Raw genomic sequence first — 60948 nt, 5'->3', positions numbered from 1 at the left:
ATTAATTTTTATTGTAAAATTTCAACAAAATAAAAAAGAAAAGAAAAAAAATCTAGTTACATAGATTTGAGTATATCAGTTTCAATGCATGGATATGAAATGTGTGTGTATATATGTATAAAATATATATGTGAAAATATGGCTTTCTAAGAATTATACAGTTATACATAGGGTAGTATCCAGTGTTAGTCCTATCTAGGGTAATCTCATTGAAATGAATGGGACTTAAATTAATTGTATGTCGATCATACATAGGACTCACATTGGATACTACATGTAAACTTCAATAAAAGCAGACCAAATATCCATATAAGTATCCATCCGCAAGTGGCATCTGTGTACTAACCCAGCATCCTATGCTACAATGGCACTGGGAACCCCACTCTTCCCCAAGCTAGGACCCTCCAGTTGTATTGGACTATAGCCCCCAGCATCCCCAACCATTGGCCCTGCTCACTGAAGTTGATGGGCGTTGGAGTCCAAAACATCAGGAGGTCACCATGTTAGGGGAAATCTGGCCTACCCCGACCCTCTGGCTGTTGACTCTCTACCCAGCAGCCACACCTGAAGGAAGGATCTTGGTGGCTTTTGATCTCCTTGTTTCAGGGCACCTGCCCAGTCGTTCTGACCTAGCTCGCTCTTGTCCTCCGGATGATTTCTCTGTCTAGCTCCTCCAGCCCTCTCAGCAGCAACCTCTCCTGCTCCTCCAGGAACCGACACAGTGCCTCCCACACCCAGAGGACCTTCTGGCGCTCCGAGTTTGCTTGTCTCTGCAAAGAAAAAGAGTTCCTGGATCAATCATCTGGTGCTCATTTAGCATATTTAGGTAGGGACGTTTCCTTTTGAAATTTTTTTAAAGAGTCATGATTTTTTTTTTACAAATATGATGAGTTCCTTGTTTGTTTATGTTCTTTTATATTATATAAAGGGCTGTTTAACAAGTTGTTCCTGTGTTGCTGGATCCTGGTCCATTTTGAGAAGATTACTGAGGAGCTAGAGTGAACGGAGTAGAGACTGTTTTTCTTTCTTCGTCCAGCAGAAAAATCAAGCTTCAGAGAGAAGTTTTATTTATATTTTTTTGTTATGGACTCAAGCTAAAAGACAGAACTTTGGGAGGGCTTTGCTCTGCCTTATTGTTTTGGTGATAAGTGAATTGCTATGCATGTAAAATTATTACATGTGCATTATTATTGTTTTTAATTAAGAAATTAAAATTATATATGTTAATTGTCCCTGTACAAGGCCTTTGCTGTGAGTCCCTTTAGAGACCCTGAAGAAAAGTGTTGCACATCTACCCTACTGACATGTCTGGCCCAGGGTTTTTGTGCAAGACACTGGGCTCCTTCACACTGAGCTTTTATCCTGCGATTGAGATTGCTCCTTCATGGAGGTTTGCAGCTCTTTACATGACGCCGTGATCATTCAAGGCGTCTCCTGCACTAAATGCCCTTTCTTCCATTTTTAAATAGATCGCAGATAATGAGCTCTCAAATTACCCTGTTGTGTTCCGCTTCAGTTTCCTCCATGAAAAGAGGAAAAGCGTCAAGAAGAGGAGCGAGATCAATGAAAGATAAAGGAAGACTCAGCTACGGGGGAGAAGGCAGGGGAAGGGGGTGGGGGGAAAGGAAGCACGTGAAAAAGGGCATGGTTGTGATCCTGCATTTAAAAAGGAAGCAGGAAGCCCCGTTTTAAATGCAGGACTTTAGACTGTTGTAGAAATGCCCACTGTCTAGCCCTCTGGGTCCAACCAATTTCAGTCAATACACATCTGAGTAAGTGCAGAAGTGGAGTTTACACCCTGAAATAAGCCTTGTGTCATGGGGGTGAGAGGGTGGCTTGGAGATCAAGATGTAACACCACACCAAGTTCCTTATTGCTGAGTATATGGCCAGCTTCAGAGGTTGGCATCACCGGGCACCTGCCAAGGCCCATGTCCCAGCGGGGCCCCACTGCCAATCCTCAGAGCCGCCTGCTGCTGCTACTCCTCGCTGTTGCTGCCTTTCCCCTGCGCTCTCTGAGCGAGCAAGAGGTGGAATAACAACCACCCGCCGCACGACTCGTCCTCTCTCCCTGGTAGGTGGTGTGGATTAGGTCCAGAGGGGGAGGTAAGGACATCAGAAGAGCCCTGCTGGATCAGACGAAAGGCCTGTCGAGTCCAACGGCCAACCAGCTGCCCACGGAAAACTCACAAGCAGGACCTGAGTACCACAGCACCCTCCCAGTCGTTTCCCCCAGCAACTGGCATGCAGAGGTAGCACAGAGGCATCAGGACTAGCAGCCATCGATAGCCGCCTCCTCCTTGAATTCGCCTAACCCCCTTTTAAAGCTGTCCACGTTGGTGACTACATCTTATTCCATAGTCTGTCCTGTGTGAAGTCCTCCCTTTTATCTGTCCTGAATCTCCCACCAATCAGCTTCATGGGCCCTTTGGGTCCTAGTCTTATATGAGAGGGAGAAAAATGTCTCCCTACCCACTTTCTCCACACCGTGCGTAATTTGGTACACCTCTATCATGTCTCCCCTCACTCGCCTTTTTTCTAAGCCCCAGGCATTGTAACCTTTCTTCACTGGCGCAAATCCTGTGGCGTCACAGGGGCAAGTAGTCTGAGAATGACTGGATAACAATATGTTTCCCCAGTTCCCCTGCGACTGGAATAACGTTACACTTTTAAAATAAATGTCATTTTAGACCCTGAACTCAATGGTCTTACTGGGGGTGGGAGTTGCTTTAGATGGCTATGTGTATTACTTCAGTTCTGAATCGCACAAGTAACATTTCTTTTCTACCTACCACCACTCCCACAGATGTTTCTGCATTACTGATATTTTAGAAGGGGAGAAACCAATGATAGTGTGTGTGTCTGTGTGTGGGTGTGTATATATACACCCCCACACACACCCCACACACACGGAGCATGTGACTCTGAGCATGTGCTGTTAAATCATAGCACCATAATGACTACAGGAATAAAATGAAGTTGCTTCTGCTGCCCTGATACTGAATACATTTATTTAGGGATAAGCCTCATTTTGTGGCAGAAAAAGGGAAATATGTTTTAAAAGTAAACAAAAACAAGTAAACAAAAACAAGTAAGCATCTGTAACAATGTACATACATGCCTGCCCAGCCACATCTTGACTCTAAAATTATTTTTTAAATAAGAAGAAAGGATGCTGTGGGGAGTTGCATCAGTCGCTCTGGGCGCCGGCATGGCCAAGTCAGTCCAGGTGCCGAGCTGTTTATCTATTTAATTGTGGTATTTATATTCCGCTAAATACAATAACATCCCTAAGCGGTTCGCATATAAATATTAAACGCACATTAAAAATACAATATTACAAACACAACGTTAAGAACAATTCTGGTTACAATAAAAGCAAGACAAGGAGCAGTAAGATGGAACAGTGTGGTTAATTTAATTGCGGCCCAGGAAAGCCGGGATTGGGGGCAGCATCTGTTATCATAGAATCATAGAATAGTGGGGTTGGAAGTGTTAGATAAAAAGTTCTTGCTTTCGGCTGGAAGAAACGATGCCAGGCAGGCAGCAGTGGTTCCAACACTATTTTATTGATCGTTTTGCAAAACGGGTGCAGAGCAGTCTGGACCCCGAAGCACGTGTGCAAAAACCTTTTATACCTTATCACTTCTATTGTTCTTGCCAGTAACCAATAAAACAGTCAGTACATCAGCTTACCAAGCCGTTAGTCATGAGCGCGTCAGTATGGTTCCCTTTTTGCTCCGCCTACATTTTTCCCGCCACTCGGGCTCTTACATGACTGAGGCGCCAACCGGTTATGGAGTCTCTTTTTCTAACAATTCCCTCCTTTAAGTCTTTACTCACGTCTTAAAGCGTCTTAAAACGGAGTCTCTTTATTGGTACAATAAAGCAAGAGCATCTGCTTTGACAGAGCGGTTTCAATTAATCGCTGGGATAAGCCTCTGACGCAGGTGATAATGCAACAACCAAATAATACTAAAACTCCAGCCATTACAGCAAGAGAGATAAGGATCGAGGCCACTAGGTGTTTCCATTTTCCAAACCATCTTTCCAACCAGGCGGTCACGGGGTTGTTAATTCCTGAATTCTCGGCTAACTCCTCAGATAAGGCGGTGAGGCCCCGCAAGGCTCTTGTTACTGTGCCATCTGGAGCAGTGTTGTTAGGGATGAAGGTGCAACGTCGCCCATCTAGCATAATACAAACCCCTCCTTTTTCTGCTAACATCATATCAAGAACACGCCAATTTTCCCAGGCCATTTGGCTAGTGGCATCTAGCTGCTCAGCCAATCCCTTTACAGCATCACGGGTGTAGTTTATAAACCTTTGTTGATTATAATAAATGTAATTGATCCAATCTACAATTTTGTTAATTGTCACCCACCAAAACAAGGTAGATTCAAATCCTGCAGCGATTTGATTCCTCCCTTTGAATTCATCTGGTACTCCCCGTGGCACCCCTATAGAGTCAATGTATATTTGATCATCAAAAGGGGTTACCAACCGCTTCCGTCGGGGTTGGTTAGTTCCTTCTACTGGATGATATGCAATTGAAAAGGGGACCGCCAATTGGACTAATCCACAAGCCCCGGACCAATTGGAGGGCAACACTTCATATAACTCTAGACCCCCACAGTACCACCAAAGATCAGCCCGTGGGATTGGAAGGGAATTATTCCTAAAGCGGGTGGAATTAACACATTTTATTTTGCTTGTCAGGTTTCCCAACCGCTCCCCCATCCCTGTAAGGTCCCGGTGTATGCATCCAGTATGGTTTCTTTGTTGCAAGAAAACTATGGAGGGTTTAATGTGATTCTTTAATTTGAGAGGAGAGTATAGCTTATTGAGAGTCTGGCACTCCTCTTCTCCCCACGCATCAGGGTGTTGGAACAAGCGGATCACACAGGTGAAGAGGGAGGGAGTGTCCCATCCTAGAGGAAAAGGCATCACACTCGCTACCGATCTTCCTGCGGCACAAACAAAACAGTCAGACTTATTTAAGGATTTGGCAGTATACTTTACCCATTCTAACCACACACTGTCAATTTCCTCTGTTATTGGGATTCCTAACCTGGCTTTCCAGGGACGCTTCTCTCCCTCGGGGATTTGCACCAAAGGTGGTTTGGGAGGCGCAGGTGTGGCATTTTGGGGTTTTGCTTTAAAGCTGTCAAGCCTAAACCCTTGAGGCATCACCACCCATGTGAATATTTCTTTGACTAGCATTATCAACACCACCCACAATACTTGCTTCATATTACAGGTTTTTTTGTAATTCGAACCCGAGCTTTTCCCAGATGTTGTGACTTGTATATTACAGGCGATTGTGGCTCCTGGATGGCTTCTTCGCCTGTGTCCCTGGCAGCTTCTGGGGGGTGCCAGGGAGCAGAGGACCACTGCCCATGTCCTCCTGTTCTTTCCGGGTGACAGGAGGAAGCAGGGGTCGTCTGAATGGCTTCAACCGACTGCAATGTGTTGATTTGCTAGAACCTACAAGTTTTACACATGAATGGCTGGTTGGTCCCACTAGGTAGGGTCCTTCCCACCCTTCCTTTAAAGCTTCTTTATTTTACTTCTTCAGCAATACTTAATCTCCCAGTTGGAAGAGATGGATGGGGGCATCCAGGGGCAATCTCTGGAACGGGACAGAGTAGGCTTGTAGCTGTGAAAGAACAGACTGTAGAGAAGTCAACTGGCCCCTTAACACTTGATCTCCCATCTCCCATTTGACCTCCTCCCTCCTTTCGCAGTGTACCCAAGGCGGGAATCCAAACATTAGCTCAAAGGGGGACAGCTTTATGTCTTTTTTTGGCATTTTTTTTTGAAGCTTTGTTAGGGCTATTGGCAGAGCCTCAACTCAAGTGAGTCTTACCCCTTGCTGGAGCTTGGTTAGAGTCTCTTTAAGACTCCGACTGGTTCTTTCAACTTGCCCACTCGCCTGAGGTCTCCAGGGGCAGTGTAGGTGCCACTCTACCCCCAGAGCTCGCGCCAACCCTTGCGTAACAGCTGAGGTGAAATGTGAGCCCTGATCGGATTCTATAACTTTAGGCAAGGAGAACCGGGGCACCACCTCCTGTAACAACTTAGCAACTACAGTTTTTGCTTGACAGTTTCTGCATGGGAACACTTTTACCCACTCCGTCATTTGACACACTATTACAAGCAAATACCTGTAACCCCTACACGGTGGCATTTTGGCAAAATCAATCTGTACCCTCTGAAAGGGATAGTACGCCCATGGTCGCCCTCCTTTTGGTGGAGGGGGTGCCCTGGGGGAGTTAGTTTTCTGGCAGACCTTGCAGGTTGTGGCTAGTCGATGGGCGCATACAGTTAGGCCAGGAGAGACATAAAGCCTTTTGCAATGGTCAATCATGGCTGATGCCCCAGGGTGTCCAAGAGAATGATGCACTTGTTCCAGGATAGCTCCCTGCAGGGTCTGCGGGAGAAGCAGTCTTCCATCCGTCATCTGGATCCATCCATCGTCGCGGGGACTCACTTTGTGTTCTTATGCCATTTGCAACTCAGAGGGGGAGTATGTGGGGCGCTCTCCCCTTCTGGGTAAGACAAGGAATGTTCCTTGAATTCCTTCCCTGGCTGCTCTCTTTGCGGCCTCATCAGCTCTTTGATTTCCTTGCTTCCACTTCTCCTCTTTTTCCCTTCCATGGGCTCGGACGTGGATAACAGCCACTTGTAAGGGTAACTGGAGGGCATCTAAGAGGTCCACGATTAAGCCGCCATTGGCAACTGGGGATCCATTTGCTGTAAGGAATCCCCTCTCTTTCCATAACTGTCCGTGAGTGTGCATAACGGCAAAAGCATTTTTACTGTCAGTGTAAATGTTCACCCGCTTTCCTTTGCCTGCCTGCAAAGCTCTTGTCAGGGCCACCAGTTCAGCGGATTGGGCGGAGAAATGAGGAGGCAGTCGCTCTTCATGGACACTCTCACTTTGGGTGACGACAGCCGCCCCTGTGTAATGCTTTCCGTCTAGCATATAACTGGACCCGTCTACAAACAAATCTTCGGCTCCCTCTAACGGTTCATCTTCAAGATCTGGCCGACCCTTGGTATCCAAGACTAGTACTTCAAGAAAATCATGATCTGGGAGCCCCGGCCCACGTGTGGCCTGGATTGCCAGTAACAGGGTGGCGATGTTGAAGCTAGAGCAGGCCTTGAAAGTGACGCTTTCGTTCGTTAGCAAGCCAATTTCATATCGGGAATGCCGAGCCGGGTTGAGGAATTTGCTTCCTCCCCCTGACCCTAGGATTTGCGGCACCCCATGTGGCACCCAGACCTCGATGGTCCCTCCCATTGTCATCTTTTCAGCCTCAGTGCAGATCAGAGCTGTTGCCGCCACTGCTCTTACGCAGCTCGGCCATCCTCGTGCCACAACATCAAGGACTTTGGAGTAGTAGCCCCCTGGCCTCCAGGAAGGGCCCTTTTGCTGGCAAAGTACACCCGAGGCTACGCCTTTATTTTCATGCACATAGAGTCTAAATGGTCGACTTGGATTTGGTATGGCCAGGGCAGGTGGCGACACAAGGGCAGCTTTGAGACTGAGGAAAGCCTTATTTATTTCTTTTTAGTCCATTTCCATTTATCTAATTTATCTTTTTGCAGCGCCTCATACAGCGGTCGCGCCGTCTCCCCATCCATGTAGACAAGAGGGTGGGCAGCTGGCTGGGGTTGAGGCACTTGGAGATCCACCCAGGAGGAGATTTTACATCCCACAGAGTTGCGTCAGGGCAGGGCCCCTAGAGGTCTTCATCACCAATGCCCTCAAAGGCGTAGTTGCCATGGAAGTCGTTGGCCCCAGTGTCAGCAGAAGAGCTGGAACGGCTAATGGCACGCAGACTGACAGAGCCCAGTTTGCTCGAGACCTTTGCAATAGACTCCCTGCTTGCATCAGGAGAATCCAAAAGAGGGGGAGCCTTTACTGCTTGCTGGCTGCTTAGTCAATAAGTCCCTTCTTAACAATGCCACCGGACAGGAGGGGGTACAGACAAACTCGTGTTTTAGGTGTGTATTCCTAACCTTGGTGAGCTAGGGATGAGAAGGGGCACTCAGGTTGCCCTTCCCTCGACCCCCATTATGGTGGTAGATCCCCCACTTCCCGTTAGTGGCCTGCTAAGGGGGAGGATGGACAAGGCGGCCCCTGTATCTACAAGGGTATCGTAGGAGCGGCCCCCAACTTTAATTTTGACCATGGGGTCCCGTCCTGCCTCGGAGACGGCCAAGAGGGGGCCGGGCCCTGGTCTGTCCTAATCTCTTTCTTGTTCATACAACACTCTTTGCTCTTCCCTTCACAGTCTCGCTTCCAGTGTCTAATCTTTTTACAAAAAGCGCACTGATCCTTTCCTAAGGGAGGCCCTTTTCTGTTCCCCGTTCTACCCTTCTTAATCCCTCCTTGCTCTGGCCTGAGAACGGCAGCGAGGAGTTTTGCTTGCCTCTTGTCTTTCATAAACTTTCTGAACTACTTCTAGTAAAACACTTAGGTCAGCTGCCAATCCTCTCTCAACCTTCTGCAACTTCTTTCTTATGTCTTGGCAACTATTTCCCACGAACTGAGTTGTGAGAATCCTTAAATTATTTGGGTCATTCAAGTCAACATCAGTATACTTGGCGAAGGCTTCCCTTAGCCTTCAGAGGAACACGGCAGGACGCTCGTTTTTGTCTTGTTTTAAAGTCAGGACTTTTTGCAAATTGGGGGCCCTCTGCGTGGCTTGTCTCATGCCTGCTAAAATGAGCCGAAAATACGGCATGCCTCTGCCTTTGTGCAGCGGTGGCTAGTCTCCGATCAGGCTGTCCTGAAGGCAACATCGCTGCTATCTCATCTTCGGTCGCAAGGGGGAGCTCTTCCCTAAGCTTGGTGCGCGCCGGCAAGAATAGTAGGCTTCTGACTGAGAAAACAAGTATTTAATAACATTTGAGTGTAGTCTGAGGTGGGGTTGTGAGTAAGCCTCACATTCTTTATTAAGGATAAGAGCGGCCCAGAATTCTCATCAAAAGGGGGTTGAACTGTTCCAATTGTACAAGTCAGACGTAGTGAATGGGACATAGACAAACATCGTCCCTTGAAGATGTTGGGCAGTAGGGTCGGGACCTCTCTGATGGAGAAGGCTAATTTCACCGGTGGCTGGGGATCTTTTTGCAAATTGTAGCTAGGCCCTCCTTTTGTCTCCCCGCCCTTTTTGGGGCCCTTTCTCCTTTGTGTTACTATTATACGCACAGCAAATATCAGGGTTGGTCAAAAGACCCCTCGGGTGGCCATTTGGGTTCTAATACCGGCCATTCCCGGGCACAAAGAAGGACAAGTCGATCTTTCATCATCTTAGTTCCATAATCTTGCTTAAAATGTAACCAGTTGCGCAAACAACACTCCAAGGGCGTATGGGACTCTCCTGTAGGCCTGGATTGGGACCCGCCCATGACGGTGGGGATTTCACTCAACAATTCTCGCTCTTTGCCCTCCTCTGACCCAGCCCGTCACCGGGGTAAGGAAATGCAGATCGGGGCTCCTCACTCGCTTCACCCATAGGCATCTCACACAATCACAAACGTACCACCGTCCTGCGTGTGTCCCCTAAAGTAAGCTGTTTCACTTACCCCAAGGCCTCCTCTGTCCTGCCTGCAGCCGCGTCCAGCTGCCTATTGATCCACTGCCAGTGCCAAAAAGGAGTTATCATGTCTCCCTCTCCCTCTGGCGTTGGTCCCCAAGCGCCTTCGCCGCCGCGAGAAGGCAGTGTAAAACAACCACCTTTGGCCACTCCTCCTCCGCGGCCCCTCGGCTCAGCACGAAGGGGATGCGCCCCGAAGCAGGATCCGAGTCACGGCACCAAATTGTTATATAAAAAGTTCTTGCTTTCGGTTGGAAGAAAGGATGCCAGGCAGGCAGCAGTGGATCCAACACTATTTTATTGATCGTTTTGCAAAACGGGTGCAGAGCAGTCTGGACCCCGAGGCACGTGTGCAAAAGCCTTTTATACCTTATCACTTCTATTGTTCTTGCCAGTAACCGATAAAACAGTCAGTACATCAGCTTATCAAGCCGTTAATCATGAGCACGTCAGTATGGTTCCCCTTTTGCTCCGCCGACATTTTTCCCGCCACTCGGGCTCTTATGTGACTGAGGCGCCAACCGGTTATGGAGTCTCTTTTTCTAACAGAAGGGGCCTACAAGGCCATCGAGTCCAACCCCCTGCTCAGTGCAGGAATCCAAGTCAGAGCATCCCTGACAGATGGCTGTCCAGCCTCGTCTTGGATGCCTCCAGTGTGGCAGAGCCCACCACCTCCCTGGGTCATTGGCTCCATTGTCGTATTGCTCTAACAGTCAGGACGTTTTTCCTGATGTTCAGCCGGAATCTGGCTTCCTGCAACTTGAGCCCATTATTCCGCGTCCTGCACTCTGGGATGATGGAGAAGAGATCCTGGCCTTCCTCTCTGTGACAGCCTTCCAAGTACTTGAAGAGCGCTATCCTCTCTCCCCTCAGTCAGTCCCCTCTTCTCAAGGCCAGACATGCCCAGTTCTTTCAGTCTCTCCTGGTAGGGCTTTGTTTCCAGTCCCCTGATCATCCTGAAAAGTGTGTTGCGCAAAAACCAGCCTTTGGTTTGGGAAGGATGCTCGCCTGTCTAAATGGGACAATTTCCTAGCCATGGACACGTATGACTTGGTGTAGTCCAAATCTTATTTTGGGGGGGGGGCGGTGCAGGTGGGAGCACAGAACCCTCAGCCTTCTCCTGGCTGTTCTGTTCACGCAGCTCAGCGTGAGACAGCAAGGCCATCTGCATGCTCCTCTGCTCGTCATGCCCGTGTGGCCAGCTAAGGGGTTAAATGACAGCGTTTCCCAGAAGGCGATTCCTAGAGAGGCCGAGGCACAGTTAGAAGGCATAATCCGATTTTTTCGCCTTAGTCCATCCGAGCGCGCAGAGGCGCCTTCTGCGTGGGATTCTCCAGAGTAGCGACAGGAGCAGGTAAATGACTGGTGAAAAGGAGAGATCGAATTCTGCTGCTGCTGCTGCTGCTGAATCCATAATGGCTGAATGGTGATGTGAAATTGCACCATATGTCAGAGCTTCAGCAAATGTCACCCCCTCACCCGCCCCCTGAAACATAAACCAACCAGCCCCCCCAACTTACAAACAAATGTCATCAGACAGAGCGCCCCCCCCCGCCCCCCCGGAGATGCATTTTGGCTGCAAGGGAAGAATAGCTGAAAGTGCAGGCAGGGAGTGGAATCTATAGGAACATAGGAAGCTGCCTTATTCTGAGTCAGGCGACTACGCCTTATCTAGCTCTGTGCTGGCCGACACCTCCAGGGTTTCAGGCAGGGATTTTCCTACCTGGAGACCCCAGGATTGAACTTGGGACCTTTTGATTGATTGATTGATTGATTGACTGATTGCATTTATATCCCGCCTTTTTTCCTCTTGCAAGAAACGCAAGGCAGCTTACATTATTCTCCTCCTCTCTGTTTTATCCTCACAACAACAACCCTGTGAGGTAGGTTAGGCTGAGAGTCTGTGACTGGCCCAAAGTCACCCAGTGAGCTGCCATGGCCGAGTGGGGACTAGAACCCAGATCTCCCGACGCCCAGTCCGTCACTCTCACCACTACACTACACTGGCTCTTTTGCATGCAAAGCAGGGGCTCTACCACTGAGTTATTGCCCTTCAGCTAAAAATAAAGTAAGGTCCTAGTCCTCGTGGTTCTAAATAAAGGCTAAATTAAATTGGAGGACAGGAAGCTGCCGTATGGAAAACAGGGGGTCCTGAATGTGGTGCCTGCAGAGACCTCCAATGGCACCTATGAGGTTGTCCTTCAGAAAAGCTGTTTAAATAGAACCCCTGGAAAATGTTAGAGCAGTCTTCTTTCTCTCCCTTTCTAACCTCTAGCCTTGCTCTTTCTCTACCCCTCCACCCATTTGCCTTGCTGATTTCCCCTCTTCTTTAGTTCACTGCTTCCCCCCTTTAGTCTCTAGCCTTGCTCTTTCTCTACCCCTTTGCCTTGCTGTTTCTCCCTCCTAGCCTCTGCTATCCCCCCACCCTCGCCGCAGGCTCCCTTTACCTCACCTTTGACCAGCCAGGCCCAAAGGCAGCCATTATGTGAGTAGCCACATCCTCCATGGGAGCCATTTTGTGGCAGTGCCCACAGCAGTTCCTCAAATTCCCAAATGTGTCCATGGGTCCAAAAAGGTTGGGAACCCCTGGTTAGAACATGCTTAGATCTCTCCCATTGGTACTGGCATCAATGGGGGGCTTACAGGGGGTTATTAGCTAATCATGGCTAGGAGTTGCTGATACATCCGCCCTCCAGCAATCTGTCTAATCCCATTTAAAACCATCTAAATGTGCTTTTTAAATAAGGTTTTATTAATTTTCCAAATATAAATACAAAGAAAATTACTTCAGGCTAAATTCTAGTTGATGACAGAGGGTAATACATTTAACATATTTTCCCCCCTTTACAGGCAAAAAATATGGGTGGAATCTATTGGCCTCCTGGATATTTTTTGTTTTCTGTCTAAACATGCATAGGATTGCATGCTTATCTCTTTCCCATAATTTGAGGAAAGTCTTTGATAGAAGTTGCTGTGTATGTCCCTGATTTGCATATGAAACAAAATCATGCCATATTGTATGGAAATCAGATATTTTAACGTTACCTTTGGCTGATTTAAGTCGATGTGTTGATTTTTTGGCCGTGGCTATTTGTCACTACTCTGTGTACCAAGATTTCACTGTTAGAAAGCTCTGTGGTTTTCCAGATGAGCTTTCTGTCTTGCAATCACCCTGATGCTTTCACAGAATTTTACTGGGGGAGGGCAGATGACACCCCCAGTACATAGGCCTCCCATGTTTTCTTACCACCTCTTCTGTCATTTTCTCTCTCTATTTTTTTCTCATCACAAAAATACGCTCAGGAGGGAAAGACAGAATCGGGGGCCAGTGCCTTTTGATTAGTAGTGCTAGGAGCCCTTCGTTGGGAAGCAGCCTAAATCAGTGGCCATGAAGACATCTTATGTAGATCCTGCCCCTAATGTGCCTGACCAGGACTATTGCCACGGGTAGGCATGCCTGGGCAATCCTCAAGGGCCCACAACCCAGCAAGGGCCCATGAGGGCCACAAGTCCCCCCTCCCTGGCTAAGGAAAGAGACCCAACTGAAAATCTTCACATCCACCCTCAAGACTAGTAACTTGGTGGGGTTTATTAAAACTAAAAGCTATTTCGGATGCTGAATTTTATTCACATGCTGAATATGTGCATGGACCCGATGGACTCCTCACTCTCTTTCTCCTCATGGCTCCCGCTTGCTTGCTTGGCAGGCAGAGAGACAAGGGGCAAGTCCGCCATGGCATCTGCTGCTCTTCTTTCTCAGCACCACCGTTGCCCTCAGCAGATGTATTATCATGCCTACCCTTAACGTCAGCCCTGCCCCTAGTAATGGTTGCCTGGCACTCGGCCCGCTATCCTGACTTCTCTTTTCCTTCACCCCATCCAGGTGAACCTTCCTGCATCGGCAGGAATCCTGCCATGAGGCGTCTCACCCGCTCAGCTCTGGCCTCAGGTACTGGTACTATGGACGTACCAGAGACGCTCCCAAGAACTTACCGGCGGCCCCGAGTCCACCCCAGAGGCAAGGACTCGGTGTTTGCAGAGCACGTCTTCTTTCGGGAGCGGATAAAGACCGAGGACCCGCAGTCCGATGGACAACTGTGCCTGGCACTCTCAGACTCTGAGCCCCTCATGGTTGACTTCAAGATGGAGGACATCAAAGCGGAGGCGGTCTCTGTGGCTGGACACCTTGACGACACAGCCTCCGGGCCGAGCACCCCAGAGCAGGGGTTTCCCCCACGAGCAGCTCATCGTACTGCTGCCACCACCCCCATCATCACCTCACGGGAATTCCCCGTGAGCAACCAAGCCTCAACATCAGGTGTGTGCAGCGGAGAACCCGAGCCCGCCCCCTCGCAGCCCAAACGCCGCAAGACCACGTCCTACGTGTGGGAGCACTTTGTCGTCGACAACCGGGACCGGTTCGTGGTGGTGTGCAACCGCTGCCGAGTGCGGGTCCGCCTCGGCAAGGAAGGGGGGTGTGGGCGGGTGGGGACCTCTGCTATGCACAAACACCTGCAGATCCATCACCCGCTCCTTGTACCCCCCAAAAAGAGCGGGGCAGTGACAGCTCCAGGCATGGCCTCGGGGGAGAAGGCCCCTCGGAATGCGGCACCCACCCTCCACTCTGCCTCGCTGCAGCGTGTCCACGATGCATCGACACCATCGCGGATGACTGTTGACGAGCCGCTGGAGAGAAGCCAGGATCTTTCTCCATATGACCCGCTGGCTTTACAGTACAATGAATTTCTGGCAGAGTATCTGGCTGAAGGGATGCTGCCCTACTCGGCTGTGGAGGAGCCCTCGTTTCTGAGGATGCTGAATCACCTGCGGCCTGGCTGGCAGGTACCTGGTCGTGCCTACTTCTCGGCCTGTGCCATCCCGGCTTTGGCGGCCGCCATCAAGGCAGCTGTGCAGCGCGACCTGGAGCTCTCTGTGGACCCGGTTGTGCATCTCACCGCTAGCCTCTGGACCAACAGAGAGACGAAGGACTACATGACAGTGACGGCTCACTGGGTCACAGACACAGCCGGCGCTCTGGTGAGGCGCCGTGCAGCCCTTGCTGCACGCGGCTTCGAAGTGAGCCACACTGCCGAGGGGATCTCCTGCGAGCTGAAAGCAGTCGTCGGGAAGTGGCTGGACCCTCTGCACCGGGAGGTAGGGTGTGTGGCTTGCGACGGCGGGGCAGCCATGGAGCAGGCCGTGATGCATTCGGACCTGCCTCCCATCCCTTGCGTGGCCCGCTGCTTGGGCTTGATCGTGGAGGGGGCGCTGGGGAGAGCGGGCACAGAGGTGGAGAAAATGGTGGAAAAGGCCTGCAGAGTTTGCAGCCGCTTGAAACGCTTGCCCAAAGCCTGCCGCTCCCCGCGTGAGACCCAGGCCTTACACGGTCACCCTCAAGAACAGATGGGGCAGAACAAGGCAGAACCGGTTGGGTGGAATGCTACTCTGTCCATGCTGCAGCACCTGTGTGAGCATCAGTGTACTCTCAAGGATTACCTGATTGACAACAAGGAGCTCCATCTGACCCCCGGGGACTGGCGGCTGATCCGGGACGTGGTGCAACTCCTTCAAGTCTTTGAGGAGGCCATCAATGTCATTCTCCATAGCGATAATGCAACCCTGGGTCACGTCCTGCCTCTGCTCCATGTCATTGAGGGGTACATCAAGGATTTCATGCATCAAGCCAGGCTACAGGGGGATGAGGGCACGGGAGCTGCCTGGCTGGCGTCTGACTTGCTGCAGGCCATGAACGACAGCCGGCATTTGCGGGAGGTCAAAGGGAACGTGCTCTACCAGGCAGCCAGCTTTCTCGACCCTCGTTTCAAGGATTCCATGGCCAAGTTTTTGGCGGGGGACACCGACCGGCAAATTGAGGCGGTGAAGGAGCACGTAGTCCAGCTGACAGCAGCGGAGGTGTGTCTCAAAACCCTGCCCGTGGATGAATCTGCTGGTGTCACCGAAGGCTCTGCACTGATCGATGAAGTGCTGCTGCCCCCGGCACCTCCTGCCAGAAGCACCTCTTCACATTCGTCACCTGAGACTGGCAGCATTTGGGCCAAGTGGTGCGTGAGGCTTGGCTTGACGAAGGCGCCCCTCCCCGGTACTCAGGGCAACAGTAGTTCTCCACCAGATGCCACACTGGTGGCAAGGGAGGAGGTGGTGGCCTACACACGGGATTATGTAGACCACATTGGGGCTAACATGGACCCCTTAGTGTACTGGCAGCGGAAGCGCAATGCCTGGCCGTCCCTCTTCCTTGTGGCCCTCCGCTATGCCGCATGCCCTCCCACGGGCATCTGTTCCAAGAGGCTTTTCAGCGCTGCGGTGCCCGACCTGAGTGCAAATCTGGCGCGCCTCCCTCTCAACACTGCTGAGGTTCTGTCATTTGTCCGCATGAACAGGCAGTGGATACCCCAAGGGTTCACAGCTCCAGCTCCCACTCGGGAAAACAGCATGGTAAACACTCAGCATAGTGAAGATGAAGTGGAGAAGGAGGAGGAACATTTGCTGACCAAAGTAATTTTTGATGAATGAGGATGCTGATAAATTGACAATTGTTTGACTAACCTGAAATGGGGTGTGAGTATTTGTGTGTCATACAGTGTTTGTTATTCTTGTTTGCAAAGATCTCCTGTCTTTACTTTACAGTGTGAACAAACTGAACAAACAACAGGACAACATAGTTGATCGTGGCTGTTTATTTACCTACTTTTATTATAATTTATTTATATACAGAAATGTATACCCCGCTTTTCTTTCCAGAAACGAGTCACTCAAGGCAGCTCCTCACAAGATATAAAAAATAACAACAATAAACCACCATTAAAACACACTGTTGGCAGACTCAAAGCAGCATCAAAAGGAAGGACACAAAGAGACAAAACTGTCTATAAACCCAGTTAGGCAACAACAGAATCAAAACCTTATTTGAAGAGAAATATCTTAAATTGCTGGCAGGACACAGATAAAGAGGAAGATAACATAACCGCTGGGGGCATGGTGTTCCACATACGGGGCACTGCCCCAGAGAAGGCCGTTTTGCACGTTGCCACCAACCATGCCTTGAAAGGCAGTGGAACACACAAGAGGCCCATCTAGGAGGAGATGATCCTTCAAGTAGCTTGGTCCCAAGCAGTTCTGGAGAGTTTAAAGGTAGTAACCAGCAGCTTGAATTGCACTCGGAAATGTACTGGTGGAAGCCAATGCAGCTGATAACAATAAAGGCCGCTGATAAGCTACCAGGCCAAGTTCAAGGTGTTATTATTAACATATAAAGCCTTAAACAATTTGGGACCAGGCTACCTTAGGGACCACACCACTCCTTATGTCTTTGACCGATCTCTGTGATCATCAGAGGAGGGTCTCGTGAGAGCACTTAGTGTTACGGCACCCACCCTTGGGAACGCGGCATTCGACAGGCCCCCGCAGTTTAGACATATTCTTAAAACCCATCTCTTCGCACAGGCTTTTCCGGAAGTGTGAACCTGGCAAGCTATGGTTTTAGCACACAATAATGTGCGGTTTTAGCATGCAGTTTTATTACTGATTCATTCTTATTGTGTTGTGTTTATTGTTATATTTATTGTTTTCATGCCACTGTATTTTATGTTTACTGCTTTGATACCTTTGTGGAAAGTAGCATATAAATTTGAATTAATAATAATAATTTAAAATAAAGGGGGGGGGGCACATGGTCCCAGCACTTTGTTCCAGTGAAGATTTTAATGGAAGTATTCTGTGCCAATATACTGTCGGGGAGTAGCCTGGGGTCAGAGCATGCATTTGTCAGGCTACTGGACCTGCAACAAGATGTTACAGCATGGAGTGTTCAACATAGGAAGAGCCATGCTGGATCAGAGGCAGTATGGCTGTGTATGCCAGTTGCTGGGGAACATGGGTGGGAGGGTGCTGTGGTACTCCTGTCCTGCTTGTGGGTTTCCCGTGGGCAGCCAGTTGGCCACTGTGTGAACCGAATGCTGGACTAGATAGACTTTGGTCTGGTCCAGCAGGGCTTTTCTTGCGTTCTTATGAAAACGGAGGAGAGGGGGGGAGGAGAAAGGGAGATCCACAAGATTTCTTTTATGGGAGAGAAGTGAAGCTTCTTTGGATCAAAGACGTCATAGCTATTGGACCTACTGGATTCTGCTTATATGCCCCAAACCCAAGGATAATCATATAAAACTCAAGCAATGGCAAAAATCGTGTAGTGTAGTGATGGCCACCAATTTGGATGGCTTTAAAAGAGGGCTAGACAAATTCCCGGAGGACGAGGCTATCAATGGCTACTAGTCCTGGTGGCTATGTGCTGCCCCTAGTTCCAGAGGCAGTATGCCTATGTACACCAGTTGCTGTGGAACATGGGCGGGAGGGTGCTGTTGCACTCCTGTCCTGCTTGTGGGATTCCCCTGGGCAGCTGGTTGGCGACTGTTGTGAACCGAATGCCGGACTAGATGGACTCTTGGTGCGATCCAGCATGGCTCTTCTTATGTTCTTATTTCTGTTGTATAGGATTGCAGCCTGAGAGAAGAGACGCGTTCTGCTATGGTGGCTGGATTCTCAAAGGCAGGAAAAAGTGTACCTCTCCTCCCCACATCCCTTTCCATGTCTCGAGAGCTTCTGTAACTCAAAGCTTCTTAGCAGGGCTTCATTGGCTGCATTTGAGGCCTGTAGCAGCTGCAACAGCTGTTTCCCCCACCGCCTGCCATAATCAATTCTCCACACATCCCAGGGACAGCTGCTGCACTCTTCAATTTCTCCTGAGCCGTATCCCCCATTAGAGCTTCACTTTGAGGTTTGCAGAAGTAGGCAAACAAATAATGATTTCTATTTTAAAAAGCAGGTGTGCAGTTAGGTCATTTTAGATTCTGGGCTTAATGATCTTGTGCCACCCACTAGCCCTTTAGATGTATTCCTTCCCTTTGTTCAGAATGTGGTTAGCGGCCAGCACTTCTGTGTTTCGCACTGAGCGCTACTGCTTATGGCACTGAGAAGGGCCATCAAATTCTGCCCCAGTGTGCTGCCCTGATGGCCCAACGCTCAGAAGAACAATACAGAGAGAGAAAATGGAGAGGCAACGTGGACTAAACAGGGCCAGCACCACTGGAGGCTGTTGGCTCCTATGTCAGTGGGGCAGCGAATCTGCTCGAGATTTCAGTCAAAACTCTAAAGGAGCTGTCCAAGGTGCTGAACCCCAAATGAGGTCAACACCTTGGTTAGCTCCATTAGAGTTTTGACTGGATCTGTCTGAAACCCAGAACCCAGATTCACCGCCCCGCTGATATAGGAGCCGTCAGCCTCCGCGGCTGCCAACTGACCTCCTGTTTCCTGAGCTAAAACTTTTTTTTGCTTTGGAATGTTGTTCATCAGTTTGGAAAGAAAAGTAGTAAATTGCGGGGCAGTGCCAGCTGCAGGTTTTCAAGGGCCCTTGGGCAAAGCATCCTCAGTGGGCTCCTCCCTCAGTGAGCCTACCTCCCCACCACCACCATCACCAGCTGCTGTTGCTCCTCCTCTTTCTCCTCATGGCGCCCACTTGCTGGCTTGGTAGGCAGAGCGCCAGGGAGCAAGGAGGCCGTGACATCTGCTGCTCCTCCTTCCCATCACCACCGTTGTCTGGGCCAGAGTGAGATGCAGGTGGGCAAGCAGGTTGCCATGGTGAAGAGGAGGAGCATCTCCAGGAGGCTGTTGTCAGTGGGCCCCTGCTGGGGTGTGGGCCCTTGGCAGGTGCCCAACCAGGCCTACCGTTGGTGCCTATCCTGAAAGAAGGAAAGTGGTCTGTTCTGCTGGAGTGCTTTGCAGCTTATAAATGTCCTGACGGAAGGCATGGCTGGCAGGAACCCTGAACAGGACTGCTCCTCTGGCCAATATTGTTGTAGGGACCACTTATGTTGCCTCTAATCATGAACTCAGGTGGTTTAGTACCAACAGGATGCCCAAATGGGGCCACTGGGAAGCAAGAGGGAAAGATCCCGCTCAGGGGAACCTTTGAGCTTTGCACATGTAGAACATCTTTTAAAACCCCAAATGGCATGTGCATGCACACACGTGCGCGCGCACACAACCAGCTCAGCGATGGACTGATCATAATCAGGAGCCTGCAGAAGTCAGGGAATGCTAGTTGTCAGCTGGAAAAGAAAAATGCAAAACAGGTGGTGTGCAGGATGGGAGTGAATTGGCCTGCTTGACCCCCTTATGGCTAATGACCTGGAGGTGGACATGACTGGAACCCTGAACAGGCGCTACAGAGGGTGAGGAGGCGCCGCAACATTTTGTTGAAGATCACACTTGCAAACTACCAATTCCCAGCGGAGGCTGGTCGCTCCTATTTTAGTGCGGCTACGAATCTAGTCTGGGTTTCAGTCAGAACTCTAAGGGAGCTATCCAAGGTTCTGAACCAATTTGGAGACTGGCTTCAGCAGTTTGGAAAGCTCTTTTAGAGTTCTGACTGGTTCTGCCTGAAACCCAGAGCAGGTTCATTGCCCCACTGAAATCGGAGCCATCAGCCTCCACTGCTGATTCCAGGTAACAGAGATGATATTGTCTTTCTCTGTTGTTTGCCATTTCCATTTTCCTGCATTTCTTAATTATTGTTTTCGAAGAGAGGAACTGACTCCATCCAAGCCACACTGGATATTCAACAGTGTATTTACTGTGAGTGTCCTGTTTAAAATAACAGTAACGACTCCACCGCCACCACCCTTTTCACAAAGCTGAGTAAATAACCACCAGACGCGGAGACTTCTCCCCACTCTTCCGCAGCCTCACCTCAGCTTCCCAAACCGCTCGCCGCAGCTCCTGCCTTCCCCAGCCTGGCGCCTCCCACTCGGCGCAGCGGAAGCCCCTCCGGCTCCAGCAGAGCTCAGCGCTCGGGCAGGCGTATGCCGGGAGAGGCGCTCCCTCGGATATCGAGGCCCCAAGCCGCTCAGGGCTTGAACTGTCTTCCCCAGGACCTTGCATTCCAGCCACAAGCGTATCGGCAGCCGGGGCAATTGCTTTACAACCAGTGTTATGTGATCTTTACGAGACGGTCCGGTCGGGGTCAGCGGTCTACTCGTTGCATTTTGCACTAGCTGCAACTCCCAAGTCGTCTTCAAGGGCAGCCCCACGTCAAGTGCATCCTGCCTCTGGCGCTGGAGGCAGCATATAGAGCCATCGGGACTAGTAGCCATTGATCGCTTTCTCCAGGGATTTGTCTAACCCCCTTTTAAAGACCGCCACCCTTTGATGCCATCCCAATTGCTGTCCATCCGTCCTGAATGTCCCACCATTCATCTCCATGGGATGACCCTAGGACCGCTAGAACTGATGGCTCTGATGTTGGTGGGGCTGCAAATCCACTCTGGGTTTCAGTCAGAACTCGAAAGGATCTACCCAAGGTGCTGAAATCCATTCTGGGGAGAGGGTTCGGTACCCTGGATAACCTCCTGAGAGTTCTGTCTGGTTCTGACTGAAACCCAGAATGGACCCAAAGCCCCACTAAAACCGGATCCACCAGCCTCCACTGCCTGGGACTGCATGCATGCTTGCCTCTCTGGCACCCAAGGCTGAGTAGGACCCCTATGCAGCCCTCCCTTGCAGAGAGAGAGAGAGAGAGACTGGGTGTGGTTAATTGAAGGGTTAAGATGACAGAGCTCACTAGAACGAATTTCCTAGACGGGCCGAGGAACTTCAAAGGCTTTTGCTGGTTAAAAGGGAGAGGGGAAAAAACCCGAGAGTTCCTTCCGGTTGGAACGTTCAGCAGCTGCACAGCAGGAGATGAATGGCGGCCGCGTGGTAAGAACACGCAGGCTGAACGTGGGAATGTGCCGCGTGGGGTGAGGTGGGGGGGAGGGAGACGTCGCAGGCTCTGTAAAAGGAGAGGGGGGCGCTTGTTGTTTGCATGCACGGAAGGAGCAAGGGATGAAATCAGGGCGACCCACAAGTCAGCCCCACTTTCCTCACGGTAGGGGCGTCTGTGCAGCTTGTTCCTGGTAGGGTTCTCCCCCCGCCCCCCGCTCCCATTCCCACCTTATAAAATCTGGACCAAGATAATAATAGTAATAATAATAATAATAATTTGGAGAAACTTGGGTGATCACCTTTAGCAAGGGCCACACGCTTATCCAAAATGGGCACGTTTTAGAGCAGCCTACCCCAACCTGGCGCCCTCCAGATGTGTTGGACTACAACTCCCATCAGCCCCAGCTAGCATGTCAGTGGGACCATCTGCATGCAAACCAAGTGCGCCACTGCTGAGCTACGGCCTCTCCCCTCAGAGCAATAATCAAAGAGCATACAACACAAAGTGATAGCCCAGCAGTAAAACTTCCTGTGGCATGAATACCTTGACATCCAGGGATCAAGCTGTCCTCCTCTATCCAGCCTCTAGTCTACCTCAACTCAGGCCTGGTTAGGGTTGATGGGAGTTGTAGTACAGCACATCTGGAGGGGGACAGGTTTTTTGGGGGAGGGTGTTTTAGAGTTAGCAGAGAACTCTTCTTCAGGCTTCCCCTAGGGTCTCCGGAGAGATCAACAACAGCAAAACAGCGTTTAGAAGCTGGATGCTCCAGACTGGTAGTTCTCAAGGGTGGAAACTGCCCTTTAAACAAACAGAGTGGCTCCCGCCAGCAATTCCACCTCTGCTTCACAGACCTGAGGGCTGTGGGTTCCCCCTTCCCCAAGGCTGCAGTCGTTTTTCCTCTAGTTTTGTCATGTTTTTGCAGGTCAGTGTTGCTTCTGCCTAGTTCTTTTTTCCCTTGTTGATTTCACCCAAAATTCTGCTTTTGAGAGCCTGAGTTGAAATTGACAGACTTGCTTTTATAGAAGGAAAAATCATAGTGTTATAAGAGAACAGCGGTGTCCCATCCCCGAGCCTTCCCTGCTGGAGCAAAGTTGTCTCCTCTGCCGCAAGATCGTTTGTTGATTTTTGTCCCAATTTTATCCAACCCTTCCTCCAAGGAGCACAGTTCTGCTCTCCCCCCCCCCCCCAGATAACATCTTTGTGAGGTAGATCCCGCAAGCCTCTGCCCTATTTGAGTGTTGAGGTGTGGTACTTAATTTTAAGAACAAATGTATATGCTCTAGTTTTTCCTTTGCATAATTGCATGCTACCGAGTAGCCATTTCTCTTTTAAGCCAGGTTAATTATACATGCAAAGGAGCTAGTTTAGACTAGTCAGGAATTATGTAGCCTATTGTTGTTATTATTATTATTAAAATGTTATGTGTTGCTCCCCACTGGAAAAAGCAGTCTCTCAGTGACATACACTCAAAGGCTTTGTTCACATGTAAAGCTAAGCCATGATGGTTAGGGAATGTGCGCTAACCATGGTGGTGCAGCATGTCGTGTAGGGGGACAAAAACCCGCTAACTGTGGTTTCAGAACCACCCCAGCTAATCACCCCCCTGCAGTAAGGTTAAGGGGCCCTGGGGTGGCTTACCATTACATGTGGTGGGCTCTCTTGGTGGTTAAAATGGTGTCCAGATGGTTTTGGGGCTGTGACCACAGAGTCAGCAGCCTAGAGCGTCCTGCACTTCCGGCAATGCTCTAGCCAGTGCGGGCTTTCTCTATGGTCACCATTGCATAGCGATGGATGTAGCAGCTGGCGCGCACATTTTCACAGTGCAAGTGCTGCTGGGATGGTTACGGTAACTATGGAGGGGGTGGTTACAGGAACCACACGGCGCTGCATGGTTCCCGGTCATGTAGTGGGCACGCATTGTGGTTTTACTACCCCCCCCATATTTACCTTAACCACCCTCCCCACATGCATGTCTGAACAATCCCAAATACAGAAATCCATAATTAATGAAAGAGGAAAAAAACCCAAATCACTATAAACCATAATCAAAACACAATACTGTGAATAAACACCATAAAACATAAATAAAAAACAATTGAACACAAAAAGTGTTAATCCACCATACACAAAATCTCCCCCTCAGAGCCTAGAATGAATGGCAGATACGCATGCACAACTGAGAATTCATTCACCTGAAGAAATAAATGGACTCTGGTTCATGAAAGCTTATGCTGTTTTATTTCAGAGATTTTTTTTAATGCTACTTTTCAAAACTAAAAAGTTTTCTCAAAGGGGCTTGCAATTGGGAAATTATAAACAATAATACAATAAAACTTGCAATTATTAAGACCAAAAACAATGTTAAAATCATGCATAATTCTAACAGCTTTTTGAAAAAATGGCATAAAACACCCCAAACCAATCTTAATTACTCCTTGATGACATATGCTGTCACAGCATTATTTTGTGTGGTGGTGATAAATGTATTTATTAATTATATTTCTATACCACTCAGTAACCGAAGCTCTCTCAGCGGTTCACAACAATTAAAACTGCAAAACACAGCTTAAATACAATATAAAATTTTAAACTACAAAACTACAGTATAAAAGGAAGACGAACGTAAAACCTAGCAGCAACGCAGAGATCTGAAATACAACAGATTTAAAACAACAAAACTAAAAGATTTAAATGCCAGGGAAAATAAAAAAGGTCTTCACCTGGCACCAGAAAGAGCACAATGTAGGTGCCAGGCAAGCTTCTCTGGGAAGCTCATTCCAGAACGAGGGCGCCAGAGCAGAAAAGGCCCTCTTCTTGGTAGCCGCCCGTCTCATTTCCTTAGGCAGGGTTGATACATAAGTCTCTCTGAACTCTTCAGAGGGTGAAACATTGCTCCCTCTAATAGCGTTAGCAGGATTGTAGCCAAAATGGGCACTGACAAACAAGAGGGGGAGCTATCAGCATGCTCAGGGGAATTTTGTCAGGTGAGCTATTGATCCCTTTGTTCTGGACCCATCCTGAGTCCAGGCCCAGAGCTGTTGACCTCTGAGTAACCAGGGCCAGCGTCAAGGGTAAGCATGGTTGGGCAAGTGCCAGGGGCCCACACCCCAGCAGGTGCCCACTGACCAGAGCCCCCTGGAGATGCTCCTCCTCCTCATCACCATGGCAACCTGCTTCTTCACCTGCCTCTCGCTCTGGCCCATGCAATGATGAGAAGGAGGGGCAACAGATGCCCCAGCCTCCTTGCTCCCTGGCTCTCTGCCTGTCAAACAAGCAAGTGGTGGCAATGATGAGAAAGAGGACCAGTAGGAGTGGGTGTCAATGGCAGTAGGAAGGTAGGCGCAATGTGGGACAGGGCCCACTGAGGGTGTCTTGCCCAAGGGCCCTCCAGAAACCTCGAGCTACCACTGACCTAAATACTCAGGATTTCGTTAATTTACCTCCCTTGCTTCCTTCCCCCAAATCCGTTGACTCTTTCTATCTCTGTTCGGACTGTTAGAACTACTGTACCGCTCCATGTACTAGGGCCTGGCACAAAATGTACTGGCCCGAATGCCCTCCCCACCCCACCCCACCCTGCCCGGCTTTTTTTTGCAGCCCCTACTGCTGCTGAAATTCAGCACCGTCATGACAGCAAAAAAGCTGCCAAAATTCAGCAGCACACTGGCGATGGTGGTAAAAAAAAAAAAGGGGGGGGGTTACTTTACATTAAAGCAAGGCACGAAGGGAGCCCACACCTTGTTTTCAAGCAAGATCATGTTTTCATGTTTTTTTGCTGCTGTGCCACTGCTGAATTTCAGATGCAAAATCAGTGGCACTGTAGCAGCAGGAATTGTAGCAGCCCAGAATCATAGGATCCTGGAATAGTGGGGTTGGAAGGGGCCTATAAGACCATCCAGTCCAACCCCCTGCTCCAGGTGGGAATCCAGGTCAAAGCACCCCTGACAGGTGGCTGTCCAGCCTCATCTGGAATACCTCCAGTGTGGGAGAGCCCACCACCTCCCTGGGTAATTCATTCCATTATTGCTCTAACAGTCAGGAAGTTGCTCCTGATGTTCAGGCAGAATCTGGCTTCCTGGAACTTGAGACCATTATTCCGCGTCCTGCACTCTGGGATGATCGAGAAGAGATCCTGACCTTCCTCTGTGACAACCTTTCAAGTACTTGAAAAGCACTATCCTGTCTCTCCTCAGCCTTCTCAAGGCTAAACATGCCCAGTTCTTTCAGTCTCCCCTCATAGGGCTTTGATTCCAGTCCCCTGGTCATCTTTGTTGCCCTCCTCTGAACCCTCTCCAGTTTGTCTGCATCTTTCTTAAAGTGTGGTGCCCAGAACTGGACACAGCACTCCAGATGAGTTACAAGAAGGTTGACAGAAGGAGTGGATTATATAGGTTTTATAATAATTGGAGTGGAGAAGGATAAGTTCAGATTTATTCATTTATTGGTTACGTGTATATCCACCTTTCCTCTAAGGAGCCCGAAGTGGCATGCATGATCCTCCTCTCCATTTAATCCTCGAGGTCTCATAGAATAGGGTTGGAAGGGGCCTATAAGACCATCCAGTCCAACCCCCTGCTCAGTGCAGGAATCCAAGTCAAAGCATTCCTGACAGGTGGCTGTCCAGCGTTGAGGCGGGCAGAGAAATCACTCGCTATACCCGCCAGAGTTGCCCACCCGTCTCCTAGGGGGTTGGTGTACTAACTAAGCATTCTTCTCCTCTGCAAAATATTTATAGTAAAATAAAACTTGTGTTATTTGCTCTTAACTGTTGTACTTGAGCTCACTTTCCCCACTTGAAGAAGCTGCTCAGAATTGTGTCTGAAACCCTGGAGAGCCGCTGCTGGTCAGTGTCGACAATACTGGGCTAGATGGACCAAGGCGCTGAGTCAATATAAGGCAGCTTCCTATTTTCTCATTTAATTCAGCCTTTTATTCAGAACCACAAGGGCTAGAATCTTACTTTATTTGTAGGTGAGGGACAATAACTCAGTGATAGAGCCCCTGTTTTGCACGTAGAAGGTCCCGTGGTTCATCCCCTGCATCTCCAGGACAGGCTAGGAAAGAATCCTGCCTGAAACCCTGGAGAGCAGCTGCCGATCAGTGTCGACAATACTAGACTACATGGACCAACGACCTGATGCAGTTTTAGGCAGCTTCCTAATCCTGTGTTCACCGGGACACTTGTACACATGTGAGTTTGTGTGCACATGTGAATGAGGACATGTGGTAACAAAGCCTCTGTCATGGGGGTCTGTTATAATTCTGCAAATCTCACCTTGGCAAGATGTATCGAATATTAAACTCTTCTTGAAGATAAAGGGACAAGGAGCAGGGGCAGCAATGAGATTCACAAGGGAATGGTGCACGGGCTTACTCTGTGTGGGGCTGACAGGGGGCAGGAAGTTGTGTTAATCATTCCAATTCACGTGTCTTTCCTTCAGGGTGACGCCCCTCTAGAATGTTCTCAGCTCCTGTTCTTAGCGGCTTGTTGGTCTGGGATTCCCAGTAATCCGGAGAGAGACACGGAGACGCTGTGGGAGACGAGGCCGCTGTCGTGAATTTGCTTTGCACAAAATGGCCGCCGAGCAGGGAGCGCCGTCAGCTTTGGGCAGCAAGCTCCTGGCCGACCTAGAGCAGGTGGAGCCGTTGGAGGCAGAAATGGAGGTGGCGGCAGGCCCCATGGAAAAGGCGGAAATGGAGGAGCAGGAGGCAGCTGGCCCCACAGCAGGAGAGGAAGTGGGGAATGGCCCTAGTGTCACGCAGGCTGGGAGTATCCGGAGTTTTCTTCCAAGGTCGCCAGGAAAACAAATCAAACCTGCGCGAGGCGAGGGGATCCTTCTGTCTGGAGAGACCCAATGGCAGGAGTCCCCAAAGACAGTCGAGTCCCCTTGCTTGGGTTTCCCAAGCCCGCAGAGCCTGGATTCCTCTTGCCAGATGGAGGCCCAAACATCTCCAGCCCCTTTCGAGGTCAAGGCAGAAGCCAGCCGGTGCCCCACAGAAGAACGGGAGACCCAAACCCAGCTGGGCTTTGGTGGAGAATCCCAAGAGGCCCACAGAGACCCGAATCCCTCTGGGCAGCCGAAGGAACAGGTCCCGGATGAGGATGCAGTGCTGTTGGAGATCCAGCGCCAGCACTTCCGGCAGTTCCGTTACCGGGAGTCTGAAGGGCCCCAAGAGGCCTGCAGCCGCCTCTGGTTCCTTTGCTGCCGGTGGCTGAAGCCGGAGAGGCACTCCAAGGAGCAGATCCTGGAGCTGCTCATCCTGGAGCAGTTCCTGGCCATCCTGCCCCAGGAAATGCAGAGCTGGGTGGTGGAGGGCTGCCCGAAGACGTGTGCCCAGGCAGTGGCCCTGGCCAAGGGTTTCCGGCCGAAAAAGCGCAAGGCCGAGAGGCAGGAGGAGCAGGTGGGGAGGTTTGTCTCGGCCGCGATCCTAAGCACGTTTTGCCTCAAGGGACCGGTCCTGATTGAGGGGAGCTCCCTTGTAGAGACAGGGCTGGTATCAGTACCCGACATCCAGGGGCAGCTGCCAGTGCCCCAGAACTACCGCTGACAACCTCTCTTAGGGGCCCCCTTAAAATAAACTAAAAAACCAATTGTGGCCTGGTGCTCCTAGCAGCGGTACAAGGTTCAGGCTAGTCCTCGTTTAAAGCAGGGGCAGATTGGGATCTACTGGTAGGTCTCCGGGTAAAAGCGAACATAAGCCCTACTTAGAGTAGACCCATTGAAATGAATGGGAGGTTAGTCATGACTAACCTAAGTCCCATTCATTTCAATGGGTGTACTCTTAAGTAGGATTTATGTTGGCTTTTACCCGCTGGGTGATCGGCCCTCGATCAGCCAGGGTTTCCTGACTCCCAAGTGTTTGAACAAGAGCAATGACAAAAAGGTTTCTTTGGAGGGTCCTAAATTAGGTTGTTGAAATCAAGATACCATGGCAGAACCAGTACAGTTGTTGTGTGTGAAAGGACTGTGTCGTCTGCCTGAATTTCTGACACGGGAGGGTCTGACAAAGGCCTCACAAGCCATCTTGTTTTCCTCTGCCTGTCCCCTTTCTTGGGTTTATTTAAAACCTGCATGGTTGCCCACGGGCCTCGCTTTCTGCCCAGGTTCCCACTTGTACCTCCTGCCCCACGTCTCATGCCTCGTTTGAGGCCCGGTACACAAACACGATGGGGTAGAGCTGGTCCTAGATTGCACCACTTCAGTCTGCAGGTGGGAGATTAGGACCTTGGGGCAGATCTATAAAATCTGGCCTTCCTGGGGTCCCAGTCCGGCCTTCCAGGGTTCCAGGGTTCCCCATATGGCCACACCCCCTTCCCCCTGCTTGATGGTTTCCCAGCTTTTGCAGTTTTCCCTCCCATTCTAAAAGGTTGAACTGCCTCCCTTAAGGCTGAGGAGCTGGCAGTAAGTGCTTTCAGCTAAAATATGCTGGCATTTTTGGCCCCACCCCTTTTGCCTTTGGCCCTGCCCACCACTGGAATGCAGCCCCCGAGGGCTTCTCTGAAATGGAATTCAGCCCTCCAGCTGAAAGAGGTTCAACATCCCTGGTGAAGATGAAGTCTTTCCTGTTTTGTGCAGGCGAGGCAGAGGAGGATCCCTGTGTATAGAAGACTAGCATGTTGGCAAGAAGGCCTGGCCTAGAACTCTGCCCTTTTCAGTTTTCTTTGTGCAGGGTGCTTGTCGCTCTCACTATCCCCAGGAACAATTAACAACCTAGTGTGGTGTAGTTAGGAATGGGGGAGAATTCCGCAACGTATCCCAATGAGGCCGGATTCTAAGAATTTGGCGGAACGGAGCACTCACGTCTGCCTCCCCCCGGAATCCGTCCGGGTCGGATCCCTCTGTGCGTTGATCCTGCAGAGCTGGCCTGGATGGATTCCAGGGGGAGGGACAGATCACCTCCCCCCACCTACAGACCCCGCCAGCCAGAACAGGGTAAGTGATCCGCCCATCCCTAGGTGTAGTGGTTAGAACAGTTTCCCCCAACATGGTGCCCTCCAGATGTTTTGGATGACAGTGCTCTTGACCGTTGTCCGTGGTGGCTAAGGCTGATGGGAGTTGAGGTCAGCAATGTCCTGAGGGCACCAGGTTGGAGAAACCTGGATTAGAGTATTGGATGAGGGCTGGGGAAACCATGGTCCAAATTGTCATTCAGCCACGAAGCTTGCTTGGTGACCCTGAGCCACTCACAGTCTCTTAGCCGCACCTACCTCAAAGGGTTGTTGGAAAGATAAAATGGCGGGGGGGGGGGGGGCAATACCATGTATGCTGCTTTGAGCTTCTTGGAAATGCTCCTAGACCCCAAAGGGGTCATTCCATAAAGCTGATTGGCAGGAGATTCAAGATAGATGAAAGGAAGGACGTCTTCACACAGCGCAGAGATAAACTATGGAATCACTTCCAAAAGATACAGTGATGGCCACCAACATTAAAAAGTTCCTGGACAGCTCTTGGAGGAGAAGGCTATCAATGGCTACTAGTCCTCGTGGCTATATGCTACCTCTACTATCAGAGTCACTGAGCCTGTGTACTCCAGTTGCTGGGGAACATGGGTGGGAGGGTGCTGTTGAGCTCATGGCCTACTTGTGGGTTCCTGGTCGATAGCTGGTTGGCCAGTGTGTGAACAGAATGAAGGACTAGAAGGACCCTTGGTCTGATCCAGCAGGGCTCTTCTTATGCTCTTATGTAAAGGTTGGGATACCAATGTAGTAAATAATAACTAAAAACGTTTTGCAGTCTGGGCCAAACTCTCCCCGTCCCCATCGTGGAGTCAGAACTGCACTTATCTCAGAGGATGGGTGGGGCTCAGAACCACTCACCAGGGATCTTGTAGCAGAGGATTTGCTATATTGGCAAAGGGGGTGGGCTAGATGACCTTTGGGGTTCATTCCAACTCTAGGATACTAGGATTTCAGCCATGTTCCCCTTTCCTGCTCTATCCCTCTTTGCTGACAGGCATCTTCATTTCTGTTTTAGGTGCCAGTTAAAGAGGTAGGCCTGAATTTCTCTGTGGCTGAACAGGCTCTGTTGGACTGTGAGCAGAACCAGGTCTTCCAGGAGGGTGTCACTGGAGTTGCCAGCTCTCTTGGTAAGGATCCCTAGAGTTTCAAGTACTTTGATGCTGCGTGTGTTCTTTTTAACTGTTGCTTGCTTTATTTTCAGTGATATTTTTAAAGCTGCGTTTTAAAATTATTATTACTATTATTATTTGTTCCATTTCTATACCACGCAATAGCTGAAGCTCCCTGGTGGTTCACAGAAACCTTTCCCCATGTTATAGCTGCTTAGTTATTTTATCTCTCTCAAATTCTGAATAATTTGCTGCTTTGAAATCAATTATTTTAATGTGTTTTGTCACTGGTTTTATTGTGTTTGCTTTTATTATGTGTGCCACCCCGAGAGCTTTGGCTATTGGGTGACTCATAGATTGAATTAAAAAATAAAATAAAATGAGGTGTTTTAGGATTAAGTGTGTGTGTGGGTGGCGGGGAGAATGATGGACACTGCACTGCACTCCCTGAAAGAAAGTTTGGATATAAACGTAATACTTAAATAAATTTAAGTTAAAAGCAGTGCACGTAATGCTCTTCCCTGCCCCCTTTAACCTCACAACAACCCTGTGAAGTAGTTTAGACTGAGAAATAGTGACTGGCCCAACAAGCTTCATGGCTAAGTAGAAATGTGAATGCGCAGGTCTCTCTGGCCCTGCTCTGGCATTTGTTGTTGTTGTTCAGTTGTGTCCGACTCTTCGTGACCCCATGGACCATAGCACGCCAGGCCTTCCTGTAATAACCACTAAATCAGCCAGGCTGTCATCTTAACAAGCAGGTTTCATAGGCGACCAATATGGTGTAGCGGTGAGAGTGTTGGACTGGGAGCCGGGAGATCCGGGTTCTAGTCCCCTCTCGGCCATGGAAGCTCACTGGGTGACTTTGGGCCCGTCACAGACTCTCAGCCCAGCCTACCTCACAGGGTTGTTGTTGTGAGGATAAAATGGAGAGGAGGAGGATAATGTAAGCTGCCTTGGGTTCCATGAAGGCAGGATATAAATGCAATAAATAAATGCGATAAATAAACCTCATCGATGACGCATGGCTGGATTCCAGCTTGAATGGAACCAGTGTGTGGGTTGATAGCGAAACCTTTTTCTCCTCATCCATAATACTAGAACCCAGTCCCATGAAGCTGAATGGCAGGACATTGGGGACAGATAAAAGGAAGTCCTTCACACAGCACGGAGTTAAACTATGGAATTCACTGCCAAAGGTGTTGTCGGGGCTGGTGTCCAGGGTAGGCCTGGTTGGGCACCTGCTGAGGACCCACACACAAGCAGGGCCCCACGGACAAGAGCCCCCTGGAGTTGCTGCTCCTCTGCCCCCTCGTAACCACGGCAACCTGCTTGTTCCCCTGCCTCTCGCTCCGGCCCAGACAGCGGTGGTGGGGAGGAGGAGGAGCAGGAGATGCCCAGGGCCTCCTTGCTCCTTGCCCCTTTGTTCCCACTTCCTTCCTTGACAAGCAGTGGTGAGGAAGGGGAGCAGCTGGTGACAATGGGGGTGAGGCGGCCGACGCACTGAGGGAGGGGACCTGTCGAGGGGGCCTTGCCCCAAAGCCCTCAGAAACCTAGAAGCGGCACTGGGTGTGGTGAGGGCCGCTGACTCGGATGACTTTAAAGGCGGGTTAGCCGGATTCATGGAGGATAAGGCTATCAATGGCTACTAGTCACGATGGCTATATGCTACCTCCAGTATATCTCTGTATACCACTTGCTGGGGGAAACGACTGGGAGGGTGCCGTGGCACTCGCGTCCCGCTTGTGATTTTCCCACGGGCAGCTGTTTGGCCATTGTGTGAACAGAATGCTGGACCAGACAGACCCTTGGCCTAATCCAGCAGGGCTCTTCCGATGTTCTTAACTGTTGCAAGAGCAAGTCAGAAATTCGAACCCTATGTGAGTTTACAGATCTCCCCCACTTTTCTCTTCACTCCTGCAGGTGAAGAGCCCATCAGTACGAATGAGGAGAGAGATCAGCCACAAGGCTGTGTTGAAGAAGAAGCCAACCGGGTACCAATGGGCAGTCCAGAAGAGGACAGTTCCCAGCATGATGAGCCTGCAGAAGCTTCGAGAACTTGGCAGGAACCTGAGGAGCATCAAGAAAGTTCCCTGGGGGAGAAAGTAGGAAAACCCATTCCTTGTGACGGGGATAAGCCCTTTGGTGAAGCTGCCAGCCAACAGAGCATCCGCACGGTGAAGACCGAGAGTACCAGTGTGGTTGATGACAGCAGCTTCCCAGACAACTCGGACATCATTGAATTTCAGGTGACCCACACGGGTGACATGCCATATAAATGCTTGGACTGTGGGAAGAGCTTCAATTACAGCACCAGCCTCGTCAGGCATCAGAGAATCCACACAGGAGAGAAACCGTACAAATGTTTAGACTGCGGGAAATGTTTCTGCCAAAGCTCGGGTCTCACGATTCATCAGAGAATCCATGCAGGGGAGAAAGCCTATCAGTGCCTGGACTGCGGGAAAAGCTTCCGTGTAAAGTCGCACTTAATCAGGCACTCCATAATCCACAAGGGGGAGAAGCCATACAAATGCGCTGAATGTGGAGTCAGTTTCTGCGAAAGGTCAGAGCTGAGAATCCACCAGAGAATCCACACAGGAGAGAAGCCGTATAACTGCGCCGACTGTGGGAAAAACTTTTGCCGGAAAGCGGACCTTACTCTCCACCAGAGAATCCACACGGGAGAGATGCCATACACATGCTTGGAGTGTGGGAAAGGTTTCCGTTGGAGCTCAAACCTGATTACGCATCAGAAAACCCACACGGGGGTGAAGCCTTTTGAGTGTGCTGAGTGTGGGAAGAGCTACTATTCCAACATGAGCCTTGTTAGACATCAGCGAGTCCACACTGGGGGTACCCCATATATATGCTCCGACTGCGGGAAAAGCTTCTGCGACAGCACCAGCCTTACCAGGCATCAGAAGATCCACACAGGAGAGAAGCCATACGTCTGTATGGATTGTGGGAAAAGCTTCAACCGGAATTCAAACCTCATTTCACACCAGAGAACTCACACGGGAGCGAAGCCGTTCCTGTGTGCGGACTGTGGGAAAAACTTCAGGTCTAAATCGGAACTTCACCGGCATTACACGGTCCACGTGGGAGAGAAAAGCGAGAAGAGCTTGGCTGGTGCTGATCCAGAGGTTCCTGCACATGAGAAAACTAACAGCGAGCAGGAAGTTAGAAACAAATAGAGGGAGGGAAGAAGACTGTCAGCTCTAAGAATGTAATAAGGCACGCCGCGTACTGTTCTGCCAGTCCATCCATTTTGATACTTCGCTTTGTGGTGTTGTGCTCTTCCTTTGCAATCTGGGGGGTTTGGGTCTTCCCTTCCCCCGATCAATCACTTCCGGATTCTGGTAGCTCAACGTTTTAGGGCCACCCTTGGCTAGACCCCTGTGGCTTTGAGGGCTACTGAACCTGCTAAAACAAAACCTTTCCCTTCTTGTTACTTTAAGAACAAACTATTGTGTGCTTAATAGATCAGGAGTTTCTGATCCTTGCATGATTTGAAATATAAACCTAATACTGCCTTATTTTTTTAAATACACTAATCTGTCTTTCTTTTGGCATTTTTGTTTAAAGCACTTAAATTACATCATCTTCCTATCTAAGTCTCCTTGCTTCTGTACCTTGATAATGGAGGGCATTACTTAGACAGAGATGGGAAACCTGTGCCCGCCCGCCCCGGCTGTTGGACTACAGCTCCCATCATCCTTGACATTGGCCTTGCTGGCTGGGGCTAATGGGGGTTGTAGTCCAACACCATCAAGCCCCCTATCCCTGACTTCAGCCTTTGCTGCTTATCTTTCTATACCTGGAAACTAACATTGTACACCCCCAATCTTATTTTTATTTTTCTGGGGCCTTTAATACAATAAATCGCACAAGGTTTGCTACACCCCCCCCATAAAACAGTATATAGGAATAATATCTGGCTAATACTCTTTGAAGTATTTAAATAATGTAGTTTTCCTTTTGAAGTACTTGCTAAATTATTTGGAAGCCTTTGAAGGCTTGAAAGGCAGATATTGAATATTATTGTTTCATATTAAACTTCCTTTGCTATTCGTTCTGATAGGACAGCAGTTCCTAACACTCTTCTATAGGTTTCTCTCAAGATTTCCCTCGTGTGTGTGCATCCTGAAAAAGAATGTTAATTTAGTATTATGTGTTGCATGATATTCCTTAAGTGGCAACTTACATTTTTTTTCTTAACCCCATAGTTACATGTTCTGAACACTTTATTCAGTAAAGTTTGCTGAAAATTTGTTCCTGCCGTGGTCTTTTCTTGATTGGGCCGCAACTTCCTGAACTAGAAAATGAAAGAGAAGTGAAGAGAGATCCATTTTACAGAGCAATCCTGTGGTCCCGGGGTGAGCGTCCCAGGAACCATAGAATGGCTTAGGAACCCCCTCTGAGGATGGAGACAGCACTCCAACCTTGGAAGGGGGAGTTGAAAATCTGACCCCCTCCCCCTGGTGGCCAGCATGGAAAGAACTGTACCAGCTGCCCACTGAGGTTGGAAAATTGACTTCAGAGGAGGAGGAAAGGGGTGTTCCAGTGTGTGGGGAGGGGAGGAGACCAGAGAGGCCAGGGTACAGGTTATCCTGTGCTTCCTCCGGCCTCCTTCCCTCCCCCTCCAAAGTGCCCACACTAGACATGCTGAAAAGCCTGTTTAGTGAAAATACAGGAGATCAGAGGGTGAGGAGGCAAAGATCACCTCTACTGCTCCTCCCATCCTGCCAACTTCAGCCCAGCAGGGCATGGGAATCTCAGAAGCCCCCTGAGTTTGGGGGCTTCCAAGCAGCAAGGGTGCAGTCCATACAATTAGGATCTTATTTATTTACTGGATTTCTCTATGGCCCAACTGACAAATGCTCTCATGGTGATCTACAATCATAAAACCCGAAAGCAACAAGAATGCAGCGGATGCAAATACCAAAATATTAATATATTTAAAACACTAAAGAGCCAGCAGTAAAACTGGTAAGACAAACAAATGAAAAAATTAATGTCTGTTGGAAGAGGAAGGACTCAACCTGGTGTCTAAATGTATAGAGTGAAGATGCCAGGTGGAACTCCCTGGGAAGGGCATTCCGGAACAGACAGGAAGGCCAGTACAGAGAAGCCTCTTTCCCTGGTAGCCCCCTGTCATTCCATTGTGGCCGGCGGCACCCAGAGATCTTCCAAAGAAGATCTTAGCAACTGGGCAGGAACATATGGGAGAAGTTTCTGCTTCAGATAGACTGGTCCTGAGCCCCTTAGAGCACAATCCTGTAAATGTTTAGACAGAAAAAAGTCCTATAACTTCTAGCATTCCCCAGCTAGCATTTCAACGCTCAGCGATAAGCAATAGGATTAGATCATCCAGCTAAATCTAAAACATCATCCAGCTAAAATCTAAAACAAAGCAAGAATTAGCCAAAAACTTTTGGAAAGCTCCGGAAGTAGGGCCCCCACCCTTTAAGGCAGAGGTGAGCAACTTGTGGCCCTCCAGATTTGGGGGGGGGGGGCTGCAACTCTCTTCATCCCTAGCTACCATAGCCATGGAAGTTGTAGGCTAAAATATCTGGAGTGCCAGAAGTTGCCCGCCCATGCTTTGAAGAAACACTCCCGGGGCAGTTTTGTGATAAAAATGGATTCACAAGAATGCAGCAGCAACAATAATAAAGTGTATACAGAAGACCAACAGCAAATTTTTCTCTTTGTTTCCCATGTTCAGGCTCTGAGTGCCGATGTTTATGTAGTCAAAATAACACCTACATAAAGGAGCAAGATAACACACTTGGGGAACCCTTGAAGCTTGCAGAAGTACAAAACATCTTTTGGGGGGAGGGGAACCGAATGGGTTAGGGGAGGTAACTCCCAACATCCCAATGAGCACAGTGGGAATGGAATCTTTCCTGGTGGGGAATAGAAAATGAGGGAAGGAGAGAGGAAATGGAATGGAGTGCCTGGGTGGGTGGGTGGCACCTTCCACAGCATCAAGTGGGGGCAAAGAATCACAACTTCACGTATATGCTGATGAAATCTGGGCTAGCGGTGGCTGGGCAAGGAAGAGATCGTGGGGTTCTGGTAGACAGCTTAATATAAATGTTGACCCAGTGCGTGGCTGCTGTGAAAAAAGGCAAATTCCATATTAGGCATAACTGGGAAAGGATTTGAAAATAAAACTGCCAAGACCATACTGCCCTTATACAAATCTATAGTACAACCACACTTGGAATACTGTGGACAGTTCTGGTCGCCACACCTAAAAAAGGATACTGTAGAGCTGGAAAAGGGCAACTAAAATGATCAAGGGGCCAGAGCATCTCCCCCTATGAGGGAAGGTTACAACAGCTGGGATTGTTTGGCTTAGAGAAAAGGGGAGTGAGCCGAGACATGAGAGAGGTGTGCAAAACTATGCATGGTGTGGAGAATGTGGTTAGGGAGCCATTTTTCTCCCTCTCATAATACTAGAACCCCAAGTGGTAATCCCAGAAAGCTGATTGGTGGGAGATTCAGGACAGGTAAAAGGAAGGATTCCTTCATTCAGTGCATAAACTATGGAGCTTGCTACAAGATGCAGTGATGGCCACCAGTTTGGAAGGTACTCACCTGGATGTCTACCTCATTGCAAACTGGAACTTGCTTATGAGCAGTGTTGTTAAATGACACCAGCCTCATCCTTCGGGAGGGGATGGTTCTCACTCTGTATGCAGACATGTATAAGATTGCATTGTAAATCAACTAACAATGTTGCCCCAATTAATCAGGTGATGGATGGATGGATGGATGGATGGATGCTGGGTGATTCATCAGGAAGGCACCTTTTTAGTTGACTCAGAGTTATGAAAGGCACAATCCTGTGCATGTTTAGACAGAAAAAAGGCTCAACAACACTACAAGCGAGAAGGGTCTTGGAATTGTTGTAGACCACAAGCTGAATATGAGCCAACAATGTGATGTGGCTGCAAAAAAGGCAAATGCTCTTTTGGGCTGCATTAATAGAAGCACAGCTTCCAAATCCCGGGAAATACTAGATCCCCTCTACTCAGCACTGGTCAGGCCTCACCTGGAGTACTGTGTCCAGTTCTGGGCACCACACTTTAAGAAGGATGCAGACAAGCTGGAGAGGGTTCAGAGGAGAGTTCAGATGATCAGGGGACTGGAAACAAAGCCCTATGAAGAGAGACTGGAAGAAGTGGGCATGTTTAGCCTTGAGAAGAGAAGACTGAGGGGAGATATGACAGCACTCTTCGAGTACTTGACAGGTTGTCACACAGAGGAAAGCCAGGATCTCTTCTTGATCATCCCAGAGTGCAGGACACGGAATAATGGGCTCAAGCTACAGGGAGCCAGATTCCAGGTGAACATCAGGAAAAACGTCCCGACTGTTAGAGCAATACGACAACGGAACCAACAACCTGGGGAGGTGGTGGGCTCTCCCACACTGGAGGCATTCAAGATGAGGCTGGACAGCCATCTGTAGGGGATGCTCTGACTTGGATTCCTGCATTGAGCAGGGGGTTGGACTCGATGGTCTTGTAGGCCCCTTCCAACCCTATGATTCTTTGAACTCCCACCATGCCCCAGCCAGCCATGGCGTTGGAGTGTGTTTGGGGTGGGTCCTGTTCATCACAGCCTGTCTGCTGAGTCCTCTCCCACTGGCTACTACATCATCTGACCAGCCCCTCCTCTACTCCACAGGTACTTAAGAGCGGGGACTGCCAGAGGCCTCTACGTCGTGCAAAGTGCAACGCTAAGTGAGGTGCACATGAAGACCCGCCTGCTGCCTCTCCAGAGATACCAGCCACCAGCTACTAGCAGCAAATAGCAGCAGCACAGGGCAGCAGCTTCAAAGAACAAGAAGGAAGGGGCAAATGCAGATCTTGCTCCTTCTCAGTTGTCGCTCTCTCTTTTATATTGTTTTATATATTTAAACCATTTTTAATATGTGCCTGGGAAGTCCACTGAGTAACTCAGGGGGTTGGGTTGGGTGTCGCCATAACTGTGGTCACGGGTAGGGGCGTTGGGGATTAACAGGCCAGCTGAGGAAAAGAGGGTCTAGATACCTTACGGCTATCTCCTCTTCTGGTTCTTCCCCCAACCAGATGGTTCCTGGCAGCCTTACCAGCTTGCCCTCGGGTCTGATGGTGCTGCTGCTGAACGCCAGGTCGGTCCAAAATAAAATCTCCCTTATCCATGATTTGATTGCAGATGAGGGGCTGACCTGGTATGTATTACTGAGACCAGGGTGGGGGAACTGGGAGGGGTCACTCTCTCCCAGCTGTGCCCTCCTGGGTATTCAGTGCAGCACGAACACCGACTCGAGGGTCAGGGAGGGGGGTTGCCGTGGTCTATAGGAATTTGATCTCCCTCTCCAGGCTTCCTGCTCATTTGAGTGCAGAGCTTGAGTGTTTGTACCTTGTCTGGGTTACCAGGGAGAGAATAGGGATTCTACTGGTGTACCGCCCACCCGCTGCCCATCAGACTCTGGCCTGAGCTGACAGAGGTGGTCTCGAGCTTGGTGCTGAGGACCGCTAGGATGATGGTCCTGGGGGATCTCAACTTCCATGCCGAGGCCTCTGTATCAGGGGCAGCTCAGGACTTCATGGCCGCCATGACAACCATGGGGCTGTCCCAACATGTCATCAGCCCAACGCATGTAAAAGGACACACGCTTGATCTGGTTTTCTCGACTGGGCAGGAGGATGGTGATCTGAAAGTGGGGGAATTAACATCTGTCCCCTTGTCATGGTTGGGTCACTTCCTGCTGAGGTTTAGACTCTCAGCAGCCTTTCCCCTCTGCAAGGGTGGGGGGCCTATTAAAATGGTCTGACCCTGGAGGCTGATGGATTCCAGAGGGCTCTGGGGGATTCTCCTGCTGGTATGGCTGGTGCTCCTGCTGAAGGCCAGGTCGCTCTGTGGAATGCAGAGATGACTTGGTGGTTGACACGATCTCGCCCAAGCGCCCTCTCCCTCTGAGCAGAGTCCGGCCAGCTCCTTGGTATACACCTGAGCTGAGGGCAATGAGGCAAGAGGGGAGATGGCTAGAATGCAGGTGGAGGAAAATGCGTGCCGAGTCTGACCGAATACAGGTTAGAGCTCGTTATCGAGTCTACTCTGTGGTGGTGAGGGTGGCAAAGAGGCAGTTCTTTTCCACCAGCATTGCATCTTCTCAGTGACGTCCAGCGGAGCTTTTCCGAGTGGTTCGCGGCCTGCTACATTCTGGGCCAGGGAGAGAGACTGTGCAACCCTCGGTAGCATGCCGGGACGAGTTTGCACAGCACTTTGAAGATAAAGTCGCTCAGATTCGTCATGAATTGGACACCATGATTAATGCAGTTCCATTGGTAGAGGCATTCAGAGCACTGTCTGGTCCAGATTTATTGGATGAGTTTCAGTTATTGAGGCCTGAGGAGGCAGACAAGGTGCTTGGCCAAGTCCGATTGACCACTTGTGTTCTTGACCCTTGCCCTTCATGGCTTATCACATCAAACAAAGAGGGGATGTCTGGCTGGGCCCCGGAGGTTGTAAATTCCTCCTTGAGAGGGAGTGATGCCGGCCTCTTTAAAAGAGGCGGTAATCAGGCCACTCCTGAAAAAGCCTAGCCTGGACCTGTAGGATGTTAACAGTGATAGGCTGGTGGCCAACTTCCACTCTTGAATGAAACGGATTATCTAGATCCATTTCAATCGGGCTTCAGGCCTGGTTTTGGAGCGGAAACTGCCTTGGTCGCCCTGTGGAATGACCTCTGCTGGGAGAGGGACGGGGAGTGCAACGCTGTTGATTCTCCTGGACCTCTCAGTGGCTTTCGATACCATCAGTCGTGGTATCCTTCTGGACAGGTTGTCTGGGTTGGGAGTTGGAGGCACTGCGCTGCAGTGGTTCCGCTCCTACTTGGATGGCCGACTCCAGAAGGTGATGCTGGGGGAGTATTGCTCTGTGCCATGGCAATTGTGCCATGGGGTCTCACAGGGCTCTATTTTATCCCCCATGCTGTCCAACATCTACATGAAACAGCTGGGGGAGGTTATCCAGAGGTGGGGCTGAGGTGCCATCAATATGCGGATGACATCCAGCTCTACCTCTCTTTCTCATCAAACCCAGGTGAGGCAGTGGCTGTTCTGAATCAGTGTCTGAGCACGGTAATGGACTGGATGAGGGCCAATAAACTGAAACTCAATCCAGACAAGACGGAGGTACTGTTAGTGGGTGGTTCATCTGCCTGGCTAGGCGATATTCAACCTGTTCTGGAGGGAGTTGCACTCCCCCTAAAGGATCACGTTTGTAGTTTGGGGGGGCTCTTGGACCCAGAAATGTCACTTGAGGCACAGATGAACTCAGTGGCATGGAGCACTTTTTATCAGTTTAGGCTGATAAAAGGCAGAGATAGCCTAGCTACAGTTATCCATGCTCTGATAACTTCTCGTCTGGATTACTGCAATTAGTTATATGTGGGGCTGCCTTCGAAAACGGTCTGGAAACTTCAGCTGCTCCAAAATAGGGCAGCAAGATTGTTAACAGGGACTGGCCAATGAGATCACATTACACCCATATTTTTCCAGCTGCACTGGCTGCCAGTCTATTTCCAGGCTGGATTCAAGGCGCTGGTATTAATATTCAAAGCCCTTAACAGCTCAGGGGCAGGTTATCTGAAGAATCACCTCATCCCATATGTGCCTGCCTGGACCCTACGATCATCCTCAGTGGTCCTTCTCCGGGAGCCCCCACCAAAGGAAGTGAGGCGGGTGGCTACCAGGAGGAGGACCTTTTCTGCTGTGGCCCCTTGGTTGTGGAATGAGCTCCCTAGTGAAGTTCGCCTGGCACCTACTTTGTATTCCTTCTGGCGCCAGGTGAAGACCTTTTAATTCTCCCAGGCATTTTAGCTTCCTAGTCTTTTAGCTTTGGTGTTTTAAATCTGTATTTTAAATCTCTGCATTGCTGCTAGGTTTTATTCTGGTTGTACTGTTATATTGTGGTTTCAATTATTTTATATTTTATATTGTTTTATCCTGTACTTTTTGGTTTTAATTTTTGTGAACTGCCCAGAGAGCTTCAGCTATTGGGCGGTATAGAAATTAATAAAATAAAAATAGGATTGTGCCTTAATTAAATAATCTGACCAATTGATTTGAGACAAAATGTATCCAGTCCTCATTCTGAGAAAGAACTTTCCCCAATCTGGCATGTTCGAGATATGTTGGACTACAGCTCCCATCATCCAGAGCCAGCAAGGCCGGCCATGGTGGCTAGGGCAGATTGGAGTTGTAGTCTGACACATCTGGATCATGCCAGATTGGGAAAAGCTCTGAGAATGGAGGCTGAGCCCTACAAAGAACTATCCTAGCACCTCACTGTCATTGCTGCTGTTGTTGTTGTTGTTCAGTCGTGTCCGACTCTTTGTGACCCCATGGACCATAGCACGCCAGACCCTCCTGTCCTGTGCTCTCTCCCGGAGTATGCTCAAGTCCATATTCATTGCATTGGTGATGCTATCTAGCCATCTCATCCTCTGCCGTCCCCTTCTCCTTTTGCCTTTAATCTTTCCCAGCATCAGGGTCTTTTCCAGGGAGTTTTCTCTTCGCATTAGGTGGCCAAAATATTGGAGCTTCAGCTTCAGGATCTGTCCTTCCAATGAGCACTTAGGGTTGATTTCCTTTAGGATGGACTGATCTGACCTCCTTGCAGTCCAGGGGACTCGCAAGAGTCTTCTCCACCACCTCAGTTCAAAAGCATCGATTCTTCGGCGCTCAGCCTTCCTTATAGTCCAGCTCTCACAGCCATACATTGCTACTGGGAAAACCATAGCTTTGATTATACGGACCATTGTCAGCAAGGTGATGTCTCTGCTTCTTACTATGCTGTCTAGGTTTGCCATAGCTTTCCTCCCCAGGAGCAAGCGTCTTTTAATTTCATGGCTGCAGTCACCGTCTGCGGTGATCTTGGAGCCCAAGAAAGTAAAATCTGTCACTGCTTCCATTTCTTCCCCTTCTATATGCCAGGAAGTGATGGGGCCAGATGCCATGATCTTAGTTTTTTTAATGTTGAGTTTCAAACCAGCTTTTGCACTCTCCTCTTTCACCCTCAACAAGAGGCTCTTTAGATCCTCTTCGCTTTCTGCCATTAGGGTGCTATCATCTGCATATGTGAGGTTGTTGATAATTCTCCCGGCAATCTTAATTCCGACCTGTGATTCATCCAACCCGACGTTTCTCATGATGTACTCTGCATATAAGTTAAATAAGCAGGGCGACAATATGCAGCCTTGTCGTACTCCTTTCCCAATTTTGAACCACTCGGTTGTTCCATGTCTGGTTCTTACTGTTGCTTCTTGACCCTCATACAGGTTTCTCAGGAGACAGGTAAGGTGGTGTGGTACTCCCATCTCTTTAAGAATTTGCCAGAGTTTGTTGTGATCCACACAATCAAAGGATTTGGCGTAGTCAATGAAGCAGAAATAGACGTTTTTCTGGAATTCTCTTGCTTTCTCCATCATCCAGCGAATGTTGGCGATTTGATCTCTAGTTCCTCTGCCTCTTCGAAACCCAGCTTGTACTTCTGGTAGTTCTCAGTTCACATACTGCTGAAGCCTAGCTTGTAGGATTTTGAGCATCACCTTGCTGGCATGTGAAATGAGCACAATTGTACGGTAGTTTGAACACTCTTTGGCTTTACCCTTCTTTGGAATTGGAATGTAAACTGACCTTTTCCAGTCTTGTGGTCATTGTTGAGTGTTCCAAATTTGTTGGCATATTGAGTGCAGCACTTTAACAGCATCATCTTTTAGGATCTTAAATAGCTCAGCTGGAATACTGTCATCTCCGCTAGCTTTGTTGTTAGTAATGCTTCCTAAGGCCCACTTGACTTCACTCTTGAGGATGTCCGGCTCAAGTTCAGTGACCGCACTATCATGGCTATCGAGGACATTAAGATCTGTCCGGTATAGTTCTTCTGTGTATTCTTTCCACCTCTTCTTAATCTCATCTGCTTCTGTGAGGTCCCTGCCTTCTTTGTCCTTTATCATGCCCGTCTTTGCACAAAACGTTCCCTTGAGATCTCTGATTTTCTTGAAGAAATCTGTAGTGTTTCCCATTCTATTGTTTTCCTCGATTTCTTTGCATTGTTCATTTAAGAAGGCCTTCTTGTCTCTCCTTGCTATTCTCTGGAACTCTGCATTCAGTTGGGTATATCTTCCCCTTTCTCCCTTGCTTTTCACTTCCCCTCTTTCCTCAGCGACTTGTAAAGCCTCATCAGACAGCCATGTTACTTTCTTGCATTTCTTTTTCTTTGGGATGGATTTCGTTGCTGCCTCCTGAACAATGTTACGGACCTCCGTCCATAGTTCCTCAGGCACTCTGTCTGTCAGGTCTAATCCCTGAAATCTATTCCTCACCTCCACTGTATATTCGTAAGGGATATGATTTAGGTCATACCTGAATGGTTTAGCGGTTTTCCCTACATTCTTCAGTTTAAGCCAAAATTGTTCAAGAAGCAGCTCATGATCTGAGCCACAGTCAGCTCCAGGACTTGTTTTTACTGACTGTATAGAGCTTCTCCATCTTTGGCTGCAAAGGACATAATCAATCTGATTTCGATATTGACCATCTGGTGATGTCCATGTGTAGAGTCGCCTCTTGTGCTGTTGGAAGAGAGTGTTTGCTATGATCAGCGTGTTCTCTTGGCAAAACTCTATTAGCCTTTGTCCTGCTTCATTTTGTACACCAAGGCCATGCTTGCCTGTTATCCCGGTGATTTCTTGACTTCCTACTTGAGCATTCCAATCCCCTATGATGAAGAGGACATCTTTTTTTGGTGTTAGTTCTAGAAGGTGTTGTAGGTCTTCATAGAACCAATCAACCTCAGCTTCTTCAGCATCAGTGGTTGGGGCACAGACTTGAATTACTGTGATGTTGAATGGGTTGCCTTGGATTCATACCGAGATCATTCTATCGTTTTTGAGATTGTACCCCAGTACTGCTTTTCCCACCCTTTTGTTGACTATGAGTGCTACTCCATTTCTTCTAAGGGATTCTTGCCCACAGTAGTAGATATGATGGTCACCTGAATTAAATTCGCCCATGCTTGTCCATTTTAGTTCGCTGATTCCCAAGATGTCGATGTTCAATCTTGCCATCTCATGTTTGACCACCTCCAGCTTACCTTGAGTCATTGATCTTACATTCCAGGTTCCTAAACAATATTGTTCTTTATAGCATCGGACTTTCTTTTCACCACCAGACACATCCACAGCTGAGTGTCCTTTCAGCTTTGGCCCAGCTGCTTCACTCTTTCTGGTGCTACTTGGAAATTCCCTCTGCTCTTCCCCAGTAGTATATTGGACACCTTCCGACCTGAGGGGCTCATCTTCTGGCGTCATATATTTTAGCCTTGTGATACGTTCCATGGGGTTTTCTTGGCAAGAATACTGGAGTGGGTTGCCATTTCCTTCTCCAGTGGACCACATTTTGTCAGAACTCTCTGCCATGACCTGTCTGTCTTGGGTGGCCCTGCAAGGCATAGCTTATGGCTCCACTGAGTTACGCAAGCCCCTTCGCCACAACAAGGCAGTGATCCATGAAGGGGCACTGTCATTTTAACAACTCCCAAAGGCAAAATTAAGGACAGAACAGGGGTGGTGCCAAAAAAAGAAAATATAACATTTAGAAATGTGACACTGTGAGATGTTTCTGCATGTCACTTAGGGTTGCCAATCCACAGGGAAACTGGGCTGGCCTGCTCTTGTGCCTTTAATATGCGTTTAATCTGCAGAAATCAGTGAGTGACCCTTTTCATAGCATGGAGATGAACAGCTCCCTGGCTAAAATGGTGCCAGTGAGCGGTTGTTAAATGCCCAAGAGAAGGGGGATGTTGAGTAAGTTGGCAACCTTGTTGCCATGCAGTTGTTAAATGCGCAGGAGCGGGGGGATGTTGAGTAAGTTGGTGACCTTACTGCCATGCAGTTGTTAAATGTGCAGGAGCAGGGCGCAAGCTGGCAACCTCACTCCCAGGCAGCTGTGAAATGCACGGAAAGCCTGCCATGAAGAAAAAAAGGGAGAAAAAGAACTCCTGTTTGGTTAGCTTGTGGCTCCAGTTCATGATTTCCAACAGGAATGTAAGGGTTAAACATCAGAGCCTGGATTCCTAGAGAAGCCCAGAAATTTGAGTGGGGGGGGGAGCTATGGATATATAACAGGCTGTAACTTCCTGACCAGCCCTCTTGGGGGTGGAGGGGGGGGGTTCCTTTTTGCAAATATTGCCTTAAGAATTGCAAAATGTGGCTTGTGGAGATACCATGAAGTGGAGCAGAGCTACCGCCTTGCATTGCTGAGAGGTAGCTATATGGTGCTTTATGGATTTCTTGACTGATTTTCATTTCCCAGATTTGGAAAGCTAGCGGCACATCCTTATATGTTTTCTAGAGGGGTAGCCGGGTGACTTTGTGGCAGCAAAAACAACGAAGAGTCTTGTGGCATCTTGAAGAATGACACATTTATTCCGGTACAAGCTTTCATGGATGCTGTCCACTTCCTCAGATGCATGAGGTGTTAACCTCAAATTGTCAGATATTTACACAGGGGAGTGGAGATGTAAGCTGTGTTGTCAGAAGGAATTGAAATGCACAAAATGATGATTACCTTAACAGAGGCCATTCACAAACCTTGGTTGGATGACAACGCAGAGATCATTGCAATGGTGAGCCGGTCAACATATGCAGTAGGATTAACAAACAAACAAAACCTTTGTCCTTATTCAAGCCACAGGAAACAGAGTTGAATGTCTTGATGAATTGTACTTAATGAATTGTGTAATTTCACCTTGGTATGTGTTTTTGAAATTCCCTCTGAAAATTTCCATCTCCCGCTCATGTGTATATGCATCTGATGATGAAGACAGGGTCCACAAGAGCTCATGCCAAAACAAATGTGTTAGTCTTTCAGGTGCCACAAGACTCTTCGTTGTTTTTGCTACAACAAACTAACACAGTATGCCCTCTGGAATTCCTGTAAGTGTTTGTTCAGAAGTAAGTCCTCCTGTATTCAGCGTGGGGCTTACTCCCTGGAAAGCAATAGAATTGCAGCTTGGAGGTCCTGGAAAGAGGTGTGGGCAGGATCCAGAGACCCAGAAGTTTCAAGGGCTGATTGAAGACCTTTTGATGGGCCTGCACTTCATTCATTCATTCATTCATTTATGAGAGCCACATTCATTTATGAGAGCCAGTGTGGTGAAGTGGCTAGAGTGCTGGGAGTTGGGAGATCCAGGTTCTAGTCCGCATTCGGCCATAGAAGCTCACTGGGTGGCTTTGGGCCAGTCACAGATTCTCAGCCCAAACTACCTCACAGGGCTGTTGTTGTGAGGATAAAATGGAGGAGGATTATGTACGCCGCCTTGAGTTCCTTGGAGGAAAAAAGGCAGGATATAAATGCAATAAATAAATAAATTTAAATAATTGGCACATCTTCATTTTATCCCCCGTCTGCTGGCTCATCTGACGCTTTAATCCATGGTTTTATCCAGCTCTCTGGCCATTTGAAATTACTCATTTGATCTGCACAAACAGCAGAGTCTGGTGGTCCATTAAAGACTAACACATTTATTTCATGTGCCACTTCATCAGATGCGTGGAGCATTATGGAGAATTCCAGATTTTTTATACAAAACCTGAAACTCTCCTAATATTCCCCGCATCTGATGAAGTGGCCATAGTATACAAAAACTTATGCCATAATAAATGTGTTAGTCTTTAAGGTGCCACCAGGTTCTCTGCTGTTTTTGCTGCAAAAGACTAACACGGCTATTTTTGCTGTTATGCTGAAATCATTTTATCAGCTGTTTTGTTTTCCTGCTCCTTTATGCTGCTGTGGCAGGAAGGTCAGTGGGCTTTTCACTTCTGATTGTATTTTGCATTTGTTTTTAAATAGTTATGGTTTTGGAAACCTTTCTTTTTTAAAGTTGAAAAGGAGGTTACAAATACAGTATCTGATCTGCAACGTGGGTCTTTTTAGTTAACGGGGCTGAGGGGGAAGCATCTAAGGAGTGAAACGAGAAAGGTTTATAAAATGATGCATGATGTGGAGAAAGTAGATAGAGAGAAGTTTGTTCTCTCTCCCTGTCTCTCTCTCTCCCACTTTCATGATCCCAGAACCCAAAGGGGTCACCCCATGAAGCTGATGGGTGGAAGATTCAGGACAGCAGCATGGAAGGGCTTCTTCACACAGTGCAAAGTTAAACTATGGAATTGGGTACCACAAGATGTTAGTTCCCCTTTGCAGGCTAGAGGCTGGGAGTGCAGAGAAACAGCAAGATAAAGGGGGTGAGTGGGAGAGAAGGGGCAAGGCTAGGGGCTAGGAAGGGAGAGAAAAAGGCTAGGGACAGGGAACAAAGAGAAACAGTGAGGTTAAGAGGTGGAAGCAGAGAAATAGTGAGGATAGAGGGTGGGAGGGAGTGGGAAATAACAAGGCAAAATGGGTGGGGGCACAACAAGAGCTAGGTTTGAAGCTGTGTGGGGAGAGAGAAAGCGAAGGAGAAAGGTCTGTGTGGGCAGAAGAAAATTGAGCAGGGCGAGGAAGCAACTTTTTCTTTCTCTTCTTGCTGGCCAAACAGCTGATCAGCGGCATGTTCAGGCACAGGAAGAAGAACCTGGTGCCCTAACATTTTTCACACTTTAAAAAAATGAATTTTTGATGGGGGCACAGAGAAGAGAGCTTCACGGGCACCACTGGAGGTCCCCTCGGGTGCCATGGCAACAACTGGGGACCCCTCGGCTAGATAGACCCACACTCTGACTCAGTATAAGGCAGCTTCCTATGCTTCTGTTGCATTATTTACTTGTTTTTTATGTAGCCCCTATAACTAAATTTTAAAATCTGAACATGTCACAATGGTTGGATTCAAAGTTTAAGATCACCCTGTTTCAGCATTGGGAATGTTGTTGTTTTTCTTCATGGCCCTGTTCTCGATTTGTCGGCAGGACACAATGGCCGCCGAGCAGAGGGAGCCACCCTCACAGGCTGTCCAGTTCCAATCCGGGGGGATGCCGTGTCGGGTGAAACAGGAACCGGATGAGGGGCTGTCCCACTGCTGGGGTTCTCAGGAGCTCTTGAAGGTGGTGTGCGTTCCTGACGCAGGATTCAGCTATCCACGAGCTCTGTGGGACGATGTGGGTGCTCCCATTGAGGGGCTGGCTGCCACCAGCCGGTGGCCCAGAAGGAAGCAAGCAATGGTGGACCTACCGGGCCTCAATGGAAATGCCCAACCAACATATATTGGTCCACATGTGGACGGAGTAGCCCCACAAGCCTATAAGAGCCTCGGCCACCTCGGAGAATATGAGCCAGTGAAGGAAGAGGTCTTTCACGAGCTTGCCCTTGAGACGGAAGCCCGACGGCAACGTTTCCGGGGGTTCCACTACGAGGAGGCCAAGAATCCAAGGAAGGCCAGCCTGTGCCTCTGGGAGCTCTGCCGGCAGTGGTTGCAACCGGAGAGGAACACCAAGGAGCAGATGCTGGAGCTGGTGATCCTGGAGCAGTTCTTGGCCATCTTGCCTCCAGAGATGCAGGCCTGGGTGAGGAACGGGGAGCCAGAGACTTGCTCCCAAGCTGTGGCTGTCGCCGAGGAATTCTGGCTGAGGCAGCAAGAGGCCCAGGAGAGACCAGAAAAACAGGTGAGGAGAACCAGTCGCCTTTGCTGGGGGTAGGGAGTGAGAAGGAACCTTAGCTCTGTGATAAAGCCCCTGCCCAGGGCCCAGATCTGATCCCTGGCATCTCCGGGTCGGTCTGGGAAAGAAACCCACCTGAAGCCCTGCTACATGTGGTTCGAGAATCAGAAATGGCGGCAGGTCTTGAAAATGCACTTGTTCACACATGCCTTCCCTGACACGTGAGGGATCCTGTTACGACAGGCGGCTTGCCTGTCTTATTTAAAAAAAATACTTTTCTCTTGTATTGTATCCAGGGCTCTGGACAAGGGTGAATGCTCCTTCCTTGTCCTCCTCGACCTCCAGCGGCTTTTCATACCGTTGACCACGGTATCCTCCTGGACCGCCTGGAGGGGTTGGGCATTGGAGACACCGTATTGCGGTGGTTCTGGTCCTTCCTCTCTGGCAGATACCAGAGGGTAGCACTGGGAGAGGAGGTTTCGGACCCGTGGCCGCTCACTTGGGTTCCATCCTCTCCCTGATGCTATTTAACATCTATATGGAGCCGCTGGGGCTATCATCAGGAGGTTTGGGGTGCGGTGTCATCAATACGTGGATGACACGCAGCTCTGCCTCTCACTCAAATCTTCCCCAAGCTTGGCTGTAGAATCCCTGTCCAAATGTCTGGAAACGGTGAGTGGCTGGATGGGGAGGAATAAGCTGAAGCTGAACCCTGACAAGACCGAGGTACTTTTGGTGGGAGACAAGAGGAGGCTGGGGGATGTTGACCTGGTGTTGAATGGGGTACAGCTACCCTTGAAAGACCAGGTCCACAGCCTGGGGGTCATTTTGGACTCCCAGCTGTCCATGGAAGCTCAGGTGTCAGCTGTGAGCCAGACAGCACCGTACCAACTCCATCTGATACGGCAGCTGCACCCCTTCCTTCCCGACCATCTGCTCCCATCGGTAGTACATGCCCTGGTCTCCTCTCGTTTAGACTACTGTAATGCACTCTACGTGGGGTTACCCTTGAAGACGGTTCGGAAGCTGCAGCTGGTACAGAACGCGGCGGCTCGCCTGATTAAAGGCAGCCGCCAGCGAGATCACATCACTCCAGTGCTGAAGGAGTTGCACTGGTTACCAGTTGTTTTCCGGGCCAAATTCAAGGTGTTGGTTTTGACCTTTAAAACCCTATATGGTTCCGGCCCAGCCTATCTTAAGGAGCGCCTCCAGCAGCACCAGACAGGCTGCTCAACAAGATCAGCCTCAGATGGCCTTCTCTCTGTCCCATCAGCCAGGACAGCTAGACTGGTGGGGACGAGGGAGAGGGCCTTTTCTGTGGTGGTCCCCACTCTGTGGAACTCCCTCCCTAGGGAACTCTGCCATGCCCCCTCTTTAATGAGCTTCCGTCGTGCATTAAAAACGTGGTTGTTCAGGCAGGCATTTGGGGTGGGTTAGGGTATTTTAGAAACATGATGTTGTTACTGTAGAATTTTATTGCTTTAAACTGTTCTATTATACACTCTGTACATCGCCCGGAGTGGCTGGGTGACCAGCCAGATGGGCGATTAATAAATTTAATAAATAAATAAATATTCTTAATGTGAACCACTTACCAACTTGAGTATCCAGCACTGCTCTTCTTTTGTTCTGTGTTGATGATCTTAACAAGCGATGGACTGTAGCTCAGATCAGTGCTTTACGGAAGATCCCAGATCCATCCAGGTCAGTGTTGTGGGACAGCAATTCTCCAGGATTAAGGATGTACATAGAGCCCTGCTGGATCCAAACAAAGGTCCATCTAGTCCAGTGTCCTGTTCACACAGTGGCCAACCAGCTGCCCATGGGACACCCACAAGCAGGACAGGAGTGCAACAGCACCCTCTCACCCATGTTCCCCAGCAACTGGTGTACATAGGAATACTGCCTCTGATACCAGAGTAGCATATAGCCATGAGGACTAGTAGCTATTCTTTATTTAAGAGCATAAGAAGAGCTGTGCTGGATCAGATCAAGGGTCCATCTAGTCCAGCATTCTTTTCACTCAGTGGCCAATCAGCTGCCCACGGGACACCCACAAGCAGGACAGGAGTGCAACAGCACCCTCCCGCCCATGTTCCCCAGCAACTGGTGTACGTAGGCATACTGCCTCTGAGACGAGGGGTAAGATGTAGCCATCAGTACTGGTAGCCATTGATAGCTTATCCTTCATGATTTTGTCTAATTCCCGTTTAAAGCCATCCAAGTTGGTGGCCATCACTACATCTTGTGCTAGCAAACTCCGTCAGACAAAGGTGGAATTTGCTAGGGATTGAACCTGGGACCTTCGGTATGTAAAGCTGGTGCAGCAGGTGTTCCACCTCTGAGCTACGGCCTTTCTCATGAGCCTTACTTGGTTCAGTCGCTCTCTGCCTTCCAGCATCTGGCCAAAACTTGGCTGTTTGGGGGATGCTGTGATCTGATTATGGGTTAGGTCATGAGGCAAGAATGCGTTGAGCTGCTCTCCCTACCTACTGACCATTCATTCATTCATTCTTTCAATATTGCCCAACAGCCAAAGATCTCTGGGTGGTTCATACCTAGCAGACCGCCCTCCCTTATATATACCCAGGTGACCTTTGAGATCATCAGAGGAGGTCTTGCTGGTTATTCTGAAACTAATGGGATATTGCCATGGAACGCCCAATGGAGGGCCTTCTCAGTAGCGGCACCCACCCTTTGGAAAGCCCTCCCTTGTTCAGTTTGGGAGGCAGAAACTCCCAAACTGCACAAACTGTGGCATCTTTCAAACACCTCCTGAAAAACACACTTGTTCACCCAGGCTTTCCCTGGGCTGCAATTAAATTAATCCTGCCGCTCCATCTTACTGCTCCTTGCGTTGCTTTTATTGTAATTGGAATTGTTTTTAATGCTGTGTTTTTAATATTGTATTTTAAATGTGATTTTAATATTTATATGTGAACTGCTTAGGGAGTTTATTATATTTAGCGGTATGTAAATGTCACAAATAAAATGAATAAATAATGAATAAATAACATGATAAAACTTAATATAAAACCTTTAATGTACCAACATTTAAAAACATTTGGAACAGTTAAAAACAATTAACAAGACTACCAGGATGTGATAACAAAAAACCCCTAACATTAAAATGCCCCATCATATGCCATCCAATGTCCAGGAGTAAAGTCTTAACCTGGCAGTGAAAAGCTGACAATGTTGACGCCAGGCAGGTCTCACTGGGGAGAGCATTTCCCAGTCAAGGGGCCACCACCGAGAAGGCCCTGTCCCTTGTTGCCATCGTCCGAACCTCCCTCGGAGGAGCCACTCAGAGAGCCTCAGATCCTGCATACCAACATACGTCTCCCCCATGCCCTGATTTGGATCCTCCCGGCTGTTTTCAGGTGCTAATCCATCCGGGATCCCTGAATCTCCCTGAAGCAGAATGGGCTCCGTTGGATATCGAACTAAAGCAGATTTACAGAGAGCCCAAGCAGGAGGAGGATGCTGGAGACGCCTGCACTGTGGGTGAGGGTTCACATTTGTATTGACTTTGGGGGCACAGAGATGTGTTGTGTGTTTGTACAGCAGGGCAGCTCTGGATGTGCACTGGTGATCAAATGAGCCATTTTCCCTCCAGTGCTCAAGCTTCGGAAGGAGCGGTTCTGTGGTTTAAGGCAGAAGCAGGCTACACACAGCGCTGATTAGCAGGTGCCTGTGACGTCCCGAACCCCCCTTCCCTTCTCCATCCCCAGGCCAGTTTTGCCATCTTACGTATTTATTAAATAAAGAAGTTTCTTAATGTACTTTAAAAAGCACTTTTATTTAAATAACTATGTACAAATATGACATTTTTAAAGAGAACAATGCGACCGATGAATGTTTTTGAAATGAACGGACATACAAATGGGGCTTTCACTAAATAAAGGCAAACATTCCCCACTGGAAATGTGGAGGGAGAGGCATAGCTAGCCTCTGAACCAGTGTTCGATTTGTTGCCGTGCGCACATGTTTGCACTGCGAAGGTGGCAGGAGGCTGATCTTGTCCCATAAGGAGAAAAATGGACTGTGACTCCTGTTTTAATATTATGTCTGTGTACGCCCTTGCAAATGTACTGAGGGGGTAACCACTCTAATAGGAAATTGGGTCATTGATCCATCCACCCGCTCCCAACAGGTCTGTCCACACAATCCAGTGTGACAGCTAGTGTGGCATAGCAGCTAGAGTGTTGGACTGGGAGGCCAGAGATCCAGGTTCTAGTCCCCCCTAGCCATGGAAGCTCACTGGGTGACTTTGGGCCAGTCACAGACTCTCAGCCCAACCTACCTCACAAGGTTGTTGTTGTGAGGATAAAATGGAGAGGAGGGGACCATGCGAGCCGCCTTGGGTTCCTTGGAGGAAAAAAGGCGGGATATAAATGCAATAAAAATAAAATTCACCACAGTGTGCCACTCCTGACACCCTCCTTCCAGGTGCACCACATGCCTGGCTTCTGAAACTGGTTTTGCCCATATACCCTCTTGAGCATACTGCCACAGTCGTCATGTTTCCAGGAAGCCCACAAGTTAAGCACGAAAGCAACATCCCAGTAACTGGTTTTTAGAGGTATACTCCTCCTGTATATGCAGGTTTTATTTAACTATCATGGCTACTCCCTGGGTGATAATGCATACACATGTAAGGTTGAGAAGGACATTCACAGCACTGTCAGTTCCAGGTTGGGGGCGGGGCGGGGTGGGGGGCTAGGGCAAAGCACCCTCCAGGGGTCCCTCCCTCCACAAGCCTACCTTCGCACTCGCTCCTCCTCTTCCTCATCATTTGCTTGCTTGCTCGACAGGCAGGGACCCTGTAGTAATTGGAAACTATAGAATTAAATATTGTCTCCAGCTATTATGGGCTGGAGTTTCAACTCCACCCCTTTAGCCTGTGCTTACTTTCGTTCTCCTATTTAGCTCAGCGTAGGCCTTGTTCCTTCTTGTTGTTTGGGCCTAGGAGTGAGCACTCTGCTTCATTTATATTACAAAAATGGGAACGTCACAGACCCAGTGATCTTCACTGTTTTTCCAGCAGGAGCTCCAGGCGCTGCCGCTGTGGGCCTTTCCTGAGCCACGGGGGAGACTTCCCTCTTCTGCCCCCTGGTCAAGCCATGATGCTGTGCCCAGGCTTGGCTGGAAGACCTTTTGGGCTTCTCCCCCTACGCCTCCCTCCACATCACCCAACAAGGCCTCATCAGTCAGTCACCAGTCAGGCAGGCAAATTCTGACAGGCTCCCTCCTTGGTTCTCGGATCGGGATGGATCTTTTTCTCATTACTGAGAGTGCTGTGATCTGCTCAGTGCTATGAAGTCTCCCAGGCAGGGGCCATGTTGCACTCTCTGTCACCCGTGCCCTCAATTTCACCTTCACCTCTGCAGCTAGCCAGTCCTGTTGTTCTTGGTTCCTCTTGGGTTTGCTTTAGGGATGTCGGAGAATTCCGCCGTGGACTCAAATGGGGCTGGATTCTTTGGAATCCAGCCTCCGGAATCCATGGCGGAACGGCTCCACTTATATCACGGAGGATTCCCCGCAGAACGGCACTCTAGCTCTGCGGCGCCGGCGACACAGCAATGGCAGCCGCCATTACTGTATTCCTTGGAGAAATACAGCTGCAAATGGCGTAGTGGGCGCCGCTTGCGGATGTAAAGCGCTGTTTTTTACCTAAATAGAGCCATAAAGCCCTGAGTTTACCCTAATTGCAGCTGTTTCCGACTCTACTTAGGTAAAAACCAGCGCCTTGAATTTAGGTAAAAACCAGAGCCTTGAATCAGTCTCTCCAAGGTGCTACGCAAGTCAAGTTTCAGGTTGCACCACGGCAGGGGTGTTGGAACTTCTTGCAGCCCGGGGAACCAAATTCAATTTCTGAGGAGCTCTCAGGACCCGCATCCCGATGATGGGTGGGCCTGAATGCAAAGAGGAACTAACTACCAAACCGACCAACTCACAACAAAAAATGCCCAAACACAAGTATATTGTAACTTAAAGCTAAAGAGCCAATTGAAGCTTTAAGAAGGGGGGGGGGGGCATACGAAAGCCAGGAAAAAACTAAACCATCAGTTGCCAGGGGACGTGGCTCTCTGGGAAACCACGGACCTGGCTCTCTGGGAAACCACGGACCTGTCAGGAGTGCCCTTGCTGCCACTTAAGGATCCCACCAGTAGCCAAAACAAGACGCAGACAAAAGGGATTCTTTCCAAGGCTTTATTCCTTTACAGCTTAATGACTCTTGCAGATGCTAATTGCCAGTGACTAAGCAAGGAACTGCAATGGATATCTTAGCAGAGTAACCTAAGCTCCATGTACGCAGTTGGTCCCAGTTTGAAGGAGAAGGGCGGAAAAGCCCTGAAATTTATGGGCTAGGAGGGGAGGCTCCCCCCTTACCCATGTGGTATCGGCGCGCAGCCGTTGCCATAGCACCAAGCGGGCTGAGCGCCTCCTCTGGGCGCCCTCCACCTCGCGCCTCTCTCTGCACCGGCGCCTTGCGTCTAGCAACAACCGCTCTCCCGCTCTTTCGCTGCCAGGGTCACTATCTCTCTCAGGAATGCGAGCAGGGGGGGCCTCTCCCTGCAGCTGCGCCTCTGAGAGACGAGCAGGCTCCTCTCCCACGGGTTGTAGCTCTTCCTCAGAATCAGAGCTGCTTTGGAGCTCTATGGGCTCAGTTCCAACCCTGACAGGACCCAAGGTTCTGACTCCTGCACTAAAGGACGCTAGGAGAAAGAAACACAGTGGGCTCATTTGCATGTCACACCAAGCCACTGTGGGTCTAAACACTTGTGCGCAGGCTGCCATTTTGCATATGCAAGCCGCTCCAGGGGCCGGCGAGGGTGTGTTGTTGTCATGGCTAACAAGCCACCCACAAGCCTAAAACAGTCCATATGCAAAATGGCGGCTGGCGTGTGGCCCCCACGGGTGAATTAACCCAATAGTTCCCAAGACATGGTCTGAAGGCACATGCCCTTGCTGAAGCTAAGCAGGTCTGGGTCTGGTCAGTGCTTGGAGGGGAAACCACCTGGGAACCGCATGTAGCCACCTTGAGTGCCACAGTGGAAAAAAGGGGGGAAATCTAAGGATAATAAACAAATAGCTGATTCCCCAGTTTTGGAAAAACCCAACATTTGCTCTAGTCTGTCTCCAGCCTTAAGCGAAACACATAGGGTAAAATCCAACAGAAGTCCTACTTAGAGTAGACCTATTAAAAAGAATGGGATTTCAGTTAGTCATGACTAATTTAAATCCCCTTCCTTTCAATGAATCTAATCTAAGTCAGACTTACATTGGATTTTACCCGTAGGTTCCTTGTGTTAGCATTTTTATGTTTGCACTTCATCTTGGGATATTGCTGTAATGTTTGGTTTGCCTGTTTACTTCCAGCAGGTGCTGAATGGACTCATGGCAATGAGGAGGAGGAGAAACCATACCTGGAAGCTCTGGATGAAGTGGGACCCCAGGGGTTGTCCACAGGAAGAATTTCTTGGTATCGGGAGAATGAAGGAATTTCTGTACATCAGCCTGAAACAGAACAGCAAAGCCTTCCAGAAAGCCAAGAGGGTACATCTGTTCCTCCCTTGGGAGGCAACAAGGACTTCAGTGAAACAGAAGGTGAAAGGATCTTTAAGAGCAATGGGCAAAATCCTGGTGCTGTGGATGAGAAGACCATCAGTCAGACTATGGGCCTTATTTCTCACCAGAGAATCCACACAGGAGAGAAGCTGCACAAATGTTTGGTGTGTGCAGAAATTTTCACATCGAGATCCAGCTTTGTAGCGCATGAAAGGACGCATGTGGGAGAGAAGCTGTATTCCTGTTTGCACTGCGGTGAAAGTTTTGGTGCGAGCTTGGACTTCGCTAAGCATTTAAGAACCCATGCAGGGGAGAAACCTTACAAATGTTCGGAATGTGGAAAATCTTTCCGCCACACCTCCTCTTTCGCCAGTCACCTGAGAAGTCACGTGGGGGAAAAGCCGTTCAAATGTGTGTGGTGCGGGAAAAGTTTCGGCACCCGGTCAGACCTGATTAGGCACGAGAGATCCCACACAAAGAAACCTTACAAATGCTCAGATTGTGGGAAAAGTTTCTGCCAGAGCTCACAGCTTATCACTCACCAGAGCGTCCACGCAGGAGAGAAACCACATCAATGTCTCGAGTGTGGGAAAATGTTCAGTAGGAGCTCACATCTTAACGGACATCAGAGAATCCATGCCAGTGAGAAACTGTATAAATGCTCGGATTGTGAGAAAACGTTCAGTGGGAGGTCCCATCTCTATAGGCACCAGAGAATCCACACAGGAGAGAAGCTCTTTAAGTGCTCTGTGTGTGGGAAATGCTTCTGTATGAACTCAGACCTTATTGCACACGAGAGAATTCACACAGGACACAAACCCTACAAATGTCCGGACTGTGGGAAAAGTTTTAGTCAGAAGCAGCACTTGACTAGCCACCAGCGAACCCACACTGGAGAAAAGCCATACGTCTGCTCGCACTGTGGCAAAGGCTTCAGTGTGAGCTCCAACCTCAATACTCATGAGCGCACCCATACAGGCGTGAGGCCCTTTCAGTGTTCCGACTGCGGGAAAAGCTTCAGTCAGAAATCACACCTCATTGGCCACCAGAGAATTCACACGGGGGAAAGGCCGTATTTGTGCGTGGACTGTGGGAAAAGTTTTGGTTCGAGCTCAAACCTTATGGCACACATGAGAACCCACAACGGGGAGAAAGCATAGGAGAGTTTCCGATAAAGCTGAAAAAACGTGATGAAAAAGAACTCCTCGACCTAATCCTTCCCCACCCCCGTTTATATTTATTTGCAAAAGTTCAAATTTAGATCATGTGAATGCCATGGAATTAGGGGATTTTAGGAAACAAATAAGATAGGATAGTATTGGATTTGGCATGTTGATACGTAACTTGCTGCTGAATGTTCAGGCAATAAAGTTTATGATTGAATGGTGTGATTCCCTACTTCCTTGGTGCATGTGCTGGGCATTACCTAGAACAGCAAACTGATGTGCATCCCAGCGGAGGCCAGTCAGAACTCTACGGGAGCTACCCTCAAAATAGCTTCAGCACCTTGGATAAGTCCTTTAGAGTTCTGACTGAAACCCATAGCGGATTCACTGCCCACTGACATTGGAGCCACCAGCTTCCATTAGTGCATCTTGTTCCTATAAACCAGGGATGGGGAACCTCCATCTTGCGAGCCAGTTCCAGCCTGCAAGCTTCTTCCGCAGGCCCTGCCTGGTCTCTCTCCAGCTCTGTGCAGGAAACCCACTGAGATAAGAGCTGGGATTTCCCAAGAAGTGCATCTTTTCTTCAGCGCGGTACAAAGAAACCCCATCAGTGATCAGAGATAACATCGATTTAAAGGCATTTGAATTTGAAATACTCTTTAAACTTTAGCATTGAGCTGGTCTTTGCATGCCTGAAAGCTGTTGCACTGGATGTTACTCTTGCGTAGACATGTATGAAATTGGGCTCCCCTTTGCATGCCTGAAAGATGTTGCACTGGGATGTAGAGGTCTCGGTGAGAGCAGGAATCCTGCTTTATTAGGCTTCCTGATAATGCGATCAGGGCCTTTGGCAGCTTCTACTTGTGTTCCAGCTCAACATGGGAAGGCCAGGGACTGTGCCGGCTGCAGGTTTTGGAGGGCCCTTGGGCAAGGCACCCTCAATATGCCCCCTCCCTCAGGGAGTTTATCTTCCTGCCGCCATTGTCGTCAGCTTCTCTTGCCCCTCCTCTCTCCTCATTGCTATCGCTTCCTTGGCAGGCAGAGAGCCAGGGAGCAAGGAGGTTGAGGCATCATCTACTGCTCCTCCTCACCACCATTGTCTGGGCCAGAGCGAGGGGCAGGAGAAAAGGAAGTGGTGAGGAGGACGAGCAACTCCAGTGGGCGCTTGTCAGTGGGCCCCTGCTGGGGTGTGGGCCCTTGGCAGCTGCCCAACCATGCCTACCCTTGGCGCCGGCCCTGTTCCTGAGTAGACATGCATAGTAGTTATAGCAGTTGTCCTCGAGTACAGAGTATTATGCATCGCAATGTAGCTTGCTTCTGAGTAGAAGTTGGAATTGAGGGGGGTTGGCCCTGCCCACATTTGCTTGTGGCTCCGCCCACCACTGGAATGCAGCCCCCCCCCCAAGAGCTTCCCTCCAAGAGCTTACAGAATTCAACTTTCAGACTGAAAGAGTTTCAGTACTCCTGGTTTAAATATATCCTTCCAGCAACCAAACATTTCTGTAAACAAAAACGTATTGTTCCACCTGGAATGCAGACACCTACCAGGAATAAAAACTCTCAGATTTTTCCTTCAGCTCAGTACTCCATCCCATCCTTTTTTCTTTTCCTGAACAAGATAGCTGTTGGACAAAAGAATGGAAGGCCAAAATAATCCTGGACAGGAAACATCTGCAGCCCTTTGCTGTGGATTCCGTAATGGCATATCTGTTTCAGAGATTGTTGTCTCTACAAAGGTTAGGAAATGGGCCTAAGTTAAGGTCTAACTCTGTCTTTGTTCCCTTGTAATAACTGGAATTAATTTTTTCCTTGCTTTAACGGCTTGAAGCTGCTGCTTGATGCGAAAACACACCAGGAGCTGTCCGATGTCAGTCAGACTATTTTGTCCACCTAGCCCACCTCTGTTTACTCTGGGGCTTCCAACCTGGGCCAGCTCTGATAGCCAAACCTCGATATTCTCTAGATAAAATCAGCTGTTCCCTTTCCTCTGCAGATGAAGCCAAAGGGAGAAGGGAAGCACAGAAGCTGGGAAACCACCAAACGTTGGAGGAAAGGGGATGGGGTCAGAGGAAGGGGGTGTGGAGGATCTTGGGAACCCCATAGGAATGGATTGGGGCCCCAGGTGGGGTAATACACATAGCCATCTAAAATCTCAGCTGGGGAACATTTGTTCTGCATAGGAGTAATCTGATGGGGGGCAAAGCCTGTGGTAGGCAGGATCAAGGCCCAAAGACCAACCAATTTTCTCTTTCTGTCACCACATTTTCTCTCTGTGTGTTTCTGCCACCCCCTCCTCTCTCTCTCTCTCTCCCCCTCTCTCTCATTCATTACTTCTCCCTCTCCACCCAGCAGGCTACTGGGGAAGGACCAGAGTGCTCTTTCCGGAAACAAGGCTGGCCTAGGATATTTTGCTGCCTGAGGCAATGATCAAAATGGCACCGCCCGCCCATTCCATGTGCAAAAGCCTTTCTTCAAGACTGAACATCTTTGCTCAACACTGATGGGTGGGACAGTGTCCTCCGCCACACCTGAAGGCAGCATGCTAGCTTAGGGGGCGTAGGGAAGGCCACGAGGCACACAATTCTCCCCTCCATCACCTTGCTGCCTCCTGCCAGCATTTGCCGCCTGAGGCAACTGCCTCACTTTGCCTAATGGTATGGCCAGCCCTGCCCAGAAAACTGAACTGATCATTTGCAGAGGACTTTTGAAATGAGCCCCAGGGCTGCCAGTTGCTGACTCCTCTGCCCTAAGACCGTTAAGTCCACTATCTAAAATGACTTAAGAGCATCACTGTCATCAGCCATAGAGTAGCGGGTTTCCTAGACCGGGAGTGGGCAGACTTCAGGCTTGTGGGATTTACTTTCTTTTCATTTATAATCCACCAACCGGATCCTGGTGCCAAAGACACACACTTAGAATTAAAGAATTCTGAGCCCAGGAATTAGTTTTGTGCACCTGAACTGAAAGGAGCTCACATTTTCTATATAAAAATCCACCCCTGGATACTCCAAGCTTTCTTTATTTGTGCAGCTTAATTCAGGGGGTGGGGCATTTTGTTGCTGCTGTTATTAAAATATTGGGAGTCTGAAATCTTTGCTGATCATTGAATGG

General features: G+C 49.2%; 3 protein-coding genes across 4 annotated transcripts; all 3 read left to right on the top strand.

Moving 5' to 3' along the window:
* Positions 1-10851: 10851 nt before the first annotated feature.
* LOC146356093 (zinc finger BED domain-containing protein 6-like) lies at positions 10852-17317 on the top strand. Its single transcript, XM_084831298.1, has 2 exons — positions 10852-10962; positions 13492-17317. The coding sequence occupies exon 2, from the start codon at positions 13524-13526 to the stop codon at positions 16140-16142; it is 2619 nt and encodes an 872-aa protein (XP_084687424.1). The 5' UTR covers positions 10852-10962; positions 13492-13523; the 3' UTR covers positions 16143-17317.
* Positions 17318-21306: 3989 nt separating this feature from the next.
* LOC146356092 (uncharacterized) lies at positions 21307-36241 on the top strand. Its single transcript, XM_084831441.1, has 4 exons — positions 21307-21377; positions 26826-27786; positions 30360-30471; positions 32374-36241. The coding sequence occupies exons 2-4, from the start codon at positions 26959-26961 to the stop codon at positions 33642-33644; spliced, it is 2211 nt and encodes a 736-aa protein (XP_084687567.1). The 5' UTR covers positions 21307-21377; positions 26826-26958; the 3' UTR covers positions 33645-36241.
* Positions 36242-45606: 9365 nt separating this feature from the next.
* Positions 45607-58059, top strand: LOC146356091 (uncharacterized). 2 transcript variants are annotated; one of them, XM_084831487.1, is made up of 4 exons: positions 45607-45772; positions 48410-49102; positions 52480-52603; positions 56486-58059. In XM_084831487.1, exons 2-4 carry the CDS (start codon positions 48416-48418, stop codon positions 57829-57831), a joined length of 2157 nt encoding a protein of 718 aa, XP_084687613.1. In that variant the 5' UTR covers positions 45607-45772; positions 48410-48415; the 3' UTR covers positions 57832-58059. The 2 variants fall into 2 exon arrangements, with proteins under 2 accessions (XP_084687613.1, XP_084687612.1); XM_084831486.1 differs by having other exon boundaries at positions 56483-58058.
* The last annotated feature ends 2889 nt before the right edge of the window (positions 58060-60948 follow it).

This window comes from Heloderma suspectum, chromosome 2 (assembly GCF_057233095.1).
Source record: "Heloderma suspectum isolate Gila_16-S chromosome 2, 16-S_ref, whole genome shotgun sequence".
In the NCBI taxonomy this organism is placed as follows: domain Eukaryota; kingdom Metazoa; phylum Chordata; class Lepidosauria; order Squamata; family Helodermatidae; genus Heloderma; species Heloderma suspectum.
Note: the sequence above shows the minus strand (reverse complement) of the source record. Positions and strands in the feature narration are given on the sequence as shown.

Excerpts from the sequence above, each read along its gene's own strand:
- LOC146356091 (XM_084831486.1), top strand. The coding sequence starts at position 48,416 with ATGGCCGCCGAGCAGAGGGAGCCACCCTCACAGGCTGTCCAGTTCCAA. Across the intron at positions 49,103-52,479 it reads AGGAGAGACCAGAAAAACAG|GTGCTAATCCATCCGGGATC; the intron begins GTGAGGAGAACC and ends GGCTGTTTTCAG. Across the intron at positions 52,604-56,482 it reads TGGAGACGCCTGCACTGTGG|CAGGTGCTGAATGGACTCAT; the intron begins GTGAGGGTTCAC and ends GTTTACTTCCAG.
- LOC146356092 (XM_084831441.1), top strand. The coding sequence starts at position 26,959 with ATGGCCGCCGAGCAGGGAGCGCCGTCAGCTTTGGGCAGCAAGCTCCTG. Across the intron at positions 27,787-30,359 it reads CCGAGAGGCAGGAGGAGCAG|GTGCCAGTTAAAGAGGTAGG; the intron begins GTGGGGAGGTTT and ends TTTCTGTTTTAG. Across the intron at positions 30,472-32,373 it reads TGGAGTTGCCAGCTCTCTTG|GTGAAGAGCCCATCAGTACG; the intron begins GTAAGGATCCCT and ends TCACTCCTGCAG.
- LOC146356093 (XM_084831298.1), top strand. The coding sequence starts at position 13,524 with ATGAGGCGTCTCACCCGCTCAGCTCTGGCCTCAGGTACTGGTACTATG.